At 42.6% G+C, this 72,089-nt stretch overlaps 1 protein-coding gene across 2 annotated transcripts; it reads left to right on the top strand.

Moving 5' to 3' along the window:
* Nucleotides 1-54,505: 54,505 nt before the first annotated feature.
* GEM (GTP binding protein overexpressed in skeletal muscle) lies at nt 54,506-67,200 on the top strand. 2 transcript variants are annotated; one of them, XM_033438286.2, is made up of 5 exons: nt 54,506-54,779; nt 56,195-56,597; nt 62,990-63,066; nt 63,847-64,051; nt 65,546-66,925. In XM_033438286.2, the coding sequence occupies exons 2-5, from the start codon at nt 56,204-56,206 to the stop codon at nt 65,821-65,823; spliced, it is 954 nt and encodes a 317-aa protein (XP_033294177.1). In that variant the 5' UTR covers nt 54,506-54,779; nt 56,195-56,203; the 3' UTR covers nt 65,824-66,925. The 2 variants fall into 2 exon arrangements, with proteins under 2 accessions (XP_033294177.1, XP_012390455.1); XM_012535001.3 differs by having other exon boundaries at nt 54,515-54,779; nt 56,195-56,534; nt 65,546-67,200.
* Nucleotides 67,201-72,089: the final 4,889 nt, after the last annotated feature.

The raw sequence follows: 72,089 nt of genomic DNA, 5'->3' as shown, positions 1-72,089 counted from the left end.
CTTCAGAACCTTTTTTTTTTTTTTTTTAGATTCCACATATATGTGTTAGCATACAGTATTTGTTTTTCTTTCTGACTTACTTCACTCTGTATGACAGACTCTAGGTCCATCCACCTCACTACAAATAACTCAATTTCATTTCTTTTTATGGCTGAGTAATATTCCATTGTATATATGTGCCACATCTTCTTTATCCATTCATCTGTTGATGGACACTTAGGTTGTTTCCGTGTCCTGGCTATTGTAAATAGAGCTGCAGTGAACATTGTGGTACATGACTCTTTTTGAATTATGGTTTTCTCAGGGTATATGCCTAGTAGTGGGATTGCTGGGTCGTATGGTAGTTCTATTTTTAGTTTTTTAAGGAAACTCAATACTGTTCTCCATAGTGGCTGTATCAATTTACATTCCCACCAACAGTGTAAGAGGGTTGCCTTTTCTCCACACCATCTCCAGCATTTATTGTTTGTAGATTTTTTGATGATGGCCATTCTGAGTGGTGTGAGGTGATAACTCATTGTAGTTTTGATTTGCATTTCTCTAATGATTAGTGATGTTGAGCATCCTGTCATGTGTTTGTTGGCAATCTGTGTATCTTCTTTGGAGAAATGTCTATTTAGGTCTTCTGCCCATTTTTGGATTGGGTTGTTTGTTTTTTTGCTATTGAGCTGCATGAGCTGCTTGTAAATTTTGGAGATTAATCCTTTATCAGTTTCTTCATTTGCAAATATTTTCTCCCATTCTGAGGGTTGCCTTTTTGTCTTGTTTATGTTTTCCTTTGCTGTGCAAAAGCTTTTAGGTTTCATTAGGTCCCATTTGTTTATTTTTGTTTTTATTTCCATTTCTCTAGGAGATGGGTCAAAAAGGACCTTGTTGTGATTTATGTCATAGAGTGTTCTGCCTTTGTTTTCCTGTAAGAGTTTGATAGTGTCTGGCCTTACATTTGGGTCTTTAAAACTGAGTAGTACTCCACTGTGTATATATACCCACAATTTGTTTATCCATTCACCTATTGATAGACATTTGGATTGTTTCCAGTTTTTGGCTCTTACAAATAAAACTGCTATGAACATTCATGTAAAAGTCTTTGTGTGGACATATACTTTTATTCCTCTTTGGCAAATATCTAGGAGTGTAATAGTTGGATCCTATACTAGGTATGTGTTTAAAAATATTTTGCCTTGTTGTTCTTAAGAGGACAGTCAACTGAATTACCTAAGTTACTATTACAAGAAGTAGAAGTTCCCTATGTTTTTTTCTTGGACTTTTGTGGTTTCTTTTCTTTTCTTTTTTTTTTCTATTTAAGTGTATGGTTCTACTGGAATTTATTGTGGTGTAAGGAGTGAGGTATCTATTAAATTTTCTCAGATGGTCAGTTAATTATCCCAACACATACATTTGACAGCAATATAAATAAATTGATATTGGAAGTATGCTCTTAAATCTCATCACAATACTGGCTGAAGATTTGGAAATCTTGTTAACCAAAATAAACAGAAACAGAGACTTGTGGGATGCTTGGAAGGTCAACAGGCAAGTGAACCATGCCCAATGAAACATTAATTATGGTTACTCTGAGGATATTTTTTTCCATACTTAATGGAAGAACAGGAAACAAAAGACATTTTAACCTCAGATATTTATCTCACACAGTAACTTCATTATAGTCTATAATTTTTCCTCAGTAACAATTATGTAATTTAAGAAAACAAGTTTGTTATTTTGAATTTTAATCATGTTAGTTAGATGTGAAATGAAGATAAAAAATGAAATAGTCAAGTAGACCAGTGTGAAAAGATATAAAACACAGAGTTTCTGCAATTTTCTCATATGATTCATAGTCTAGAAACGAACATCTCTCCTTATTTTGATTTCCTAATGGTTTGTTAGGATAAATCATCCATGAAGGGGCAAAACTGACATTCCTCCACTGGAAAAAGAAGCTACTACTGCTAGTTCTTTTAGATGTCTGTTGATTCCCAAAATATATGTGGTGTGACTTTTTGATTACTGTGTTAATAAAGATAATTCTCAAATATTTTTATTTTAGATTGCAAACTTATTGTAATTACTATAGAGGAAAGATAATGACTCTTGCTCAAGAACTGTGGATCACATCTGGGATTTGAAATATTGAACATTTTGATAGAAAATGAGTTTAATATAATGCATGATTTGTGCAAAGTATGAATGTGCTTTTAAGAAGGTTATGTGAACTCATTGTTTCAAAAACTACAAACCATTACAAACCTTTTTCTGTATGACTTCTCTAAGCTTTGAGCTATTGTAATCCAAAAGAATTTTGATTTGTTTATTCAGCTAATATTTATTCACTCATTTATGCGACAGATGTTTATTTATACTATGAATGAGGCCTAGGCACCATCCTAGATGTTGGGGATACAGTGTGGAAGAAAGGTGGACAAGGTCCCTGATCTCATGGAGTTTATGTTCTAGTGGAACAAGCAGCCAATAGACATAGGAATACACAAATAAGATAACTGTTGGTAGTAATAGCTACTGGGAAGAAACTTAACTGTGACATGAGGGAGCCATGCAAGAGTGTGGCTCCCTAATATGTACTGAGCACCTATGCCAGGCCCTCTGGACTGTCTGAATCCAAAATGGTGCCTGAGATCTGGGCTTTGGAGAAGAGTAGAGACCAGATTAAGCCCCATCTCTGCCCAGAGGTAGACATCATGAGCTAATGCTGGTTCAACCTCAGAGCCCCTCCCTATTACAGCCCCTGTGAGTGAAGGGAGTTGCAGAGTGTTCTAGATGGTGAGGGGAAGCCAGATAGCAACGAGGGAGCATTTTCTCTGTGAGATTCTCAGGGAAATTTTCCAAAGCCACCTCAGAAGAAAGAGACTTGCATACCTGGGACTCAAGTAATTAGTTGTGGTTTTCTATTTTCATTTGGCATATTCACTCTGATGCCTAATTTTGTATTTGTATATTTGAATTCTTTTTCTTGAAGAGAGCCTCCCTCTTCCAGCTTGTATAAGCCCCAAGCCCTGCAGAACTTGGATTTGTTTCTGTTTAGGCCTTTGTCTATCTGTATGACTCTGGGTAAGCTATTTAAATTCAGTTTCCTCATTTCTAAAACGGGAATAGTACCTCAATCATCAGTTTGTGTGAGGATTAAATGAAATTAGATAGTATTTCAAATGTTATGCACAGCACCTGGCACATAGTAAGTACTTAATAAGTTGTAACTATTATTATTATTATTATTAAATAGTATTGTAATTATAAACCCTCAAAGGATTTATAATTCTGGTGAAGAAACAAAATCAACAGACATAGATCCACTGGATACTTTTTTTTTTTTTTTGCCGTATGCGGGCCTCTCACTGTTGTGGCCTCTCCCGTTGCGGAGCACAGGCTCCGGACGCGCAGGCTCAGCGGCCATGGCTCATGGGCCTAGCCGCTCTGTGGCATGTGGGATCTTCCCGGACCGGGGCACGAACCCGTGTCGCCTGCATTGGCAGGCGGACTCTCAACCACTGTGCCACCAGGGAAGCGCCCCACAGGATACTTTTATACAGAACACCATAGAAGTTGAGGATGTAGGCTCTGGAGTCAGATAAACCCAATAAAATCCTAGTTCTATAACTTATTTGCTATGTAACCTTAAGCCAGTTAACTTTTCTGAGCCTCAGATTCTTCATTTGTAAAATGGGGATAATATTGGCTACCTAAAAGATTTGTTTTAATAATACAGTGCCCAGTACATGGAAAATCTTCAATAACACTTAGATATTTAAACTAGAAAAATTCTCAAACATAAGCACAAGGAGACCTACATAAGAATGCCCATTACTTCTTTGTCTGTGATAGAGAAAAACTGAAAACAACCCAATTTTCAAAACAAATTGTGTTGCTTATAAAATGGAATGTACAGTATTAAAATGAATGAACTAGATCTATGGATTTAATATTAATAAACCTAAAAGCATAATGTTAACTAAGAAAAAGCAAATTTCACAATGTTATGTACACTGATAACACTCATGTTAAAAAAAGCCACATAAAATAATGTTGTTTATGAACACATATGTTCTGATTATCTATTGTTTTATAACAAACCACCCTAAAACTTAGTAGCTTAAATCAATAAACATTTTATCTGGCTACAGTTCTGCAATCTGGGCTCTGCTCAGCTAGGCAGTTCTGCTGGTCAGTCATTTGGTGGCTGGCAGGTCTGCTGGAGCTGAGTCAGCAGGGGCTCAGGACAGCTGGGCTTTCTCTCTCCATGTCGTTTTGGGACTTCACCCTCTCCATGTAGCTACTACACATGGTATGTACATGTGGTCTCTCAGATAGGCCGGGTTTCTTACATGGTGGGTCAGGGCTCCCAAGAGTGCAAAAGAGGAAGCAGCTGGACATCTTAAAGCTTAGACATGGAAATGACCCAGCATCATTTCTACTACTTACAGGCCAGATCAGACTCAAGGGAGGGGTCTACTGAATGGTGTGAATTCTGGAAGATGTGTTTCATTAGGGGCAACTAATGTAACAGAGATCCATTGTATGTGTGTGTGCTTGTGTGTGTGTAAAATAAAATAAACAACACAATCAGGATACACACAAATTCATGATATTAGTTGCCAACGGCTAGGGAGCGAGAGTAATGGGACTAGGGAAAAAGAATTTCTGATATACCTGTAACATTATTTTCTCTAAAAACTCGATCTGAAATAGATATGACAAGTATTATAACATTGTCCTTTATACTTTTCTTTTTTTTAATTAAAAAATTCAATAAACAGTAGCTATCATATCATTAATATGTAGGAAGGTTTAGGTTAATAACCCAATAATCTGGCATGTGTTGTTTCTAGGAACATTGTTTCCTTCCTACCAAGGATCTTCCTGGCACAGGGGCACATCTCCTCTGATTAACACAGAAACAGGCAGCCTCCAGGTCAAAGTTCTAAATATGCTGATTGAACGTAGCTCCATAAATACTTCGTATGATATTGAATATTGAGTTTGGTGGTGTGGTGAAAGCAAATATGCTCACAATTATTAAACTCATGCAAGATTTCCTTGCATCATTGGAGAAGAGCAGAAAGTGGCATAAATTGACTGAGGCTGTTACAAATATGGGGAGAAGGGGGAGATCAGTATGGGTTGCAAATATCTGCAAAAGCTCTAGGAGAATGTGTGACATGAATTAGACGTTGATGATAGAGTAGGTTTGGACAGCTGGATCAGATGGCTCAGGATTCAAGGTGTCAGAAGGGAAGGGAAATATTCTGGAAGCATGAAATACAAGTATAAGAGGTTGGGTGGGGGAAGGGAACCCCAAGTATAAGAGGTTGGGTGGGGGAGAACATGGAGGTTCTTAAGAAGAGCCTTAATGAAGCGTTGAAGGATCATAAAAGCATTTGAACAATAACCGAAATTTGAAATTTCATTTAAATGAAAAATCTGATTTATATTGAAAAATTATTTAAAATTTTGTCTCTGTTACTAGTTCACTTTGTATTCCAGCTGGCTAAACTTTTGACCCTAAGACCACAAAGAAGAGAAAGCAACGCCTCCATGTTGGCACCAAACCCTTGGGTCACAAGTCTGAGAGGAGACTTAGTCAGTGATGACTTGTCCAAATAATTAAGACCAGGGTTGACTCATTAGTGGCCTTTTATTAATAATGGTTATTCAGCTAACAGAAAGGGAGTCCTTCCCAGATGATGAGCATGTCCAGAAACCAGCTTTAATGGGCCTTGGGCAGCCTTGAACATGGGGGCAAGAGCTGCCCATGGGAATGGGCATATCTGCCACACTCTAGGCAGTTGTAGACAATCGACACTGCACCTCAATTTGTGCCTGGATGGCTAGACAGTGGAAAGAGAAGCTTCAATAATGAAGTGAAGGAGATTTTAAAAATATATAATATTTAAGAAAACGTATTCCTCTAAGAAGATCTCACGTAACTGCTCTGTTTAGGCAATTTGAGTTAATGACCTGTGGCCCAACACAAGCCTGGGGCATCCTTGGGGTCCCCGGTCATGACTTAACATCTCTTTAAGGAAGAGACAAACCATCTGCAGCAACATGGATGGAACTAGAGAATATTATGCTTAGTGAAATAAATCAGACAGAGAAAGACAAATAGTGCATGATATCACTTAAATGTGGAATCTAAAAAATAGTACAAGTAAATGTATATGCAAAACAGAAACAGACTCACAGATATAGAAAATAAACTAGTGGTTAACAGAAGAAAGGGGCAGGGACAAAATAGGAGTGTGGAATTAAGAGATACAAGCTACTATGTATAAAACAGATAAGCAACAAGGATATATTGTACAGCACAGGGAATTATAGCCATTATCTTGTAATAACTTTTAATGGAGTATAATCTGTAAAAATACTGAATCAGTGTGCTGTACACCTGAAACTAATGTAATATTTTAACTCAACTATACTTTAATAAAAACAAAAAACAATGGACAAGCAAAGGGTAGCAGAACATGATTACAAACAACCTCAGGAGCTAAGAGCCGAGGACCATGTGCAGGTCAGAGTCAAGGATGAGGAGAGCAGGTAAAGAGAGCAGCAAAACAGACACCTGGCCAGGGCCACACTGAGCGTTGTGCTCCTGGGGAGAAAGCTGGTCTCTGTTGACTCAGGTTGGACCTAGTGTTCGTGTATTGTTCTATACTGGCTGACAAAACTCAAGTTTTCACAAGTATCCTTCTACTTTGGCCAACACTTGGGGTGTTAGTCACAGAAATGTTAGCAGGATACATGAGATGATGAAGTTATTCTCTTCAGATTTAAACAATTTTAATCCCCTAGTTCCCTCCCGACCCCTCCCCTCCCCTCATAAGTGTAATAAAGGTATCGGACCTTCTAAGGCTGTATATGTAGCTTTTATGTGAGGAACTCTAATTACAGATCCATAGTCATGAAGTTGAAATGTCATGATAAGTTTTGGATATAAGAATAATGGGAAATTGTGACATTAAATACGCAATTTAAGTCAATGATCTCCAAACACTTTTGATTATGTAAATTGTAATTGCATCACAATTTTTGGGTATGCACCCCCTGTATATAGAATTTATTTATTTATACACTATATACATTTACTATTGTACTATTGAATTGAAGTTCCCATATTTTTTCCCACACCCTCATGGATCAACTTGTGTACTTTTTTTTTTTTTTTTTTTTTTGCGGTACGTGGGCCTCTCACTGTTGTGGCCTCTCCCGTTGCAGAGCACAGGCTCCGGACGGACGCAGGCTCAGCGGCCATGGCTCACGGGCCCAGCCGCTCCGCGGCACGTGGGATCCTCCCGGACCGGGGCACGAACCCGCGTCCCCTGCATCGGCAGGCGGACTCTCAACCATTGCGCCACCAGGGAAGCCCAACTTGTGTACTTTTTGAGTTGCAAGAATCACTCCTACCTCTCCTAATCACATTAACTTCACATAATGGTTTAAATAGTGACTTCAGGGGCTTCCCTGGTGGCGCAGTGGTTGAGAGTCCGCCTGTCGATGCAGGGGACGCGGGTTCGTGCCCCGGTCCGGGAAGATCCCACATGCCGCGGAGCGGCTAGGCTCGTGAGCCATGGCCGCTGAGCCTGCGCGTCTGGAGCCTGTGCTCCGCAACGGGAGAGGCCACAACAGTGAGAGGCCCGCGTACCGCAAAAAAAAAAAAAAAAAAAAAAAAAAAAATTGCTTGCTTACAGGCTAATGTATAGGCATAACAATATAGGATATATGTAAATAGCTGGGTATGCTTTAGCTAAATGTTCAGTAAATTTGTTTTTAGTCTTATCCACAGATCATGAGTGTTACATCTTCCTTGTAATAAACTCCTAGGTATAAAAGCCCAATTTAAGAACAACGGCAAGAGACTTGATTGTGTCTGGCATAAATCCTACTGACTGTCTCAGCCCTGTTGCCCTCATCACAGGTGCCCTGGCTGACAGACCCCCACACTGGATCTTCTCTTCCTCCTTAGAAGGATGATATTAATAGAATTTTTTCCTAGCCTGTTCTTGAAACTGGCCATCACCGTTCATCCTCATTATCCTCCCTACGGTCTTCTGAGTCATCTCACCTAAAAGTCTTAGAGCTCTGCTTTATTTCAGGAACTGTGGGCAACCACTTAGCTAAATAATGGTTTTATTCTTCCCCAATCTCATAAACATGGATTTGTGACTCAGTTACATTCTCCAGAGAGGCAAAGTTATACTCATACGTGTCCAGACAAGGAGTTAGACACACAAACAGTGCGGGTTGCTAAGCGATATCATACTTCATTAGTTGCAGGAAATGGCGTTGTTTGCTCTCAGTGTCATGATTTGTGTGGGATTCCAGTTAAAGTCCTGAGGACATAGGTACAGTGAGGTACGGAGGGGTCATATGTGGTATTGCTTGGTTGAATCCCATATTCTCCTTTCTTCTTCCCAAATCCCTTTGGATCGATTTCACACTTTGTAATTAGAAGTAGAGTAAGACATGTCAGAGTGGGAGAGGGGACGGATGAACTGTTTAGTGCTGAGTATGTCAGTTAGCTGAGATATCAGCATATCTGAGCTTGACCTCGGGGATGTGTGTGTGTGTACGTGTGCATGTGCGTGTGTATGCTTGTGAAATACTTCAACTCTACAAACACCGACAGCTAACTTCTACTGGTTCTTCAGGTTTCAGCTTAAATATCACTTTTACCCAAAAGCCACCCAAGGCTGGATTAGGTGTCTCCTGGTATGTTGTTGTTTCTGGTTATTAATATCCAAAACCCCTACTGAATTTGGGGAAGAATTCCCTTATGTGTAGTATTTGTGGGAACTCTTTTATTCCTCTTCCCACTGAGGAATATGAATGTGGGGAGATTTCTCTCCCGTTTGCTGGCAACCTGATCAGATTCTACTTTCTGAAAATTTGGACCATGAATGAATGATAGATATAAAGACAAAAGAGATGGCTAGAATTCATTTCTTGTTTCCAGTGGCAGGGGCAGCTGTCTCCTAGGAGGATTGTTCCTACCCCTTGGCATTTGAAACCTTCTGGGGGGGGGTCCTTCCCATTTTCTGAGCTCGCTGCTCCAGCCCTTCTAGATTCTATAAGTCTCCTACAACCCCCCCCGAAACCCCCATAGCCTTTCAGGAAACCTTTTTGCTTAAACCAGCCAGAATTAGTTCCCAAGCTTGACCCAGGAACCCTGAATGAACTACGCTCCCTTGAGCTCACAGAACATCTGTATTAGTTTCTTATGGCTATCCTAACAAATTATCACAAATTTTGTGGGATAGAACAACAGAAATTTATTCCCTCACTGTTCTAGAAGCCCAAAGTCCAAAACCAGTGTTTTGGGGCCAAAATCAAAGTGTTGGCGGGGCCATGCTCCCTCCAGAGGCTGTAAGGGAGAAGAATCTTGCTGTTTCTTGCTTCTTCCAGCTTCCAGCTTCTGCTGACTGCCATCATTCCTTGGCTTGTGGTTTGTGGTTGCATCACTCCGTTCCTGCCTCTGTGATCACACTGTCTTCTCTTCTGTGCGTGTCAAATCTCCCTCTCTCCCCCTTTTATGAGGATGCATGTGATTGCAGTTAGGGCCCATCCTGATAATCTAGAATAATCTCCCCATCTCAAGATCCTTAACTTAATTACATCTGCAAAGAGCCTTTTTTTGCCGTATAAGTTAACATTCACAGGTTCCAGAGATTGGGTCGTGGATGTCTTTGGGCCATTTTCAGCCAATCACAGTTTCCTCAGTTTACTCCTCTGTAGTTCTTGTGGTCAGTTTACTTGTCCATCTCCCTTACTAGGCTGTGAACTCCTGGAGCTCAGGAGCATTTGTCTTGCCTATCATTTATTTATAGTGCCAAGCTTCTTGTAGGCACACAAAGATATCCGTTGAATGAATCAATAAACAAGTTAAATCCAAGATACAATTATTATTCCACCTTTTCAGCACAAGGTTTGAAATTTAAAAATTTAGTGGCAAATTTTGTCTTGTAATAGGCTTGATATGAGCATATCTCTCTGTTTAATCAAGTTAGTTTTGCTTGCAAACCTCTAACGGTGCTCCTTACTTTAGGACTAAGCCAATGAAACGTGCATCACCATTCAATGCCCAGGACAAGACATTGCTAATCAACCACAGCTCTTTCATAAAAGCCCAAACACTGACTTGGAATCCTTGACACCGTGTTCCGGGCAGCTGATCCCTATTGAGCAAAGCTGGCCTGCAAGATAAAAATTTTCACGTCATCATAGTTAGAGGATAAACAACCAGCTTCTTCAGTCTGGTCTCACTTTCTCATTACTTTCAACATTAACTCTATACTTCAACCAGAATCAAACATACCATATTCATTCTCTAAGTTCATAATGTTCTCCTCTCTCTCCTGCCCAGGTAGTAACTCCCCTTCAGATTCCAAAGTAAGTCCCCACTTCAAACAGAAGAGATTTTTCTTTAACCTGATCACTTCTTTTCATGCTGCCAGATGCAATTTGATTTCTCCAATTATAATTAGCACCTATGTACCCCAGTAAGTTTCCTCTACTTACTCCATCAAACTGACATTTAATTTATTATCTCTCCCCAAAATACAATATGTTAAACACTTTGCTTCTTTTCTGGATTTCTCCGAGGAGACCCTCGACCTGCCAAATGGCTCTATCAGTTGACAAGTGGTGCTGATACGGCCCCCAGCTACATTATATCTGGTTAGAGGACTGTTGCAGGTGTGTGTGGTTCTGAGCAGCTGGAACCTGAACTCTATTTCTGGGCCAAGTTGGGAGGATCCACAAGCATTTACCTTCCCTAGCCGGTGATTTCAATGGCCAAGTGAATAACACTTCCAATACAAACAGTGTAATCACTAATCAATACACTCCTTCCTTGCCCTCAGCATGGAGAATACAGCAGATGTTTTCCCACAGTGTTTTCTAGTGCATAATGTGCCACGAAACCCACTTAACCTTGAAGAAACAACAATGTGCATATAAATTATCAAGCTGTTGTCTTTCTTCAGTTATAGGTTCTAGTCATTAGATATATAACATTAAACAGCCACAGATTGTAATGTACTGTCTTTCATACAGGAAGATAAACCTAAAGTGGGACATATCACCTAAACCTGCTTTATGAAACAAACATTTTGTTTTGTTTTGTTTTCTAACATCGTTATTGGAGAATAATTGCTTTACAGTGTTGTGTTAGTTTCTGCTTTATAACAAAGTGAATCAACTACATATACATATATCTCCATATCTCTTCCCTCTTGAATCTCCCTCCCTCCCACCCTCCCTATCCCACCCCTCTAGGTGGTCACAAAGCACTGAGCTGATCTCCCTGTGCTATGCGGCTGCTTCCCACTAGCTATCTGTTTTACATTTGGTAGTGTATATATCCATGCCACTCTCTCACTTTGTCCCACTTACCCTTCCCCCTCCCTGTATCCTCAAGTCCATTCTCTAGTAGGTCTGCATCTTTATTCCCGTCTTGCCCCTAGGTTCTTCATGACCATTTTTTTTTTTTAGATTCCATATATATGTGTTAGCATACGGTATTTGTTTCTCTTTCTGACTTACTTCACTCTGTATGACACTCTCTAGGTCCATCCACCTCACTACAAATAACTCTATTTCGTTTCTTTTTATGGCTGAGTAATATTCCACTGTATATATGTGCCACATCTTCTTTATCCATTCATCTGTTGATGGACACTTAGGTTGCTTCCATGTCCTGGCTATTGTAAATAGAGCTGCAATGAACATTTTGGTACATGACTCTTTTTGAATGATGGTTTTCTCAGGGTATATGCCCAGTAGTGGGATTGCTGGGTCATATGGTAGTTCTATTTGTAGATTTTTAAGGAACCTCCATACTGTTCTCCACAGTGGCTGTATCAATTTACATTCCCACCAACAGTGCAAGAGGGTTCCCTTTACACCACACCCTCTCCAGCACTTATTGTTTGTAGATTTTTTGATGATGGCCATTCTGAATAGTGTGAGATGATATCTCATTGTAGTTTTGGTTTGCATTTCTCTAATGATTAATGATGTTGAGCATTCCTTCATGTGTCTGTTGGCCATCTGTATATCTTCTTTGGAGAAATGTCTATTTAGATCTTCTACCCATTTTTGGATTGAGTTGTTTGTTTTTCTGATATTGAGCTGCTTGTAAATTTTGGAGATTAATCCTTTGTCAGTTGCTTCATTTGCAAATATTTTCTCCCATTCTGAGGGTTGTCTCTTCATCTTGTTTATGGTTTCCTTCACTATGCAAAAGCTTTTAAGTTTCATTAGGTCCCATTTGTTTATTTTTGTTTTTATTTCTATTCCTCTAGGAGGTGGGTCAAAAAGGATCTTGCTGTGATTTATGTCATAGAGTGTTCTGCCTACATTTTCTTCTAAGAGTTTGATGGTGTATGGCCTTACATTGAGGTCTTTAATCCATTTTGAGTTTATTTTTCTGTATGATGTTATGGAGTGTTCTAATTTCATTCTTTTACATGTAACTGTCCAGTTTTCCCAGCACTACTTATTGAAGAGGCTGTCTTTTCTTCACTTTTCTTGCCTCCTTTATCAAAGATAAGGTGACCATATGTGCATGGGTTTATCTCTGGGCTTTCTATCCTGTTCCACTGATATATATTTCTGTTTCTGTGCCAGTAACATACTGTCTTGATTACTGTAGCTTTGTAGTATAGTCTGAAGTCAGGGAGCCTGATTCCTCCAGCTCCATTTTTCTTTCTCAAGATTGCTTTGGCTATTCGGGGTCTTTTGTGTTTCCAGACAAATTGTGAAATTTTTTGTTCTAGTTCCGTGGAAAATGCCATTGGTAGTTTGATAGGGATTGAATTGAATCTGTAGATTGCTTTGGGTAGTAGAGTCATTTTCACAATATTGATTCTTCCAATCCAAGAACATGGCATATCTCTCCATCTATTTGTATCATCCTTAATTTCTTTCATCAGTGTCTTATAGTTTTTGGCATATAGGTATTTTGTCTCCTTAGGTAGGTTTATTCCTAGATATTTTATTCTTTTTGTTGCAGTGGTAAATGGGAGTGTTTTCTTAATTTCACTTCCAGATTTTTCATCACTAGTGTAGAGGAATGCAAAAGATTTCTGTGCATTAGTTTTGTATCCTGCTACTTTACCAAATTCATTGATTAGCTCTAGTACATTTCTGGTAGCATCTTTAGGATTCTCTATGTATAGTATCTTGTCATCTGCAAACAGTGACAGCATTACTTCTTCTTTTCTGATTTGGATTCCTTTTATTTCTTTTTCTTCTCTGATTGCTATGGCTAAAACTTCCAAAATTATGTTGAATAATAGTGGTGAGAGTAGGCAACCTTGTCTTGTTCCTGATCTTAGTTGAAATGGTTTCAGTTTTTCACCATTGAGGACGATGTTGGCTGTGGGATTGTCTTATGTGGTGTTTATTATATTGAGGAAAATTCCCTCTATGCCTACTTTCTGGAGGGTTTTTACATAAATGGGTGTTGAATTTTGTCAAAAGCTTTCTCTGCATCTATTGATATGATCATATGGTTTTTCTCCTTCAATTTGTTAATATGGTGCATCACGTTGATAGATTTGCATACATTGAAGAATCCTTGCATTCCTGGGATCAATCCCACTTGATCATAGTATATGATCCTTTTAATGTGCTGTTGGATTCTGTTTGCTAGTATTTTGTTGAGGATTTTTGCATCTATGTTCATCAGTGATATTGGCCTGTAGTTTTCTTTCTTTGTGACATCTTTGTCTGGTTTTGATATCAGAGTGATGGTGGCCTCATAGAATGAGTTTGGGAGTGTTCCTCCCTCTGCAATATTTTGGAAGAGTTTGATAAGGATAGATAATAGCTCTTCTCTAAATGTTTGATAGAATTCGCCTGTGAAGCCATCTGGTCCTGGGCTTTTGTTTGTTGGAAGATTTTTAATCACAGTTTCAATTTCAGTGCTTGTGATTGGTCTGTTCATATTTTCTATTTCTTCCTGGTTCAGTTTCGGCAGGTTGTGCATTTCTAAGAATTTCTCCATTTCTTCCAGGTTGTCCATTTTATTGGCATAGAGTTGCTTGTAGTAATCTCTCATGATCCTTTTTATTTCTGCAGTGTCAGTTGTTACTTCTCCTTTTTCATTTCTAATTTTATTGATTTGGGTCTTCTCCCTTTTTTTCTTTATAAGTCTGGCTAATGGTTTATCAATTTTGTTTATCCTCTCAGAGAACCAGCTTTTAGTTTTATTGATCTTTCCTATCATTTCCTTCATTTATTTCTGATCTGTATGATTTCTTTCCTTCTGCTAACTTTGGGGTTTTTTTGTTCTTCTTCCTCTAATTGCTTTAGGTGTAAAGTTAGGTTGTTTATTTGAGATGTTTCTTGTTTCTTAAGGTAAGATTGTATTACTATAAACTTCCCTCTTAGAACTGCTTTTGCTGCATCCCATAGGTTTTGGGTCGTTGTGTTTTCATTGTCATTTGTTTCTAGGTATTTTTTGATTTCCTCTTTGATTTCTTCAGTGATCTCTTGGTAATTAAGTAGTGTATTGTTTAGCCTCCATATGTTTGTATTTCTTACAGATTTTTTCCTGTAATTTATATCTAGTCTCATAGTGTTGTGGTCAGAAAAGATACTTGATATGATTTCAATTTTCTTAAATTTACCAAGGCTTGATTTGTGACCCAAGATATGACCTATCTTGGAGAATGTTCCATGAGCACTTGAGAAGAAAGTGTATTCTGTTGTTTTTGGATGGAATGTCCTATAAATATCAATTGAGTCCATCTTGTTTAATGTATCATTTAAAGCTTGTGTTTCCTTATTAATTTTCATTTTGGATGATCTGTCCATTGGTGAAAGTGGGGTGTTAAAGTCCCCTACTATGATTGTGTTACTGTTGATTTCCCCTTTTATGGCTGTTAGCATTTGCCATGTGTATTGAGGTGCTCCTATGTTGGGTGCATAAAGATTTACAATTGTTATATCTTCTTCTTGGATTGATCCCTTGATCATTATGTAGTGTCCTTCTTTGTGTCTTGTAATGCTCTTTGTTTTAAAGTCTATTTTGTCTGAAATGAGAATTGCTACTCCAGCTTTCTTTTGATTTCCATTTGCATGGAATATCTTTTTCCATGCCCTCACTTTCAGTCTGTGTGTGTCCCTAGGTCTGAAGTGGGTCTCTTGTAGACAGCATATATATGGGTCTTGTTTTTGTATCTATTCAGCCAATCTATGTCTTTTGGTTGGAGCATTTAATCCATTTACATTTAAGGTAATTATCAATATGTATGTTCCTATTACCATTTTCTTAATTGTTTTGGGTTTATTATTGTAGGTCTTTTCCTTCTCTTGTGTTTCCTGCCTAGAGAAGTTCCTTTAGCATTTGTTGTAACACTGGTTTGGTGGTGCTGAATTGTCTTAGTTTCTGTTTGTCTGTTAAGGTTTTAATTTCTGTCAAATCTAAATGAGATCCTTGCTGGGTAGAGTAATCTTGGTTGTAGGTTTTTCTCCTTCATCACTGTAAATATATCCTGCCACTCCCTTCTGGGTTACAGAGTTTCTGCTGAAAGATAAGCTGTTAATCTTATGGGGATTCCCTTATGTGTTATTTGTTGTTTTTCCCTTGCTGCTTTTAATATTTGTTCTTTGCATTTAATTTTTGATAGTTTGATTAATATGTGTCTTGGTGTGTTTCTCCTTTGATTTATCCTGTATGGGACTCTCTGTGCTTCCTGGACTTGATTAACTATTTCCTTTCCCATATTAGGGAACTTTTCAACTATAATCTCTTGAAATATTTTCTCAGTCCCTTTCTTTTTCCCTTCTTCTTCTGGGACCCCTTTAATTTGAATGTTGGTGCATTTAATGTTGTCCCAGAGGTCTCTGAGATTGTCCTCAATTCTTTTCATTCTTTTTTCGTTATTCTGCTCTGCAGTAGTTATTTCCACTATTTTATCTTCCAGGTCACTTATCCGTTCTTCTGCCTCAGTTATTTTGCTATTGATCCCATCTAGAGAATTTGTAATTTCATTTATTGTGTTCCTCATCACTGTTTGTTTGCTCTTTAGTTCTTCTAGGTCCTTGTTAAACGTTTCTTGTATTTTCTCCATTCTAGGTCCAAGATTTTGGATTATCTTTACTATCATTATTCTGAATTCTTTTTCAGGTAGACTGCCTATTTCCTCTTCATTTGTTAGGTCTGGTGAGTTTTTGCCTTGCTCCTTCATCTTCTGTGTGTTTTTCTGTCTTCTCATTTTGCTTAACATACTGTGTTTGGGGTCTCCTTTTCGCAGGCTGCAGGTTCATAGTTTCCATTGTTTTTGTTGTCTGTCCCCAGTGGCTAAGGTTGGTTCAGTGGGTTGTGTAGGCTTCCTGGTAGAGGAAACTAGTGCCTGTGCTCTGGTGGATGAGGCTTGATCTTGTCTTTCTGGAGGGCATATCCACATCTGGTGGTGTGTTTTGCGTTGTCTGTGGCCTTATTATGATTTTAGGCAGCCTCTCTGCTAATGGGTGAGGTTGTGTTCCTGTCTTGCTAGTTGTTTGGCATAGGCTAGTTGTTTGGCATAGCTTTCTGGTCGTTGAGTGGAACTGGGTGCTGGTGTTGAGATGGAGATCTCTGGGAGACTTTTGCTGTGTGATATTATGTGGAGCTGGGAGGTCTCTTGTGGACCAGTGTCCTGAACTTGGCTCTCCCATCTAAGTGGCACAGCCCTGACGCCTGGCTGGAGCACCAAGAGCCTGTCCTCCACATGGCTCAGATTAAAAGAGCGAAAAGAAAGAAAGAAAGAGGAAGATAAAATAAAATAAAATAAAATAAAATAAAATAAAATAAAAAAGTTATTAAAATGAAAAATAAAAAAATAATTAAGAAAAAAATTTTTTTAAGTAATAATAAGAAAAACAAAAATGGACAGACAGAATCTAGGACAAATGGTAAAAGCAAAGGTATACTGACAAAATCACACATGGAAGCATACACATACACACTCACAAAAAGAGAAAAAGGGAAAAAATATATATATCGTTGTTCCCAAAGTCCACCTCCTCAATTTGGGATGATTCGTTGTCTATTCAGGTATTCCTCAGATCATCAAGTTGATTGTGGATGTTTAATCCGCTGCTCCTGAGGCTCCTGGGAGAGATTTCCTTTTCTCTTCTTTGTTCGCACAGCTCCTGGGGTTCAGCTTTGGATTTGGACCCGCCTCTGCGTGTAGGTTGCCTGAAGGCGTCTGTTCTTCGCTCAGACAGGACGGGGTTAAAGGAGCAGCTACTTCGGGGGCTCTGGCTCACTCTGGCCGGGGGGAGGGAGGGGTATGGATGCAGGGCGAGCCTGCGGAGGCAGAGGCCGGAGTGACATTGCACCAGCCAGAGGCGCGCCGTGTGTTCTCCTGGGGAAGTTGTCCCTGGATCACGGTACCGTGGCAGTGGCAGGCTGCACAGGCTCCCCGGAAGGGGGGTGTGGAGAGTGACCTGTGCTCGCACACAGGCTTCTTGGTGGCGGCAGCAGCGGCCTTAGTGTCTCATGCCCGTCTCTGTGGTCTGCGCTCATAGCCACGGCTCGCGCCCATCTCTGGAGCTCCTTTAAGCAGCGCTCTTAATCCCCTCTCCTTGCGCGCCAGGAAACAAAGAGGCAAGAAGTCTCTTGTCTCTTCAGCAGCTTCAGACCTTTTCCCGGACTCCCTCCCGGCCAGCCGTGGTGCACTAACCCCTTCAGGCTATGTTCACACAGCCGACCCCAGTCCTCTCCCTGCATCCGACCGACCGAAGCCTGAGCCTCAGCTCCCAGCCCTGCCCGCCCCGGCGGTTGAGCAGACAAGCCGCTCGGCCTGGTGAGTGCTGGTCGGCACCGCTTCTCTGTGCGGGAATCTCTCCGCTTTACCCTCCACACCCCTGTTGCTGTGCTCTTCTCCGCGGCCCCGAAGCTCTCCCCCTCCGCCACCCGCAGTCTCTGCCCACGAAGGGGCTTCCTAGTGTGTGGAAACCTTTCCTCCTTCACAGCTCCCTCCCACTGGTGCAGGTCCCATCCCTATTCTTTTGTCTCTGTTTTTCCTTTTTTCTTTTGCCCTACCAAGGTACGTGGGGGAGTTTCTTGCCTTTTGGGAGGTCTGAGGTCTTCTGCCAGCATTCAGTAGGTGTTCTGTAGGAGTTGTTCCACATGTAGATGTATTTCTGATGTATTTGTGGGGAGGAAGGTGATCTCCGCGTCTTACTCTTCCGCCATCTTGAAGCTCCTCCAACAAACATGTTTTGAAGGCACATCGTTAAACATTTTTTAATCACCCAAGGCTGCTCTGGTTTGGATGTAGTTATTCTTTTCTTTTTAATTATAGTATAGTTGATTTATAATATGTTAGTTTCAGGTGTACAGTATATTGATTCAGTTTTTTTTTTTAATATAAATTTATTTATTTATTTTTGGCTGAGTTGGGTCTTTGTTGCTGCATGCGGGCTTCTCACTGTGGTGGCTTCTCTTGTTGCAGAGCATGGGTTCTAGGTGCACGGGCTTCAGTAGCTATGGCATGTGGGATCAGTAGTTGTGTCTTGTGTGCTCTAGAGTGCAGGCTCAGTAGTTGTGGCACATGGGCTTAGTTGCTCCACGGCATGTAGGATCTTCCTGGGCCAGGGATCGAACCTGTGTCCCCTGCATTGGCAGATGGATTCTTAACCACTGCGCCACCAGGGAAGTCCCAGTGATTCAGTTTTATATATATATATATATATATATATATATATGTATTCTTTTTCAGATTCTTTTCCCTTATAGGTTATTACAAAATATTGAATATAGTTCCTAATTATTCTTTTCTTTTTGGTAATTGTTGGGATCTCTGGGTTCAATTTGATAGGTTAATATGGCTATTCATAATGACACATAGATGGAGGTAGCGTCAGACTCTGCTGGAAATGGCTCTTGCAGCTGGTGATGGGAATCTAGGCTGCAAGAATTGTCCCTCATCCAATGTCATAGTTTGAGTGTATATTTCTTCAAATCTTGGGAAGTAAAACTAGGGCCCTGAGAGGCACGTCATGTCATTTTTATGGTGTGTGGAAGACATCACAAGGGCCTCATATCATCAAACTGCTCTCTGGCTGCTGTATTTGGAGCAGCCGCATCTGATGTCCACAGGTGGTCAGACACAGCTAACCTGTCCCAGCTGCAGACTGTCTTCTCCCTTCTTTCCCCTTTCCAGCTTTTGTCTCCACATCTTTGGCTCGAGAGCCCCAGCAGTCATGAATTCATTCTTTATCCACCCACAACAAGCATAAGTAAGGCAATACATGAAAAAAGCTTTTTACGTTTTTGCAGAGTTTAGAAAATTCTTTACACTTCTCACTGTTGGAAGGAGTGAATGAATGTACTTTTGTATCAATTTCTGAAGTTTTTTTTTAACTTGGCTCAGAATTCGTCCGCCATCTTATGTTGAATCCCCTTGTGAGTTTGACTTCTCTGACTCAGGGAGGAGCATCACATAAAAAATAAAAATATTGTCCACTATTGTCCTCAGACCTCCAGAGGAATAGAGACTTGGTTAACCCAGCTTTGGCAACCTTTCCTTTCTCTTGCGCCTCGTTTGGAGGTAGTGGTGATGAAGGAAAAAATGATCAAAGTGAAGATACCTATGGGACCAAAGAAAGGCAGGTGTGAACCTGGGCTGGATTGCCACCTTGAGTAACAGAGCAGGACAGGACTCTTTAAATGCCTTGCCTAACACTGTGGGATCGTGCTAAAACAACATAATGTTTTCTAAACAGTTTTGTGGTTTAGAGATAGTCAAAATCTCTAAGGCAATTGAGATAATGTCTCTTAAGAGTAAAGTAAGAATTTTACAGTAAAAGTTGCAAGGAAAAGCCTCTATTATGTAGATATCTGAGGTTAACCTCAATGCCCGTATCTTCTCCGGGGATGGGGCAGCCTTTAGCTCCTGCAACTAACGGTCCCCAAAGCAATTTCCAAATTCAGTTTCTGCTTGTCCTCCAGGCCAGAAGCGGAGCAATTAGGAACCAGGCCCCTGCTGTGTCACTCACTTTGCAGCAACAGAATATGGAAGAGTTGCTCACATTTAGGTTGTTTTCTAGCGCACAAGTCTAACCAGATGATATTTGTGTTAAGTGGGATTCCTGAGAGAAGCATCGGTAGGGGCAGCTTACCAACATGACAGACTGTGGGGCAGCCTCCCAGCTACAGTAAATGGGCTGCACCCCTTGGATGCCTGGTATTTCACTCCCGGTTGCAACCTCACATAAACATCTTCTGGTCAAGGCTTTGAGGCAGGCCGGCAACACTGATTAGTGTTTATAACCAATAAACCTTAATTTGCAGAAAAGCTACTTTTTTTTCTATTACGTGGTTTCAGAAAGGCAAGAATGTTCTCAGAGAAAGGCCTTTTCCTAGCAAATGTTGGCTACATAAAGGATTAAGGCAGGGGAAGAGGTAAGACCTTGTGAGGGCAGGAGAATCATGGTTTGCAGACTGTTCTAGATTCGTGCTTCTCAAGCTCCGATATTCTCACCAATTTCAAACCACAATCACAGTTCCGTGATGGGGCCTCAGATTCTGATTTTTCAGTCAGCTTTCTGGGGACAACCGATGATGCTGGCCCCATGGACTGCTCTTTGAGGACCAAAGGCTTGTGTCAGTGATTCTCATGGGGAGGCAGGGAAGGTGTATGTAAGAACCAGTCGGAAGAAATTCTTTCAGAATACACATTCCCCTCTTTCCCCCACAAGGACTTTCAAATTGGGGGTAACAAGGGACATGTATATTTTTAAAAAGCATTATTGAGACATAATTTACATGCCATAAAATTCATACATTTTAAGTGTACAACTCAAAGGTTATTAGTATCAGTTGTGCAACCATCACCACAACCTTATTTTAAATAATTTCCGTCCCGCCCCAAAGAAACCTCAACCCCATTTTCCATCATTCCCCATTCCCACCTCCCAGCTCTAGGCAACTACTAATCTACTCCTTGTCTCTAAAGATTTGCCGTCTCTCGTCCTTTCATATAAATGGCATCATCCACTATGTGGTCTTTCGTGTCTGGCTTCATGTTTTTGAGATTTGTCCATGTTGTGGCCTGTGTCAGTACTTTGTTCCTTTTTATGGACATGTGTGCTTACAAAAAGCTCAGGGTGATTCGGTGGTCTCATGGTTGAGGACCATCATATGTATACTATATTCTTTCAGAAATTATCATCTATTTTTCAAAATGAGGAAGGAGAGAGGCCAAACCCCTTTAGGCAATTAATAATTGAAACCAATATCTTTTTTTTTTTTTTTTTTTTGCGGTAAGTGGGCCTCTCACTGCTGTGGCCTCTCCCGTTGTGGAGCACAGGCTCCGGACGTGCAGGCTCAGCGGCCATGGCTCACGGGCCCAGCCGCTCCACGGCATGTGGGATCTTCCCGGACCGGGGCACGAACCCATGTCCCCTGCATTGGCAGGCGGACTCTCAACCACTGCGCCACCAGGGAAGCTCTTCCTTCTGTTTTGGACATGTGCAGAGTGTCTCTTGCAATTCAGGCTATTACATGCTAGGCATGGAGCAGAGCAACTCAACAATTTTAGAGTCTCTGATCTCTACTTTGCCCATGACCTGCGTGCTTCTCCCTGCCTTGAGTTCCTTCCCTTATTTACAAATGAAGACCTTCCTATTTAGAACCTCAGTGTCCCAGGAAGACAGAATTGGAAGGGTCCTTAGAACTCACCTTCTTTAACATCCTCATTTTTCAGGTGAGGAAACAGACCCTCAGGGGCGAGGTGTCTTGAAATTGTCAGCATTTTAGTTCCATGTATGTGTGTGTTTAGTTTGTGTGAGAAACAGAAAGGAAGAAGTAAAAGAGAATAGATTCTATAGAAAGCTGAGAGCAGAAAAAGATATAATTGGAAACTAGGAAAACGATAGCATTTGACACGAAGGTAAATTTCCAACTGTCTCTGTTGCCCTCACCACCTGGACCAAAGCAGTGATGAGAATACTAGCATGCAGTGCTGTTGTTAGATGAGGAATGCGTTAGAATTTTAAGGAAGGGAAAGATTGTTGATAGTTTCTGGAAGCCACTTGTCCAACACAGTCTTGGCCCAGAGCAGGTGCTGAATAAATATTTGTTGATAGATCCAAGTGGGATTGTAACAAGTAGTCACACTCCAGAGTATAAAGGCAACCTTGAAAAGTGTGTGCAAAATTACCAGGCTGCCATTTCTGCCTTTGGTTTGCAGGTCTCAGTGGGTACAGCTCCGGGCATGAATGTCACTCTCCTTCTCCTGTCCCTCGTACTAGTGTTTGAAGCTTCCCACTAGCAAAGAGACTATAGACGTCTACCTGCAACAGATCCAGTTGAACTCAATTCCACAATCATGACATTCTGAGAGCTCCCTTCTTATCCTTTCCTGGAAAATGGAAGTCAAAGGGAATAGAAAGGAGGGGCAGGGAACACTACGTCCTGTAGATCTGAGGTCTAGTTTTTGTTTAGCCACAGCAACTAGTAGTAACAGTACTTTACAGCTTGAGGAACAATCTCACATACATTTTCTCATTCAATTACCTCAATAACCCTGTCAAACCTGGGCTCCTCAGAACAAACATCAGGCTGCCCACGCCCAGGTCCATGCCTGGTTTTCTGCTGGCTCTTGAGTTCTTTCAGCCCTGGCCACCCAGTGAGGTTTCCATGACACCCTGCATGATTTATCGCAGCATCTCTGACAGGGCCTTTCCCGGGTGCTTCTTCTGGGTCAGCGCACCCTTGGACAGAGCATCCCTTAGGGCGTGGGGGCCCCACAGCCCTCGCTTTCCTAGGGAGATGTTCTGTGCCCAGAGGCCATGACTCACAAGTGACAGGAAGTTCTTGGCATGCTCCCTGCATGCTGAAAGAAAATTAATGGCTCAGAAGTTGTGCTTGGGGAAGCAGAAGGGCACGGGCAATGACAGTAGAGTTTGTGGCTGGAAAACACCTGCTGGTGCCTGGAGATGTTGGGCGCTGGTTTGGCAGAACTAGTGAGTCCTATACCGTACCGTGGACCAGGCAGAGTCTGCGTGGGCCTCTCAGATGCTCCTCCACCACATGTGCTTGCATCTCTCCATTGGAGACAGGTGCTCTGGACTTTTCTATATCCACTGAACTTCTCGCCTCAGCCAGCCCTCCTCAGAATGCTACTGTGGATTTGTTTCCTTTCTTCCTCATCATATCATTAACAGTCCTCTTTCCTCCATGAGCCTTGACTCAGCAGCACTGAGGAGGAAAGTAGCTGCTTATGCTGAGTCTCGTGTAAACTTGCAAAGGCCGTTCTCTTAGGAGGTGGTTTCCGTCCATTCATTCATTCATTCATTTTCTCAAATGATGAATATTTATTAAGAGCCCTCGTGTGCTAGATCCTGGGAGACAATGGCAAGCTTTTTACCCTGATGGAGCTTGCAAGAGGGCAGGACAGGCAATTAAATAAACAATAACAATACAGCATGAAAGGGGAGGGACGGCGTGCCTTAGAGCATATGGCAGGAATGTCTAATCACTTGTGTGTGGATTCGGGGCTTATTAATTCAGAAGAGGAAATTCTGATGGTGGAATCTCAGGTGGTACAACAGACCACCGGGGGAAAGGTTAGTGCTCTGAGCTCTGGGCTCCAGTCCCAGCCTTGTTCCCCACTAGCTGAGTGGCATTAACAAGTCAGTGTACTTCTTAACTTTGTTTTCCTTCATGGTGCAAGGGCATTGGTCTTGACTGCCTCTAAGGTCCTTTTGAATGGTAAAAAATTTGGTGGGGCCTGGCTGATATTTCTTTAGGAGGCTGATTTTTTTAAAAAAATGTTTAACTTTAATGAGGAATAATTGACAAATCTCATTGCATATATTTAAAGTGTGCAATGTGATGATTTGATATATGCGTTCACTGTGGAATGATTACGAACGTCAAGAAAATGAACACATCCATCACCTCATACGGTTAACATTTTTTTGTGGCGAGAATGCTTAAGCTCTACTCTCAGCAACTTTCAAGTATATAATACTGTATTATATTACCTATAGTCACTGTGCTGTGTATTAGATCCTCAGAACTTATTCTTTTTATAACTGAAAATTTGTACCCTTTGACCTACATCACCCAATTTCCCCTATACCCCAGCCCTGGCTATACCACATATTCTCTGTATGTATGGAATTGGTTGGATTTTGTTTCCTTTACATTCCACATGTAAGTGATACCATACAGTATTTCTTTTCCTGTCTGACTTATTTCACTTAGAATAATACCCTCCAGTCTCATCCATAGTGTAGAAAATGGCAGGAGTTCCTTCTTTTTTATGGCTGAATAATATTCTATTACATATGTATATCCCATTTTCTTTGTCCATTCATTTGTCCAAGGACATTTAGGTTGTCTCCAAATCTTGGCTATTGTGAATAATGCTGCAATAAACACGGATGTGCGGAGGAAGATCCTTAACCTTTTTTGCGTCACAGAGCTCTTTGAAAACTGTTGAGTTTCTCCAATGAAAACATCCTTAAGCCACACAACGTTTTGCATATGATTTTAGGAAACTCTCTCAGCTTTGGGCAATCCCTGGCAAATTTCCAGGGACTTTGACGCAAGGGCAGTGGAAGTCAGTAAATTGGACTGTATTTGTGGAACGTTGACACCAACCTTTAAAGCAGAGAGGGGAATAGAAGCCTCTCTGGGCTGGTTATTGGAGCTGGATGGGGTTAACCATGACCTGGTCTCCTCCATCCACCTTCGCAGGGGTCTTTGGACATTGGCTTGTTTGTGAGCCTGTCTTTTGGGGGTCAGAAAATGGCTGCTGCTGCCTTAGGCTCCTAGTGTGTAGGGTCACCTGGCTAAAGAAGAGGACATTTCCTCCCATGGATCTCATTTTATTTGGAAGAAAACACCCTCCCCTGGAGCCCCTCGACTGCTGCTTCCCCCAGCAGACTTCCCCATAGGATCCTCTGGCCGGAATTGGGTCACGGGCCAGTGCTTGATCTCCAAGGAAGGTGGCGATGGTATCTGGAAACTTCAGCTGCAGCCCTGGGGTCGGAGCAGGGTTGTCTGGGGGCCATCTGCACCGTCTGCCTTACAGACATCAGGTGGCCTCGGCCCAGACTTCTCTCACATCAGCATCCCAGCCCCATCCCTCCATGACTCTTCCACAAGTCTTTCTTTATAGAGTAAAATGTATTAAATTAATACTGCAGTGAAATTGATGCTTTGGGAACACATGCCTGGTGCAGCCTGTAGCTTCCATGTCAGTAGGTCCAGCTGTCCCAGTTTGAGAGACCCAGAGATAATAAATACATTGCAGCATTCACTGAAAAGCTTTTTGAGAAACAGAGGGACTCCAACAAAAAAGCGAACCCCCAGATTTTCGGGTTCCAAGCTCCTTGGATGGAGATGGTGGTGGAAAACGTGAAACGGTGGCAGGCAGGACTTTATCAGGATGGAGGGAGTGAGGCGCTTGGTCAGTCCCGGATTGGGATGGCCCAGGTGATGAACAGAGATGATTCCTCTCACATAATCTCTGGGGAAGAAGGCTCTGTACTCTGCAGTCAACTTGGTAGCCATCTGGTGATAGTCAACTGAGGCAGATTTAAAAATCACTCTCTCACTGAGCCCACACTGTTCCCCAAGCTCTCTACCGACCACTCATCATGTACTTGAGCCTCACAACAGCCTTGTAAGATAATATTAATATACTTTCCTCATTTCACAGAAGGAGGAAATTCGAAGCTCGCTGAGGTAAGCAACCTGACGCAGGTCATTCAGCTCATGAGTGGAGAGCTAGATCTGGACCCCAGGTCTGACTTGAGGGCCCTTGAGACAGAGTGAGATGTCTCCTCATTAGCTGTGTGAAGTGGGGCCCACACTCCCACACTCACAGCCTCCCACCTCTTCCTCAGCTTCCCACTGTGGGGTCGCAGCCTCCATGTTGGAATGGCCACCACGTGCTCTCTCCTGATTTGGTTGTCTTTTGCTTCTGTTCCCACCACGCCCAACACATACACACTAGGACAGCCTGTGGTACTACTCTGGTTTCACAAAGCAGGCAAGAGGCCTTGTACAAGGTCTTTCCCATTTGGGGGTGTGGGAGGCAGGTGGCATGCCCCTCCTTCCCCGCCCCAACTCCTGCTGTGGTGGCCGCCAGTGCTGTGTCTGCACCCGGCTTTCCCTCTCACTGAACCTCAGTAGAGAAGGAGGAGAGTGAATGCTCCCAATTTGCAACTCTTCATGCACAAAACCACAGGCTAGGTCCGCTCCCTGTCAATACATTTTGTAGTATCGAATACTACTGGTTTTGAGACTTCCCTGGTGGTCCAGTGGTGAAAAATCCACCTTGCAATGCAAGGGACACTGGTTTGATCCCTGGTGGGGGAACTAAGATCCCACATGCCACAGGCCAACTAAGCCCGCGCGCCACAACTACTGAGGTCGTGTGCCTCAGCGGGAGAGCCCGCGTTGCCGCAAACTACAGAGCCCACGTGCTCTGGAACCCTTGCATCCTGGAGCCCGCGTGCCACAACTAGAGAGAGAAAACCCCCACGCCACAGCTAGAGAGAAGCCCACAGACAGCAACAAAGAACCCGCGCACCACAAGGAAAGATCCAGCATGCCACAACTAAGACCCGATGCAGCCAAAAATAAATAAATAAATAAATAAAATAATACTACTGGTTTTCAGCACCTTGACTTTTAAAAGAAAAGGTGCTTTCCAGGTAGGTGAGAGGTGAAGATTTGTCAGAGCTTTGCAGTGAGCCAGCTCTTCTCCCGAGTGGCCATGGTTAGGTGAGGGCAGGATGAGAGCTGGGATGCAGCCCCCAGATCCTGCCAGAGCTTCAGGGTGACTGCTCAGAGGCTGGCCCTGGGGGAGGGGACGGGCATGGCTGGGAAAGCATGTTTGTTCTTTGCTGACCAGAGAAGGCTGCAGTGCACATCTGGATTTAATCAGCTGTCCGGAGGTTACTAAATACTAAAATGCCCACAGAAAATGCTGTTGGTTTGCCAGTTCAGAGCCAGGTTAGAGGTGCATGTCTTTTGCCACCCTGGGGCATGGTATTTAATCAGAGGGGGTTTGTTTTTTTTTCCAGAGATTGGCTGGAAGTTGGCTTTCCCGGGGATAACATGTTTTGGACTTCGAATCAACGGGCTCTTTTCAAACAAGTTCCTCCTTGTGGCCAGGATTTCTCTCCCAATGCCAAGGGAACAACTCCTCCCAGGGGTCCTGACAGGTCCCTCCTGTAAGTGCTGGAGATGAGTCATGCGGAGGGAGAGTCTGGCTCCAGGGCTGAGAGTTGGGGGCTGTGGTGCTGGAGCTGGGCTGGCAGCTCTCAGGCAACAGGCCAGGCTTCGTCCTCCATCTGCCAAGAAGGGCCTCTGTCTTGTTTTCCTCAGCTACGCTTCTGTGTAGCCGAGAGGGGTCTAATTGCCCAAGAATGTGACATTTTTCAGTTGCCTCGAGCTGGATAATCTTCCTGTCAGTGCTTTCTGGAGTGTGCACCAAGTATAATGCTGCCTGCTGTGCGGATACCAAGGGGTAGAATACAGAAACCCTGCCGTCTAGAATGGAATACTCCAGCTGGGAAGACAAGACTTAGACATCTTCCGTGAAATGATAAGACTTAAACAACAGAGCAAGAGTCATCCCTGGTTGGGACACAGCTAACTGAGGAGAGGCCAGCGACTTTAGAAGGAGGTTGAGCTTTCTGTGGTGGGTGAGAAGTAGGAAGGTGGGATGGGGGGAGGGGCAGGAGAGCTTCCACAAAGGGATCAACCATGCTGGGCTTTAAAGACTTACGGATTTTGGACAGCTAGTCATAAAAATGATTCCAGCCACTTAGTGAGCTCTGATCAGGTATAAGCACTCTACTACTAAGCATTAATGCAGATATTATTAATTCAATCTAAACAGCTTTATGGTGGATGCTACTATACCTATCTGACAGATGAGAAAACTAGTTCAGAGACATTAAGAAACATGTCCAAAGTCACACAGCTAGTAAGAAGGGGATCTAGAATTTGAACAGAAGTGAGTCTAGTTCCAAAGTCTGTATTCTGGTGGCTCTTGGGAGACAGCTCTCCATGTGCCTCTTGTGTTTCTCTTTGTCTTGTGAGCGAACCGGCGGCTTTTTGTTTGGTGTTATCTTTTCCAAGATGTTTTTATAGCGAACTATCTTGGAGGATAGCAATGATGTCTCCTTTCAGAACAAGGGGTAGCACGCTCACTGCTCATAAAAAATTCAGGTTCCCTAAGCCCTGATTCCTTTCCTGTAGTGAAATCTACTGTGTGAGCAAGTGTTCACTGGCCCTATTCTTGCTGCTCTGTGGGGGCCGTAGCTTGGGAAACCAGCACTGAATGCGCTGATGCTCAGGCTGCTTGCTGCACCATGAGTGGGAAATCCTTTGTCTTTGACCCAGGAGTCTCGTAGCTTCTGTGAGTGACATCCATGAAACTGTGAGTGACTCAGTTGTTAGCTTGCAAGTGGGGCAAAATCTCAGACCCTTCATAGTTCTTGACAGGTGTGTGTGTGTGTGTGTGTGTGTGTGTGTGTTCTCCCTGACATGTGGGGAGAGGGAAGGCCCTGGGTGAGGGGTGGAACTTTGAAGGTCAAGCTGTGGACGCAGGAAATGGAAGCCTTTGGTTGAGGATCGGTGTGTACATGGGTTTGCCCAGTGTAGAGGGTTTGTGTGAAGGAGGAGAGGGAGACAAAGCTGAAGGAATAAATTATAGATAGTTTCTGAACTTTCTACAAACTGCAAACACAAGGATTATGAGGAAAGACTGCCAGAAATATGGTTGGCGCCTGGGAATGTTTCTTCAGTATCACCTAGGAATACATTTTAATGTGGCCCAACGGCAGTCGCTGACAACATACTCAGAGCACTTGGTTCCAGGGATGCCATGGTCCACACCCAGTCCTGCCATGTTCCCCCGCCTCACGGTTTATGGACCAGCTGTGACCCTGGTTTTCCACCTCCTTTCCCATTTCTCTGTTCCAAGGCAGATCTGGGCTTCAGTGGAAAGCACCTTGAAGCAGCCTCAGCCCTCCGGTGTCTGGCGCAGAGCTGGTGTTTGAAATGCAGTACTTTGCTCTGTCTGGACTGGTTGATTTGCCTGAACTGTGGTTGAGGATGGTGGCCAGCCTGGCACCCTTTCCTCTGTCAGCCAGACTGCATCCTGCCCATCTGACTCCAGCTTTTAGCCTTCTCCACCCTCGTTCACAGGCCCAATCAGGCCCCAGCTGTTCTCTTTTCCTGCCCAGTTTGGGCTGTAACCTGCCAAGTTCCACTGACCAATACTGGGGTGGATGGTGACAAGGATGGCGGGTGGCATTCCAGTAGGAGTGGAAGACAGCTAGGGCTGTTTGTACCATCTTCCCCACGGCAGAGCTTACACCTAGGACCATGTCTTCTCTTCCCCCTTTTTCCTGGTTTTGTGGAGGCATTCCTTCCTGCCGCTGCCCCTGCCCGCAGCATAATTCTTTCCCTGGGTGTGGAGATACACTTAAAATCTCAATTGATGGTGAAGTTGGTTCACAAGCCATGCTGGGACCTGAACCTATGGAAGGGCCAGGTTGAGACCAGAGCAGCTGTTGGTGCTCTGCCTGCATCTTCTTGGACCTCACCATTTCCATTCATGCCTGTCCTACTTCCAAATGCCAATACTGAATCTCTTTACACGAGGACTTGCTTTGCTGCCAAGACCCTCTTTTTCCATGTGCCAGGCAGGCTAGAAACGCCAGGGCGTGAACGTCTTCAGGAAACAGAGAGAAAAGAATGAAAAAATGAACTGAGTCTCAGTGAGTTACCGTAAAACTCAAATGGTCTATAATATATGTGTAATTGGAGTCCCTGAAAGAAGACAGGGCACAAAAATATTTGAAGAAATTGTTGCATCCTATTTCATTGTATTAATGACTATACTTTATTTAATCATTCCTTATTGTTGGCATTTAGGTTATTTCCAATTTTATACCATTAGAAATAACATTCTAATGGACACTCTTGTTCATAAATCTTCATGTGTCTTTCAGTTTCCTTGGGATAAATGCCTACGAGTGTGTATGTTGGTCCAAAGGATATAAACATTTTAAAGACTCTTGAGACTTTTTTCAAATGGTTCTTCAGAAACATTGACCCGTTTACCCTCCCACACACAGCCTGGAAGGTGCCTGTTACCCTATACCCCCACACACACTAGCTGAACTGTGCCCGTTTGATAGGCAGAGTGGTGTTTTTATTGTTGCGAGGTTGCATTTCTTTGGTTATTACTGAAGTTGAACAGTGCTTTTATTTTCCATTTACAGAGCTATCTGCTCATGTCCATTTCCCTCTTAAACATTGTGTTATCCATCTTTTTCTCACTGATATATGAATTTTTCTTTATAGATTAACTTTCATCTGTCATCTTTCAAATTTTCATATTTGTCTTTGGCATTTTGGATCAGTTCCCATCATATTTCATTGCTAGTCATCTTTTTGACTGATAGTACCAAAATATATTGACGTTTTCCAGCCCACAGTTCACCTATCTGTTGTCATATGCTATTGCTAGTGTTAAGGGTAATGAGGATAAAAGACCTTTATTCAGTAATGACTTGGGCAAGAAGCATGCATACATGGCTGCTGTGTATAGTTGTGCAAGGTGTGCTTGCCCAAGGATGCCAGGAGTCCCCTCTCCCTCCCTCAGTGGGGGTCAGTATCAACCTTGGAACACCTTGTAATTCTCAGAAAGACATATTAGTCAGTGTTCTCCAGAGAATATATATATATTCAAGCATGCATGTACCTATCCAAGCATACACATATAGGAGATATATATATTAGGGCCCTCTGTATCTGCTGGTTCTGAATCTGTGCACATGAAGGGTCAACTGTACTACACCATTTTATATAAGGGTATATAAAGGACTCAAGCAACTGTAGTATCCCCAGGGGTCTTGCAACCAATCCCCTGCCAATACTGAGGGATGATTATATGTGTGTGTGTGTGTGTGTGTGTGTGTGTGTGTGTATTTATATTTTCTTTCTTTTCTTTTCTTTTTTTTCTATAAGGAATTGGTTTGTGTGATCATGGAGGCTGACAAGTCCAGCCTTCAGGGTGGGCTAGCAGGGTGGAGACCCAGGGAGAGCTGATGTTCCAGTTTGAAGGCCAGCAGGAAGAGCTGCAGAGAAAGTCTGAAGGTAGTCTGCTAGAAAATTCTCTCTTCGGGGAGGTTTGGTCTTTTGTTTATTCAACTGCCTTCAACTGATTGAATGAGGCCCATTCACATTATGGAGGGCAATCTGCTTTACCCTAGTGATTAAAATTGTAGTCTAATCTACTGTTGAAGTCTACCCATCTAAATGTTAATCTCATCCATAAAACGCTCTCACAGAAACACCCAAAATAATGTTTTTTAAAAAATATCTGTTTACTTATTTATTTATTTTTGGCTCTGTTGGGTCTTAGTTGCGGCACGTGGGATCTTTTTGTTGCAGCGCACAGCCTCTTCGTCGCGGTGCACGGGCTCTTTGTTGCGGTGCGTGGGCTTCTCTCTAGTTGTGGTGCATGGGCTCCAGAGCATGCAGGCTCAGTAGTTGCAGCACACGGGCTCTGTAGTGGTGGCACGTGGGCTGTCTAGTTGTGGTGTGTGAGCTCTGTAGTTGTGGCATGTGGGCTTAGTAGCCCTGCGGCATGTGGGACCTTAGTTCCCTGACCGGGGATCGAACCTGCGTCCCCTGCATTTTAAGGCGGATTCTTAACCACTGGACCACCAGGGAAGTCCCCGGAATAGTATTTGACTAAATATCTGGGGAATGCTGCCATCTATATCTCTAATAACTATATCTATCTGGTATAGAGATAACTGCTTTTATTCATGTCTATATTTCCAGTACTTAGCATGGTTGGTGAGCAACAGATATTGAATGAATGAATGAACAAATGAATGAACACTAACTGAAATGCTCAGACACTGTGAGTGCCAGAATTAGGATCAGAATTTACGTCTTCTGGAATTCAAGTCCTATGTGTTCTCTTCCCGATTCATCAACATTTGGGTTTCCAGAGGCAATCATAAAGGTCAGTTCTTCCAGAAGACTCTCCAGCCCTAGGGCTGATTCCTTGCTGAACTGGCTTCTGGTACCAGCCAGACTCTGCATCTATTGTCTCAGGGCTCTTTACAAAGCCAAGCAGAATTATCCCTTAAACAATCGCTTCCTTAAAATCCGCTGAATTATTAACAATGGAGAGGCTGCTGCTGGGGAAGAATAAAAATCCCTGCGGGCTGTGCTTTGACTTGCCTGTCCTGAAACCTCATGGAGTAAAGGATGCCAGAAGAATATTGCCAAGACCTGGGACCAAAATCAAGGTAATTAAATAAAATCTCAGACTCTTCCTAAGGAACAAACAAAACTTTTCATAAGGAGTAATTGTTAGGAAATCTGTAGGTACTTTGCAAGTCTTAGAGGCTGGTTCATATTAGCTGACGCTATTCTCCTTAATTGCTTCCCTTTAAACATATTGACTGTTTTTGCTTTGGTCTCCCCTGCCTCCCACCTTTTTCTTCTCTGTGGAAGCTACAGTTGATGCAACTCACTAAGGTTTTACCAAGAACGAATAATAGGCCTTTGTGGGAACATGAAATGTAAGTTGTGGCCTCACCCTCAATGTAATGAAGCTAATAGCAGATAACTTAAAATGTTCCAGGCAATGTGTTAAGCGTTTTACATTCATTTAATTTCCTTCTCACAATGACCCTAGGAAGTAGTAGTCTTATTATTTATTGTTTCCACTTTACAGATGAGGAAACTGGGAACAGAGTTCTAATATCTCGCCTTGGTCAAACAGCCAGGATTCAAACCCACATTCGCCTGACCTCAAAGCCTGAGGTCTTAGCTGTTGCATTGTATTTCCTCTCATGATCTACTTGGTGATTTACACAATGGAACTCTTAGTATGAAATCTTAGGACACAGAGAAACCATATAAAAATTGTTAAAATAAATTAATACTTCAATGTAAAATGATTAATAATGGATAAATCTTTATAATCATGCATAGATATAGGTATAGAAGATTTTCATTTTTATTATCAATTATTAGTATTTTTGGAGTAGTTCAGGCCCATTATAACTTTTTCTTTTCAAATAGCCTAGAAGGGTACAAGATGAAAAAGGAAAGTCTTCCATGTATATTGTGTATTTGCTCTGTTATTTGAGAATATTCAATTCTGCTATAGGAGAAAAGAAAACAAATAGAATGGATGAAACTTAGAGGGGAGGTTAAGTATAGATAGTGAATAAACAAGTAGCTTGTGAGATCCCAGAACTTATTCCTCTTACAACTGGAAATTTGTCCCCTTTAACCAATATCTCTATCTCTCCCAGTTTTCAATCCTTGATCTACCTGGAATTTATTTTAGTGTAGGGGGAAAAAAAGGTTCCAGCTTTATTTTCTCCCAAATGTTTAGCCAGTGTTCCCTTTGTTGAATAATCTAACTTCCTCTACTGTTTTGAAATGCTAACTTTATCATATATAACAATTCCATATGTATTTGAATCTCTTTTGCATTGATGTGTCTCTCTGTTCTTGTGCTGGTCCCAAACTTTCAATTACTGTAGGTTTATGTTATTTAAAAATATATGGTAGGGCAATCCTTCCCACTCTACAGCAGTTATTCTTTTTAAAATATTTTTTCATGGAGTATCCTGCATGTTTATAGTCCATATGAAACCCATACTTTTTTCCTTTAGAACCGATTTGTCTAGTCCCGCTAATAATCATGTTAGTTTTTCAAAAATTGAGATCAGATTAAATTTAGAGATAATTGAACAATTTTGAGATAATTTAAAGTTTAGAGATAATTGAGTTGATATTTTATTACTATTGCCTTGCCTTGTTTAATATTAAAGTATATAATTCTATTTATTTGAATCTTATTTTGTGTGTCTTAGAAATTTAAAGTTTTTTTTCAGGTAGGTCTGTACATTTCTTATACGATTCTCAAACAGTTGTCTATTTTGTGCTTTGATTAACAAGATATTCTTTGTTATAGTTTTGAATCGGTGGTGGTTTCTCTCTGAAGCAGTGGTATAATAGCATAGCATAGGCTTTTGGTGCCTTATTGCCTAATTTAAATATGATCTTTAGCTTTGTGAATTAGGGCAAGTTATTGAATCTCTCTAAGTGCCACAGTTTCCTTTTCCGTAGAATGAGGATAATCATAGTGCTTACCTCAGGGAATTGTTTAGAAGATTAAGCAAATTATTTTTGAAGAGTTCTTTGAAAAGTGCCTGCCACATAGGAAGCTCTTGAGATGTTAATTAGGTTGCAGAGCTATTGATTTCTATCAACTAATTTCACAATTAACCACTTTACTGAATTTTCTTATTTTTTTCTAACAGTTCTTCAGAGAATCCTCTGGGTAATCAAGGTGTATTGCCATTTTATCCACCAACTTTAGAAGGTATCTCTTAGTTCCCTCACTGCGTAAAATGAGGAAATTAGTGCTCAATTCACTTCCCTCCCTCCATACCTCCTTCCTCTCCCCTTCTCAGCTTCACCCAGCATACTATTACTTTTCATCATTATACTATGTTCTATAAATGGAATGAAAATGCTTTGCTACATTCTTTGGTACATACGCATAAATGATTCTTAACCTGGGGCCTTGGAGAAGATGGCAGTGGCAAGGGGAGTGGCCATGAAATAGTATTTCATTTTCTCTGAATTCTCACATAAAAGCAGACAGAACAACTAGATAATAAAGTAAATAACTTATGGACAACATTTACAACAGAACTAGGTTGTAAGGAATCTCCAGGAACCCCAAAACACAAGCAGGAGAAGACAAACCACTACTAACCTCAGAAACTGTATTGTATCAGTATCTGCAAAGAATAAACCACAGGGAAGTAACAGACTATCTTACAGGCCCGAGACCAGGAGAAACCCAATAGATATTCACTGACAAGCATGGAAAGCCAATTTGGGAAAAGAACCAAATGTGAGAAGACTTTTACCCTCCACTATTGAATGAATACAAGGAGCTCATGGTAAGATCTGAAGGGGTTGGATCAGCCAGAGCTCCCATCCAGCAGTTTGAGGGGAAACTGTTGGGAGTAGAATAAAAAATGACTGTGATAGGGAAAATAGAGAGGAAGGAAACAGAAGGTCCAGGAAAAAATGAGAGAAGAAAATAGACAGAAAGTCTTAGAAATCAAGGCATTATACTTTTGAACAATCTCCACCTTTCAAAAAAAAAGAGAAAACCCACCATCACCAGCACCAATAACAAAACAACCGTTACTGATGTCTACACTGAATGGAAACTCTATGAGGTTAGCAAAGCTATGTTAATTTTTCTTTCAGGAAAATAAACTTCACATAAAAATAAAGAACAGAAAATTATTGAGGTCAAATTGCATACAAAGTTATTATAAGAAAAAAAGAATGAGGAGCAGAATGATATCCCTATAAACAATGAATGCATGCCAGGAAGACCCGCCTACAGATTAAAATGGTACCCTTCTATTTCAAAATGAGCTAAAGCATATTAGTAAAATAATACCAGACATGAAAGAACACATAAATCAGAAATAGAAAATTCAGAAGTGAGGTGACACAGAGAATTAGGCAAAATGAGGAGTCAGAAGAATATGTTCCAAAGATGGAACAAGACAAAACCCTAGAAGGACTAGCAAAGTGGAGATAGTCTACTCAATAAAGATTTCAAGGTAATGATCATAAAGATGCTCAAAAAACTCAGAAGAATGGATAAACATCGTGATAAGTTTAACAAAGAGTTAGAAAATATAAAGAAGAACCAATCAGAGTGGAAGAATACAATAACTGAAATAAAAAGCACACTAGAAGGAATCAACAGTATATTAACTGATACAGAGGAATGGATGAGTGAACTGGAAGACAGAGTAGTGAAATCACCCTCTCTGAACACAAAAAAGAAAAAAAGAATTTTTTAAAATGAGGATAGTTTAAGAGACCTCTGAGACAACATCAAGCATACTAACAATCACATTATAGGGTTTTAGAAGGAAAAGAGAGAGAGGAAAGGGCAGACAACTTATTTGAAGAAATAATGGCTGACAACTTTCCTAACCTAGGGAATGAAACAGACATCCAGATCCAGGAAGCACAAAAAGTCCCAAATAAAATGAAACTAGGACTTCCCTGGTGGCGCAGTGGTTGAGAGTCCGCCTGCCGATGCAGGCGACACGGGTTCGTGCCCCGGTCCGGGAAGATCCCACATGCCGCGGAGCGGCTGGGCCCGTGAGCCATGGCCGCTGGGCCTGCGCGTCCGTGCTCTGCAACGGGAGAGGCCACAACAGTGAGAGGCCCGAGTACCGCAAGAAAAAAAAAAAAAATGATGAACCTAAAGAAGTCCATACCAAGACGTACTATAATTAAAATGGCAAAAATTAAAGATAAGAGAGACTATTAAAAACAGCAAGGGAAAAGCAACTAGTTATGTACAAGGGAACTCCCATAAGACAATCAATTGACTTTTCAGCAGAAATTTTGCAGGCCAGAAGGGACTGGCACAATACATTCAAAGTAATGGAAGGAAAAAAACCTAAAGCCAAGAATACTCAACCTAGCAAGGCTCTCATTCAGGTTTGAAGGAGATATAAACAGTTTCACAGATAAGCAAAAGCTAAAAGAATTCAGCATCACCAAAACAGCTTTACAAGAAATGTTAATGGGACTTCTATAAACAGGAAAGAAAAGACCACAACTAGAAATATGAAAATTACAAAGGGAAAAGTCTCATTGGTAAAGGCAAACTTACAGTAAAGGTGGTAGATAAACCACTTACAAATCTAGTAGGAAAGTTAAAAGACAAAAGTAGTAAAATCATCTATATCACAATAAATAGTTAAGGGATGGACAAAACAAAAAGATGTAAAATGTGAGGTCAAAAAATAAATGTGGGTGCAGGGTGAATACTAGAACACATTTAAACTTAAGAGATCATCAATTTAACATAATTTTACATCTATCTATCTATCATCTATCTATCTATGTATCTATATACGCACACACACACACATATACATATCTACAAGCCAAAAACCTATAATATATACACACACACACAAAAGAAAGGAATCCAAACATAATACTAAATACTAATACTGATCCAGTCTCTGGATCCAGATGCCCATTTGCAGGCAGAACTGCAGCATGAGTACGCATTCAGCAAAGTCTAGACTACTTGTTCTTCAGTAGATAAAGAAAAAGAAAGGGATGGAGGGGAAATTTTGAAAAGTCTTAAAATTTTGAAGAATTAGCAAGATTAAACTAGAATGTTTAAGGATGCAGATTTGGGTGATAAAATGGTTAGCTAAGGAAATGATTACTTATAATCACCAGGAGGGTTGAAATTGGGATGTTGAAAATGGAGGAGTTTCTGGATGGGCGGCAAAGTTCTATTTCTTGAGCTGAGTGAAGATTAAATGGATATTCTCCACATAGTAATTCACTAAGCTATACTTTTGTTTTGTGGTTTTCCTGAATCTTTATTTTTCAGTAAGAATGAGGCACTAGCAAAGGTGTTTACAATTTTCTGATTCACATAAATATTATTTCATGTGGAACATTGATGTGCAGTTGGAAAGAAATGTCCTATGTCACAAAAACTGAGCTTCATGAAGCAGACTGTTCCAAACATCAAGATCAAATGGATTGCCATCTCACATTCACAATGACCTAAAATCATTCCGCATTTTAGTTAGCTTCATATTTGGGTTCTGATTTTCTTATTTTCACCTCCCTCTACACCTGAATTTCTGTTTGCCTTTTTTCTTGCGGACAAAAGAAGCATATAACTTCAAGTTATCACCAAGTCCACCCAGCTGCTTAATCAGACTATCAATGTGAATCCATTCCTTCTTGAAGAGTTGTTCTCAGAGCTCTCCAATTTTTTGTTTTAACTGGACTGATTACTTCCTAGGTTGTTGCATGACAATTACCCTAGGCTTTTTTCAAAAATTGGGCTACTGGTTTAGGTTCCCTGTTTACTAAGTCTCATGTTTTCCTTTTTCTTGGATTCCTTCATTTTCTTTTTGATTTGCTGGTTACTTTGAAAAGAATTTATTTTCCAAAAAGATTGTGTGAGAGGTCATTTTTTAAGTTCTTGTATGGGAAACAATGTCATTATTTTTACCTCACACTTCATTGAGAGCTTGACTATGTACAGAATATTAGGTTTGAAATAATTTTTCCCTTAGAACTTTGAGAACTATTTTCTAACATATTATTGTTGCTGATACATGTGACACTGATCGAATTCTTGTCCTTTATAGTTAACTTTTTTCTTTTTTTTTTTTTTTTGGTCTCAGGACAAAAGGATCTTTCATTTGTCCTTGATGTTCAGAAACTTCACAACGATGTATGCTAGTGTGGGTCTTTTTATTTCTCTGCTCTGTACCTGCTGAACACTTAAAATCTCAAGCTATCTTTCTTTAGCTCTGAGAAATTTTCTTCTGTTATTTATTTCCTATTTTCATCACCTGTATTTTCACTATTTTCTCTTTCTGAAACTCATATGGGGGATAATCCTGGATAAGTCCTCTATATGACTCAACATTTTGCTTATACTTTCTATTTCTTGGACTTTTGCTCTATATTCCAGGAGATCTCTGTGACTTTGTCTTGTAGCCTCTCTAATAACCTAAAAATATTTATTTATTTTATTTTTTATTGTTCCTTTTTTACAGAAGCCCGTTTTCTAAGCACTGTTGTCTTAAATCTCTCTAGGTATACTGACTAAAATTAGTTTTTAGTTTTGAGGTCAGATGTTTGGTCATCTAGGTCCTTCTAATTTGTACCATTGCTTTTTCATGTTGTATAGGTCTGCAGATCCTCTGCAAGGAAGTTGTCATTGTGAGCCTGGAACTAGCGTGTGTGGACTGGTAGCATTTGCTATAGGGTAGATGGGAGAGGAGACAAATGCTAACTGAGAAGGGCTTGACTCTGGGTTTATATAATAGTCATGGTTCTTTGGATGTGAAGGAAACTTACAGAAAAGATACGGGGTAGTGTATAAAGTTTAGGGTAAAACAGAAGAACCAGGGTCAGGGTAAGATAGGAGCGGGGACCAACAGTAACCAGAATATCACTGGGGATTTACCTCTAGGCAATAACCAAGGTTTAGGAACCAACAGTTTCTTCAGGGTGGAAGAAAGAACTTGAGCTCTATTTGGTCTTTGTGTTGGTCTGTTAGATGATCTGATTGGCCTCATTTGGGTCAGGTATTCACCCCTTGGTCAACAGGTGAAACTTCGGTCTGCAAGTTTCTTGACTGACCAGACTGTAGGCAATGCAAGATGAGTGGGTCCCCAAAGCAAAACTGGGGTTCTAAAAGAAAGGGAAATGCATGCAGGTCAGGCAAAAGGAGAGGTGCCCACTGCAGTTTTTAGCACATGAACCAGCAATCCTGGTCCTCCCTGAAAAGTTCATTCACTCTCTTTAGTAGTTTCTTGGTTTTTTCCAAGGAGAATTCCTTCAGCTGACAGTTGTTCTCAAAATGTAAATGTGTAGCCAACCCTTCCAGGCACAGGCCTTCCATTTATCATGTGGATTTCTGCTCTCCTTCCCACTCCCACTCTCTATTTCTGCTGACCTTGATCTCAGAGCCCCCAAAATGGCTCCACCCTTAGTTACAGCTTTCTCTACTGTACTAAACAGAGATTTTACTCCTTCCTCTCTGCTTTTAAAAATTGAAGTAGAGTTGCTTTACAGTATTGTGTTAGTTTCAGGTATATAGCAAAGTGATTCAGATATATATATATATATTCAGATTATTTTCCATTATAGATTATCACAAGATATTGCATATAGTTCCCTGTGCTATACAGTAAATCCTTGTTGCTTATCTGTTCTATGTATAGAAGTTTGTATTTATTAATCCCATACTGCTAATTTATCTCCCCACCTCACTTTCCCCTTTGGTAACTGTAAGTTTGTTTTCTTTGTCTGTGAGTCTGTTTCTGTTTTGTATATAAATTTATTTGTATTATTTTTTAGATTCCACATATAAGTGATATCATATAATACTCATCTTTCTCTGTCTGACTTATTTTACTAAGTATAATACTCTCTGGGTCCAGCCATGTTGCTGCAAATGGTAATATTTTATCCTTTTTTACAACCAAGTGATATTCCATTCTGTGTGTGTGTGTGTGTGTGTGTGTGTGTGTGTGTGTGTGTATCACGTCTTCTTAAGATAATTGTCTCGATGGGCACTTGGGTTGTTTCCATGTCTTGGCTATTGTAAATAGTGCTGCTATGAGCATTGAAGTGAATGTGTCTCTTAGAATTAGAGTTTTTGTTTTTTCTGGATATATACCCAGGAGTGGGATTGCTGAATCATATGGTAGTTCTGTTTTTAGTTTTTAAAGAAACCTCCGTATTATTTTCCACAGTGGCTGCACCAGTTTACATTTCCACCAACAGTGAATGAGTGTTCCTTTTTCTCCATTCCCTCTCCAGCATTTGTTTATTGTAGACTTCTTTTTTTTTTTTTTCAGTACGCGGGCCTCTCACTGTTGTGGCCTCCGTCGTTGTGGTGCACAGGCTCTGGACGCGCAGGCTCAGCGGCCATGGCTCACGGGCCCAGCCGCTCCGCGGCATGTGGGATCTTCCCAGACCGGGGCACGAACCTGTGTCCCCTGCATCGGCAGGCGGACTCTCAACCACTGCGCCACCAGGGAAGCCCTTTTGTAGACTTCTTGACGATAGCCGTACTGGCCAGTGTGAGATGATACCTCATCGTGGTTTTGCTTTGCATTTCTCTAATAATTAGCATCTTTTCATGTGCCTGTTGACCATCTGTTTGTCTTCTTTGGAGAAATGTCTGTTTAGTTCTTCTGCCCATTTTTTGATTGGGTTGTTTGCTTTTTCAATATAGAGTTGTATGAGCTGTTTGTATATTTTGGATATTAACCTCTTGTCAGTCACATCATTTGCAAATATTTTCTCCCATTCTGTAGCTTGTCTTTTCATTTTGTTTATGGTTTCCTTTGCTGTGCAAAAGCTTTTAAGTTTGATTAGGTCCCATTTTTGTTTCTATTTCTTTTGCCTTGGGAGACTGATCTAAGAAAATATCGCTATGAATTGTGTCAGAGAATATTTTGCCTATGTTCTCTTCTAGGAGTTTTATGATGTTACGTCTTATACTTAGGTCTTTAAACCATTTTGAGTTTATTTTTGTGTATGGTGTGAGGGAGTGTTCTAACTTCATTGATTTACATGTGGCTATCCACTTTGTTCACTACTATATAAATGAAAGCTACTGTTCAGAAGGGTCAGCACTGCTGAAGCAACACTTAAAATTACCTTAAGCCCACGGGTGCTAGAGAAAGTGTGATTCTCGTACAGAAAGTAGATTTTAATGATAAGATATTAACTGTACTATAGGGCGTGTTGACTGTGAGGTTGTATTTATTTCTTCAACAAATGTTCACTAAGCACCTTCTTTGTGTCTGGCACAGTGTAAGGCACTGGGGATACAATGGTGAATAAGTCAATGTGGTGCCTGCCTGCCCTGAGGTTGTAGACTAGAGGGGGAGAGGGACATTATCCAAATAACCACCAAACTTAATATAGTAGAATGTATACTGTATGAGAGCAGAAACTTTGCTTTGTTACTGCTGTGTCCACAGTGCCTAGAATGCTTAATAAGTCCTTAATAAATACTTTTTGGACTTGTGGTCATCCCTGGGAAGGAAAAGTCGAGAAAAGTCTGAGTAAACCTCAGGAGATCTAGTGTAGACTTGGGGGTTAAGGGCTTCTCTGAGCAAATGATGTTTGAGCCAAGATCTTAAGGATAAATAAGTTCTTTCCTCCCTCAATCCCTGGGTAGGAAAGGAGTGTTTCAAGCCCAGGGGTTGAAGGAGGAAAGAACTTGGCATGTTCTGGCAAATGAAAGGAGGTAAGAATATTGAAATAGTCTAGAAAGGGAGGAGGCAGGAATATGGAGGGAGCCAGGAGTGGAGTGTGAGGCAGGGACTGTTTCTCAGAGACGAAATTTTATAAAGATTGTGGAGCCAGTGAAGGGCTCTGAGCAGAGGAGGGTCAAGTTGAGATTTGTGTTTTAAAGCAATAGCTCAGCAGTCTGTGAATTCAGAGAAACCCATTAGGTGGCAGCTGCTGAAATTTGGACAAGAGAGGACAGTAGTTTGGACTAGAGCCATTATGGGAGAAATGGAGAGAAGTGGATGAAATCAAGAACTATTCTGAAGGTATGTCAACAGGACTTTGGGATGGATTGGATGTGAGGAAAGAGAGAGATGAAATAGTCAAGCTTGACTCCTGAATTCCTGTTTGTAGCTGAATAGATTGGGGTACACCCACTGAAAGGGGGAACTCAGTGAGGTGTTTACTAAGGGTAAAAATTACCTTCTGAAAGCATGAGCCCTTGGATGCCCATAACTGAAGAATTCTGCCTAATTCTCACAAGCTACTTGTTCGCTCATTGTCTATGTTTAACATCTCCCCTAAATTTAACTTAAACTCATATAACTTACTTACATTTTGTGAGTTTCAATCTCCACTTATTTATATTGTCTTTTCTAGCAGAGATAAATATTCTCAGTAATAAAACACACATTAATACTCTATTAAAAGTCTTTTGAGTTCTTTAAAACACCTAGCACAGAGTCTAGTACCTTATAGGCATCCAAAAATAAAGAGTAGCTATGTAACATGTTCATATCTTATATGTAGGTATGTCCTACTGTAGTCAAACAAAATATGTAAAAATCTGGATTGAAAATATATATTAGGTAATGCTTATTCACTATATAAAGTGTTGTTTCACTTTATAAATGATTCTGCGTAGTAAGTTCTCCTGGTATATTTAAAATATGATTCAGTTTACAACAATCATAATTATATATATAATCTCGGGTAAGTCTTACATAAAGTGAGGTACATTTAGATTACATAGGACGTTGTTTGTTATCTCTACTTCTCAGTGGACTGTTACCTTGTCCTGCCTTATAAACAGCACTTGAAAAGGGCAGGAAATTTAACCACTCAAAACCTTGAAACTGGACAGGAGGATTATATCATTTGGGATGCCAGTTTGGTTTTTATTGCAAAGGACAAAATAATAGTGACTTAGACAAGACAGAAGTTTCTTTCTGTGGTAGGCAGAATAATGGCCTCCTCAAAATATCTATGTCCTAATCTCTAGAAACTGTGAATGTTACCTTACACGAAAACAGGGACTTTGTAGATGTGATTAAGGTTACAGACCTTGAGACTGGGATATTTTCCTGTATTATCTGGATGAGCTCTTAAAAGCAGAGAACTGTTCCTGGCTATGGTCAGAGAGGGATGTGATGATGAAGGAGGGTCAGAGAAGTTGACATGAAAAGGACTCAATCTGCCATTTCTGGCTTTAAAGATGGAGGAAGGGAAGGAACCACAAGCCAAGGAATGTGGTGGCCCCCAGAAACTGGAAAAGGCAAGAAAACAAATTCTCCCCACAAACATTCAGGAAGGAAGTTAGCCTTGCCAACACATCTGTATTAGTTTGCCCTGTGAGACCTTGTCCCACTTCTGACCTATAGAATTGTAAAATAATAAATGTGTGTTATCTTAAACCACTTAATTTGTGTTAATATATTATAGCAGCAGTAGAAAACTAATAAAGATTTTGGTACCTGAAAGTTGGGTGCAGCTGTAACCAATACTTAAAAATGTTGAAATAGGTTTGGAATTGAGCAGTGGGCAGAGGCTGGAAAAATTTTAAGGAAGCTAAATTCCGTAGACTGATGGTGGAAATATAGATGTTAAAGTCTCTGCTGATGAAGACTCAGAAGAATCATCGTAGAGAATATCTAAATGGTTGTAAACAGACTATTAATAGAAATCTGGCCCTTGAGGACACTTCTGATGAAGAAGCAGAAGGAGATGAGGAACATGTTATTAGAAACTGGAGGAAGCTGGATCCTTGTTATATAATGGAAAGGTTAGCAGAATTGTGACTTGCATTGATGTGGAAAGCAGAGCCTGTAAATGATGAACTTGGATATTTAGCTGAGGAGATTTCCATGCAAAGTGTTGAAGATGCAGCCTGGTTTCTGCTTATTGCTTAGAGTAAAATGCAAGAGGACAGAGATCATGGTTAAACAAAAAAGACCCAAGACTTGATGTTTTAGGAAACTCTCAGCCTATCCAGATTGCAAAAGATTCTAAAATTGAGAGATTTATTGTTAGGAAAGCATACGCTCTAAAGAAAAAGCTGAGGGTGTGGCTGTACCACCTCAGAAAGATCAAACGTAAGAGTATCCAGTCACACAAAAGGCTTTTTCAAGGGTGTGGCTCACAGATCCCCTCAATCAAAGCCCCAGATACAGTTGACCTTTAACAACACAGGTTTGAACTGTGCAGGTCTACTTACACACAGATTTTTATCAATAGTAAATACTATGATACTACAAGATCCAAAACCCACAGTTGGTGTGCATGCAGAGCTGTGGGTACAGAGGAACCAAGGATACAGAAGGCCAGCTATAAGTTATATGCATATTTTTGACTCTGGTGGGCGCCCCTAACTACCATGTTGTTCAAGGGTCAACTGTACCTACTTCTGAGAATCCTAAACTCAAATAGGGCAAGTAATTGATAGATTAAAAGAAAAACTCACGGGCTTCCCTGGTGGCGCAGTGGTTGAGAGTCCGCCTGCCGATGCAGAGGACACGGGTTCGTGCCCCGCTCCAGGAGGATCCTGCATGCCGCGGAGTGGCTGGGCCCGTGAGCTATGGCCGCTGAGCCTTTGTGTCGGGAGCCTGTGCTCCGCAACGGGAGAGGCCACAACAGTGAGAGGCCCGCGTACTGAAAAAAAAAAAAAAAAAGGTCAACTGTATCTGAAAAGAACGTCTTATTAAAATAACAATTGGGGGTACACTGAATAGCACAGTAGAAATTTTATTAAATGTATATGAAATGCTAAACTGGTTATTGTTTGAAAAATTTAAATGCTCATAGAGATTCCTGAGGAGCTCACTTTATGTCTAGAGAGGCTCTGGAGGTAGGACAGGTCTTTCATGATCTGTGTGCTAAAAGCTCATAGTACTTTTGAGGAAAACTAACAGGCCCATAATTCTTTTCTGGGAAAAGCAAGATTAGGCGGCTCTTTATTCTTGGTTTCTATTCGGTAGCCTTGTAACCCCGATACCCTGACCACAGCTGATAGGACCAGGGATTGATGGACTGCCTAGTTGATGACTGGCCCAGAGACAGCTACAGGTCAGTTGAGGTTGGAAAGCCAATCCAATCCAATCTACTTTGGGGGAGAGTGAATTCCATTTGCTCCAAGAGATGCTGGCAGTAAAGTGGCACAGAAGCCAAGAGACGTGGAGAAAGGGAGTAAATAGAAAACGTGAAACAATAGTAGTTACACGTAAAAAGAAGCCACAAGCTATAAAATAAGAGAGGGGAGAAACTTAAAGATGACAAGATACTGAAGATTAGTGACACCTCTTGTGGTGGTGCTCCGTTCACAACACCTTTCATCTGATAATGCCCTTCCTTCATCCTCTTAAGCCTCCTCTGTGGCAACCAGGTTTGTGCTACATAGCCCCACCTTTCAGGCTTCAGTTGATTGGATCAAGAGTGGCAGTGTCATCCTTCCTGAGCCAATCAGGTGCTCCCTCTTGGGGCTTTGGAACTGGGACTGAAAGATAGTCTGTCTCTCTGTGTGGCTGGAGCAACAGGATGTGGAGCTATGGGGTGAGAAGATGACAAAGCTGGTGTGTGGAGAGAAAAGAAAGAAACAGATGTGCAGTGAGAAGCAGACTTGGAGAAGCCATGTGGAGAGAAGGAGGGAGGCAGCGTGAGAGTTTTGGCTTCTGCTAGCTTTCCATTTCCTGGCTCTGATCCCCCCAAAACATCCCTTAGAGCCTCAAGGTGCCTGTACTTTTATAATATCCACTACCATTTAAAAAATTAACATGGCTCAAGGTAGTGTTCAGATTTTGCAAGGAGGAGTCTGAACGAAAACATAGAGCTAGTGTGGTAACCTGCCCAAAATTTGTGTTCTCCTTGAAACTTAGTAGGGCAGCTGTCAAGATGGCTTCTTACCTCTCTTACAAGAAGTTCCCAGCTGGCTATGTCTCATTTTCTTGAAACCCAGAAGGGACTAACAACCATAGCTGGAGAATCTGATGTAATGGAACTAATGGAGTTAGACCTTCAAATATCAAATACCAATTCTATATGAGGATACTTCTGCTGTTTTCTCTTCTCATTGCCCTTTGTATGTCTGTGTTCTTGGAGGGCAGAGGCTGTCTCAGTGCAGTAGGAATGGGGGACCCCATGCCCATATTCTCAGCTACAGTGTCCCCCTTTCCCTATTTGAAGTCTCACTGCGGTGCTGCCCCTGTGTGCTGACAGAGCTTGGCCTTCTTGGTGAACAGACACTTTAGGACTAAATGTGCGTTCAATGATTGTGACTCTATTGAGGGCGAAGTTTGTGTTGCTTTCATTTGCGTACCTTGAACTATCTGGCCCAATACCTAATAGGCCCTCCATCAAAACTTATTGAGTGAAAGACAGAATAAATTGTTTTTCTCAGTGGCAGTTTGAAGGTACCAAAAACAGGATCCAAAACCTGAAACCAAACCACGTAGTAAATTATATAATCTGAGCGTGCAAATGGATAGACGTCCAGTATAATTCATTAGGGTGTTAATTATGATGATGGTGTCTATGCTATGCAAGTTCTTAACCCTCAAGTTGTGAATGCCCTAGTGTGGGAGACAGAGAAGAATATTGGGTCTACGTGTCATTTCCAGGGATCTTGCTTTTTTCTACTTCAGATTGTGCTTTAATGTTGAGAGAAAAATGATAATCCCACTCCTGCTGGATTCTCCTGGAGAGATGACTTCACAGTTTCTTGGAGGCTTCCACTTATTTCGTCCATCAGAGGAATGTTTATAGTTTTCATGTAAATTTTAATGGGCAGAAACGTCTGTTCCCCATCCAACCGTGATGTCTGTGTATACATGAGAATCCCTGGCTGAGCACAAACCATGTTTTCTGCGTATTGGATGCTTAGGAAAATAATGTAGACCAAGGACAAAGAAGCGAGGTGTCAAGAGGGAGTGAGGAGGAGAAAGGGGAAGTGGTGAATGCGTGAGTGTGCAGGAAAAGTCTCTCTGCGTCAGCTGGTGGTGCTATGTGCGGCCTGTCCCTCCTTGGTGGTCAGGCTGGCCCTGGTGGATCCAAGGCCTACCCCCTTCCTCTGGAGCAGAGCCCGTGGGTCTGGTGAGCCACTTAGCTCCATTTAATGGAGCTGCTCCCTCATAACAATTGTGGGCACCTCTTCCTCCTTGTATGGGAAAGGGCAAATGCACTGGCATGTCACTTTCCCGCAACCCCTTGGCCTTCAAGCCTGGCAGAGCTGGCTTCTCCTTGTTTGCTCCTGTACCTCTAAAGGTTCTTCCCCGCCTCCCATCATCTGAGCTCCTGCTGGAACTTTGAGTTCGTCGGTAGGACTAAACAGAGCATTGGGACTGTCCTCCCATAGCTTGGAATTTGCAGAGGACTCCTGACCACTTTTTTGGCCCTACTTCTCATTCCCCCCGACATGTTCTCCAGCCACCTGAAATTACTTGGAATCACCCAAATGCCCATACTTCTGAGCCTTTTCTGTTTTTTTTAACCTTGGAATGCTTCCTCTTTCCCAGCCCCTGTCCACATGGTGGTGCAAGAACGTGCACAGAACACATGCACACACCACGCTGCCAGTTGCTCTCTGTACTTCAAAACCCAAACTGAAGTTTTCTCTGTGAGATTCTCTCTGACCCACTCGAGCAGAGTTCATCACCCTCTCTTGCTGTCCCACTCTTCTGCACACATACTCTGTGATGCTGTCTGTCATGTCACTTTGCAGTGATGATTTTGGATATGAGGGCTCTGTCCCTGAAGTCAAGTTGCTTGGCTACAAATTACAGCTCCATCATTGGGCTGCATGATCCTGGTCAGGTTACTTAATATCTCCATGCCTCAGTTTCCTAATTTGTAGAATGGGGATGCTGTTAATAATAACCATAAACGTTTGTTGAGAAAATTAAATGAGATGATACAGGTAAATCACTTAGCAAAATACCCGGCTCAATAAAGGGCAGCTATTACTATCAACTCCTCAGTTTTGCTACCCAACCATCTTGTACGGAGACTGTTATGCGCCCTGTATTCCTAGAGACAGGTGTATAATAACTCTTTCACGTTTGTTTGTTGAGGGACATTGTTGAACTGATGGATCCCAGTGGCCTACTCAATCAGGTTCATGTTCTCTGGAATCAGCAGTTGGGGTTCAAATCTTAACTTTACCAGTTTATAGCAATGGGACCTTGGGCAAGTTAATTAAACTTTCTATGTTTTAGTTTAATCATCTGTAAAATTTTAATTATGATAGTACCTAGCTCACAGGGTAGAGATAATCTACAGAGTGCCTAGAATATGGAAAGATCTCAATAAAAGTTAGTTAATGTTATTCTCACTAATGTTATGAGTATTATTACATTTAATACTCATCTTAAATATCACTACTATAAAGTCTTTCTCAATCACTCTCTCTGGAAGGGATCTCATTCTTTAGCCAATATAATTCATCCAATTTAATTCATCCAATATAATTCATCCAATAGAATTAATTATTAAATTATTAAATGCCAGCTATAATCCTGGCACCGTGCTAGACACCTGCTGTGCAGTGGTAAATAAATCATATATGATCTCCACCTTCATATAAGTTGGGGTTTGAGAGAGCGCTAAATCTCAATGTGTTTTCAGAGTTCTCAACCCAGTGAGATATAGATTAACGAGACACAGATAGAGATCAAAATGTGAGCTTACTTACAACCATGTAGGAAAGGTGTTAACTGCCCAGGTCCTCAACCCAACTACAGTTCATTCTTTTGGCCTTTCTAGATTTATCATTGAAGAATTCTTGGGTCACTACAATTGACTAAATCAAGGCTTTAGCCTTAGGCTGGTTTTGACTCCTTGTGTTAAATAGTGTCATTGATTTTTCTGTTGCTGAAGGAAGGAACCTCAGGGAAAAACATCATGTTGGTTTGGAAACCAAATATACATTTGACCAAAGCTTTTAATGCAGCTCTTAGATGATCTTCTCGTGGGATTGGTAATTTCTGGGGAAAGGACCACCAGACGAGCATATGCTCCTGGGCTTATATAACTCCGTGTCTCTGGGGCTTACGATATTGCTTAGTAATAATAAGTGCTCAAAAAATAGTTGTTTAACTCACATTGTTGAACAACAGTTTAGTTGAACATAAAATTCCAGTTTGATGATTATTTTCTCTAAACACTTTGATCTTATTATGTGACTGTCTACTTGCTTCTTGGTTATTTTTGAGAAACCTGGTGTCCCTCTACTTACTTGTCATTCCCCTATTCCCTGGGGTAATCTCTATTTTGAAGTTGGTATGTATTTTTCTCATCCATGTTCTTATGCTTTTACTAGATATATTTAACTATAAGCTATTAGTGTGGGGTTTTAGAAAATTATATAAACTATTACTCTTGTAGATATCCTGCAATTTGCTTTTTAAAGTCACCATTATGGTCTCAATATTTATCCGGGTTGATACAAGTAGGTCTAGTTCATTCATTTTCACTGCTGTTTATTTCACTGCAAAAATATAGCACCGTGCATTTATTCATTGATGATCATTAGGTGGTTTCTGATTGTTGCTATTACAAACAGTGCTTTAATGAGCATCCTTGTGTCTGTCTCCTGTGTGATATAGAAGATGCACGCTGAGAAGCAGAATCGCTGGGTCACCAAGGATGTGCATATCGTAGATGTTGATGGTTGATCGCCAAGGTGGCCTCCCAATTCACACTCCCACCAGCAGGGCACAAGTACTCTCCTTCACATTTTCATCAACCTTGCTGTTGTCAGACTTCTGAATGGGTGTGTACTTGACCCCTACTTTATACATTGTCTCCAGTGTTATCATTCTCTTTTTACAGATGAGAAAACTGAGGCTAAAGAGTGGCAAGCTCAGAGAAAGAATGAGTGAATGAGTGAATGAATGAATGAATATGATGATACTTTATTTATTTGTTATTTATTATTTCTTTAACCAGAATATAAGTTCCATGAACATAAGTACCTTACCCCTAGCCCTGAGAACAGGTTCTGGTAACAGGTAAATGCTCAGTAGTTATTGTAATGAATGGAGGAACCTGGGCAGTGAATGTCCATTTACTTCAGGAACCTCCCCTCGGCCTTCAGAGATACATTCTGCACTTACCCTGCAGGAGTTTTGAAGGAGCAAGAAACGCCTGCAGCAGCCTGGGCTAATGGAGCGGAGGAAGTGTGACAGCTAAAAATTTTTTCAGCGGAAAATTAAATCTGCCCAGCAGGGGTCTGATGAGAAGCTGGGGCCAGCCTGAAGGAGGATGCAGCTGGAGGGAGTGTCCATCTGGATCCCATAGGCCTCTGGACGTTGAGAGGTTATTCTTAGCCATCTTTTCTTCAGTCCTTATTTTCTCTTGATCAGGGCTCTCTTGATTTTGCAACTGGAATCTTTTTTTCCCCTTCTGTAAAGCAATGATTTTCCATATAGTAATTCTTTCCTTCTTTAGACTTCCCAGAGGGGGTAGGAGGTTCTTTTTGTGCTCAGACACTTTGCACATTGCCTCCCACCCAGCTCCTCCCAGCGCTTTTGCGGCTGGTGTAGACCTATTCTGTGTGCTGGATTTGACCCCAGATCCTTGTTTGGTTACAAAGGACTTAACCATGCCACTCTCCTTACTAATTATTTTTTCCTAGTAACATCAATAGGAGTACATTTCCCGCCCTGCCTCCCTCTGCCTCATGTGTCCTGATTTCTGCTGGATTCATTTAACGTGAGCCTTAAGGGGCAGCCAAACCGATGGCAGGTGGCCAAGCTCCAAGCCTTGGCTCCTGCGTCATCATTATAATCACTCGCACTGACACGGTGCTCTGTGGTTAACAGAGTGCTGCATGCTCTGCCGCTCTTTAGTCCTCACAGCAGCAGAAGCCAAGACCTCTGGGGTTTGGTGACATCCCCAGGATCACCAAAGAGGAAAGGCCGAGGTTTGAACTTGCTTTTCTAATGCTGAATCCCCTATTTTTTCTTTCAGTCCTTGCAGGGGTCACAAAGGCAACTGCCTCTGGGGGCCAGGTAGATAATCTAAATGAGAGAAGCTGGCTGGAGTAGAAGACATCAGGGAGTAGTGAGGACTGTGGGGGAATTAGAGAACGTGCTTTGCCTAAAGGCATCAAAATGCAAAGCGTTTAAAAAGCAATAAAAACCAAACCCATTTCTTTTACCACCTCTTCAGTGTCCAGTCTACAACTTCTCTTTGTTGGTGGTGAAGATGGATGGTGTCACTTTATCACTGAGTAGCACTGACTTGGTGGCGTGAGTAAGCATGACCTTGGTTGCAGTAAGTCTCCGGTATAGATGAGGAAGTGTATGTTAAAGATTGAGTGATTTTATGGCTTTTAGGATAGTATTACAGACCCAAGGATGTACGTATCCTGGGCCTACCCATCTTCTTGTCTTCCCTAGAATTTTCAAGGGATGAGGTTCAAAGTAATATGACATTTTTGGTTGTGCAAATCCCTTATGCCTCAGTCCCAGCCCTGGTCAAAAGTTCTTCCCCTCCTTCCCCACCTCTTCCTCTCTCTCTCATCCCCTTTTTGAAGTCATGGGGTAGTTGCACAGGTCTCTATGCTGAGACAAAGAGTGACAGTGACAAAGACAAGAGAGATAGTCAGGCCCCCAAAAGAACCCCAAGTTTACCTTCTCACCCAGGCATAGGACCCAGAGAAAAGACAGAGAACAGCGTGGTTCATGCCTTTAAGGAGAGAGAGACCTTCCCCATTAATATGGGGCGCAATGAAGGTCATGGGCTTTGGCCAATCAAATAAAAACTCCTTCTCTTTTGAGGGGGGTTAGGAAGGAGCTGGGCTGAGGTGGGGCTAGCATGAGAATAGGGCTGAAGTGTATCCCTTACTCTAAACGATAGTGGTTAATGCTGTGGACCCAGAGTGTGCAGCTCTGCTACCTATTGGCTCTGTAACCTTGAACAAGTTATTTGACCTCATTCCTCAGCATCTTCATCCATGAAACATGGGTAGATGCAGTGGTGATGAGGATGAACTGAGATAAGGTATGTGCATTGGTCAGTAAATATTAGTTCTTTTTGTTTGGAGTTCTGTCTCCTAGCCCCACTCTTTTCTCTGTTAGATAAAACCTGAGGAAGCCTTCAAATGCCTGCAGAAGGAATACAGATGGAATAATTCATAGAATAAGAAACTACAATATTCTGCCAATTTTTCTTCTTTGGAACTTGCTATTGGCCCAAATTCCCTGATTCCACCTTTTTTTCTCCATCTCTATAACCTCAGATGGTCTCAGTGAGCTGGAATCTTGGACGAGGTAGCTGGGACTCTGCCGGATAACGCTTGGCTGTCAAATGTGCTTTGCGAGGTATAACTGACTTTTGTCTAATATTCACTCCAAGTTAACTGCCATTCAGTTGAAACTTTTCCTAAGTAGTTGTTTTCTCATCTGGCTTCTTGTGGGACAGAAAATTTAAGAAGGCAGATTCTATTATTCGAACACAACATTGCTATACTTACCGAATCAATAGTGGACTGAAAGTCCCCCTCCCCCGTCTTTAGAGTTGGTTTTCTTTCCGCATGCCTCACATATACCAATGAAAAATAGTTCAGAGTGGATATTGCCTAGACATAGAATTAGGTTCTTATTAATGGGAAGAATTAAGTTCTTATCAATGGGCAAAAGTAGAATTGAGAGGTAGATGATATGCTTATATACTCTGATTTATTCTTAGTTTTTACCGCACATAATGTTTCTGTTGAGACCAGTTGACAGAGTCGGAGGCTCAGCATGGAAAAAGCATGGATAATTCTGAAGTACCAATGATTCACGTGTTACATGTATTTTAGCATGGAGCCAGCGGAAGACTTTTGGATGGTGTCCTTCCCGCCTTCTCTCTCTCTCTGTCCCTCCCTGACCCCCCCCACTCTTCTCCTTTCCCCACATCTGTAGCCATCCCCTCCTGGTTAAGCCCAGAAGGAAAACTCGATGGAAATGATGGAAACCATCCAGGAAATTATGACACCCAGGTTCTGGTTCCAGCTCTGCTAATTACTAACTGAGTGGTAGTCACTCCTCCGGGTATCAGCTTCCTCACATATAAAATAAGTAGGAGGTTGGGGGAGGCCAGGGCACATAGGACTGAGAGATCTCTAAGTTTTCATTCCTCTGTGGATTTCACCTTTGCCAGCTTGGGGCCTGGCATGTCTCAGCAGCTGGTCACTTGGATAATCCCCAGAGCAGATAAGTGCTGCAGGATAACGGAACATGGGCCCTATTCACAGCAGAGTCCGGCCACTCGAATAGATGCTGGTGCCTCTGGCTTGTTTTCCGGAGCCACCAGCCAACCCAGAGAAGAAGCTGGCTGGAAAAGTGGATGGATGGATGCATTAGAAAGGCCAGTGTCATCTGCAAACACAGTGTCTGGGAAATGCCCATGTGCCCAGAAAGAAGTCACTGAATCCCTTCAGCTGGGCAAGCCAGGCTTTGAATCCTGACGCTGCCACTTATCCGAGCTGTGTGACCTTGGGCAAGCTCTCTGGCTATGTTGTCATTTTTCTCCTCCATGGAATGGGAGTGGCACTATACCCACCTTGCCAAATTGTAGTAAAGTTCGAGGTACTGCAGAGGCCTAACAGTTCCTACTGAGTGTACTCAGTAAATGGTAGTAGAAGTTGCTATTGTATTACTACCCTGTGCCCTTTACTCACAGGACTCATTCGGGGGACTTGGGCCCCATTTCTGGCTCAGGGCTCCCCCCATGGGTGGAGAACTGGCTCCAAGACCAGGCCCAGCCATGCCAGGGAGCCTGGTACAGAGATGCTGCCGAACGCGACGCTGATTGAATTCCCTGATTGAGGAGCCTCTGCATCCCGGTCCAGAGCGGGAGCGCCGGCAACATTTAGCACAATCTGCTTGGATCCTTAATTAGGTTGTTTTTCAAGACCTTTTCAAGGTCTTGTCCCCTTTCCTCAACTTCCTCTGGCCCCTTCTCTCTGGGTCCCTGTCAGAGAAGGGAAACAGAGCAGTGTGGGGCTCCCCTCCATCCCTCTTCCAGGGAGAAAGGAGAAGGAGCAGAAGAGGCTGTTTTCCTTGCAGAAGATGCGGCTAACACAAGCCGTGACCGCTCAAGGTGGCTGCAGCCCCATCCGAAGGGCTAAGTCTCCACGCGCGCCCGGCGGATCCCTGTTTTGTTTTCTGGCGAAACTGGGTTTCCAATTCAAACCTGCCCCTTCCTCCATCCTTTATCCGGACAGCTAGCAAGTGTTTTCCTGGGAAGCGCGATTATGTGGCACTTAGTGTATTTTCTCACCTTCCTGTGTCCACCTGGTCAAAATAAAATAAAACAAAACAAAATAAAGGAGCCCGGGATTGAACTGTCGTTATTTTTTAAAAGGGGAGAGTGGGGTCACATGATGGCGAGTAACTGATTCGGTGAAGTGGCTGCAAGTCCGGGTTTGCTGCACAGCCGGCCCCTCCCGGCGGGGGCGCTGACGTCACGGAAAAGCCCCGGCGCGGGTCGGCCGGGCCGGTATAAACCGCGGGGCCGCGGCGGCTGCGGGCGGCGGGCTCCGGCGGAGGCACAGACGGCGGCAACGCGCGAGCACCCTTGCGCTCGGCGGCCCCAGCATCACAGCGCTCACCGACCCTCGGACGCCCAAGTAAGCCAGGCGGCCCGCGGGGGCCCTCCCGACTCTGGAGAGGGGTGGGGGGCTGGTTGGGGAAGGGATGGGCGTTCCCAGCCCGCAGAACTTTCTAAGTTGAGAAAAGAGCCTTCGGAACGTGCTGTCCGCACTGTGGTTTTCCAGGTCGGGGGCAAAGTTTAAGGTGCAAAGGATGCCATCTGTCATCAGCAGGTTCCTTGCTTCAGTTCAGGAAGAGGGCCACCTCCTCCTACAGGCTGTGGTCAGAGGGCAGCCGTCAGGCTCTGGTTGTTTGAATTCAAGTCGGCCAACGGGGGCGCTGCTCGTGAGATTAAAAAACCCGGCTGATCATCGCGGTCAGGGTCGTGCTTAGGGTCATCGACGGGTTGGGGTGTGGAGAGTGGGGGTGAGCGTGGGAAGCGGAGTGTCTGCGCATTTCTCGCTCTCCCGAGTGGATCTTGCTGATTCAAATAAGAAGGCTTCTACTTTATCTCAAGGAGCCTGGGAGTACAGACCTCCGTGCAAGGGGGACCTCCGTGCAACTTTCCCTGGGGAAAGGGAAAGTTGTAGCGAAGTTGTTGAATGTCTTTGGGGAGAGTCTTTGACCTGATGTGCTTCAGAAAGGTGGAAATCTGAGTTGAATTAAAGAACTCTTGAAGCGGACATGGTTTAATAAGAGTGAAGCATTTTCTCTGCGAATTTGACAGGTCTGAACCTGAGCGGGTCGTTTCCCTGCCAGAAAGACAAGGCATGGGGCTGGGATGTTTTAAATGTGATATCCGTGGACAGGAGGGCAGAGCTGAGGCATAAACCTCAAACAAATTCTTCCCCCCCGCCCCCCCAAATAATAGCTAATTCAGGCAGCTGGGGAGCATCCGGGCAACTTTACTAAACATGGAAGTTCCAATAATCTCTTGTCCAGTCCAGCCAGGGGGAGTGATGTCATTGTCACGTGTTTCCCACTGAGGCCCACTGGGTGCTGGTGCAATTAAGAGCCATGTTTAGACAAGAGCAGCTAATCTGGCCAGCTGGTCCCCAGCTGCATTAACTTGTTGCTTTTCAAGCCATGTCTGGAGGCTGTTGGTTCCTTCTGGCTGCCTCTGTGCCAGCTCTGAGTGGGGAATCCCCAGGCTTCCTTGATGATGGAGGAAGCCCCAGGGCAGTGGGGGATATTAATGGCATTTTTTCCTCTTTGCAAGTGACAATCTGCCTGAGGAGCTGGTAACAGAGTGTGTGTGTGTGTGTGTGTGTGTGTGTGTGTGTGTGTGTGTGTGTTCGGTTGAAAGCCTGTTGACGGCTTCATTGGTGTTCCTTGTGTTAGGGTTACTTGGGTCTTACTTCATGTAATAGAACATCACTGATGACTGGTTTAAGCCCCCTGAGCTCTCACTCATGCTTCCTAATGCTAACACCTTGGCTGCTTTGCTCTCTAGGACCCAACGATGACTCTGAATAATGTCACCATGCGCCAGGGCACTGTGGGCATGCAGCCGCAGCAGCAGCGCTGGAGCATCCCAGCCGATGGCAGGCATCTGATGGTCCAGAAAGAGCCCCACCAGTATAGCCAGCGCAACCGTCACTCTGCTGCCCCCGAGGACCACTGCCGCCGGAGCTGGTCCTCCGACTCCACGGACTCAGTCATCTCCTCCGAGTCGGGGAACACCTACTACCGGGTGGTTCTCATAGGGGAGCAGGGGGTGGGCAAGTCCACTCTGGCCAGCATCTTTGCAGGTGTGCATGACAGCATGGACAGTGACTGCGAAATGCTGGGAGGTAGGTGGACCAGCCCCAGCGGGCTTCTGTGGTCAGCAGTGGTCCAGGAGAAAGAGCGAGTAGGTGGGTCATTTATCTGCAGAGCTGGGAACTGCGGTTATGCATTCTTGGCTCTGGCTCGGGAGCTGAGTCCCCACAGAAGCACTGGCATAAGCCCCTGGGACAAGAAAATGAAAATGCTCGTAGATAGAACCTGGGCCAGAAAGGGAATTTCTTAGATTCCAGCTCTAAAGGGACTGGGGAGACAGATTATAGAGGGCAGAGCCAGAGGGTCAGGATCCCACCTCTGGCTTTTGCCATTTCTGACCTGGACCTTTCAAGAACTGAGTGTAGACACAGCCTTTTTCCATGGTGACACCTAAAACCAAACCGATTTGAAAAACTGTTAGGATGAATTCACTACTTTGTTTATTGCAATATTAGAGGCTTTTGAGGGTATAAAATCATTTAAAATCTGTATTTTAAATAGCACATTTAAAAAAAATAGTGAAATACAACAATGATGATACATACATTTGTATAGAGTCTTACAGTTTTTCGAGACAACTTTCCCTGTACTATCTCATTTAAAATATTTATTATTTAAGCCTTGATTTCCAAAACTAATTTGAGGTGACACAGTCTCAAAAATTCACATATTCCTCAAATACGTGTAAAGCATAGCACTACATTCTGGGAAGTAAGATGAGGATCCTAATAGTCGATGGTTTTCATACAGTGTCTTTCAGCCACGGCTCCTGTCTTAGACAATGCCAGGGTCGCTGTGTGTCCCTGTTTGCAGCTGCAGAAATGAAGGAAGAGCCTTCCAGTTCTCGGCTGAGCGTAGAGACAGACCATGTCTGTCTCTACGCTCAGCTGCAACTCACAGCTGAATCACAGACTTCCGGAGTAGGAAGATGTCTTAGCGATGACTCGGTTCTGCCCTCTACTTCATGCACAGAAATCCTACTCCTTCCTCACTACTGTCAGCCCATTTCTACTAAATGTTTATTCTTCCATTGTCCGGGAGTTCACTGCTTCATGAGGCAGCTCCGAACTGGCTTTAAATGATGACTCACTGATGGAACATTGATTTCTCTCCTCACTCCTGAAATCTCAGGGACGATAGCTAAACCGTATTTCAAGGGAGAAAGAGGGTCAGTATCTCTTTGGATGTAAAAGCCTGTGGGTGAGCGTCACTATAGGAGAAAGGGAGGAGGAACTACTGTCTAGAATGCGCATTTGCAGTGTGACATGCACTTTGTTGGGAGCCTTATATTTGCTACTGTTTATTTTGGTCCTGACATTATTCCTGTACTCATATGGGTAAACTGAGTCTTAGGGACTTTCCTAGAATCACCCACTGGGACAGCTGGAATTAGAACTCAGGATTTTATAATGTTAGTTTGGTGGTGTTCTCCTTCTGTCATTGATAGGGAACTTGCTATGTGCCAGGCACTGTGCTCAGTACTTCCCACAGTATTTTGATAATACTTAAACGAAAATTGAACCAACTTGGTATTAATATCCCTATTTTACAGGTGAAGAAATGGAAGCTTATGAAGTCAAGTGACTTTTCCAGGTTGAAAAAGCTAGTCCATGGTCTGGACAGGATTCAAAACTAGTTGTGGTTGAACCTAAATCCTGTGTTCTTTCGCTGTACTCGGCAGCCCCTGGATTTAGCATCCAAATGTTGTTACATACTGTAGCACGTTGGGCTGGGTACCGACCACATGCCTGGCTGCATACTAGGCTCTGGGGTACCCAGTGATGAACGAGGTGCACCATACATACCCTCTTAGGAAGGAGCTAAGTATCAGTGGCTATAATTCAGAGCAGGATAAAATTATATGAATACCTTAAGAAGTAACAATAAAGTGCTTTGGAGACTGATATAAAGGAGAGACCAACCAAGAGTTTTTGTTTGTTTCTTTAGGAGGGAGGAATTGAAACAGTTAGTAGATAACAGACTTTCAAAAATGTTTGTCTATTAGAGTGCAGTGGTATCTATCCAGAGGGCAGTATCCCCATAGGCATAGAGTATTAAGAAGATTGACCCATCCCTGAAAACTTGAGAAGGCAGGCTTCGGTATCTGGGAAGCTTCTTTGTTTAATAGGGAGAGGGGGCAGTTGGTAGAATCCTTTCCTTATCTCCTCAAAGAGGGAAACTTGGGCAACAAGAAGCTTCTCAGCTGACTCATCCTACCTAATGTGTCCTATTTGAGTAACTAAATTTATACTGTCTAGGGTTACAGCCCTTACGTATAGGTGGCTATTGGAATCACTAGTTGGCTTTTATGTTTCCCAAGGAGAGGGTTTTCCATGGCATTTCACTGCATTGTTCTTTTTTCAGCATTAACCATAAGAAAAAAACTACACAATACTCTCATCATCATTTCTCCAAATAAAGATGGATGTTGTTAAGATTATATTGCAATAATCTTATGACTCTCTGTGCACGCTTAATGCCGTTCATTCATTCATCCATCCATCCTAAACAGTTACTGAACCTATACCGTGGAGCTTGATGGGACACTCTGAGGACATACAAAGAGTCACGGGGCTTCTTCCTTAAAGATGCTTACAGTATATGCAGTAGAGATCAGCTATAAATCGATAGGATGTGATAAGTGTCTTCAAAGAGGTACAAGGGCAGTGCTGTGGGAATTCAGAGGAGAAAATAAATATTACTTCTGGCTGTGAAAATCAGAAAAGGGCTCATGGAAGTGGTAGTCTCTGAGCTGGACCCTAAGGACCACTAGGTTTTGGAAGCCCTGAGGTAGGTGGAAGGCATTGCACGTGTGCACAGGGAGTACAGAAGAGAGCACCAGACTCGTAGCCTGATGATGTGAGTTTGGACCCCAGTTTTGACACTGACTTAGCTAGGTGCCCTGGAGACAAGAAACTTACCCTCCTTAAGCTTCCTTATTAGTAAAATAGAGACAATAACTATTCAAAGTGTATTAAGAGGATAACAGGTGCCTGGCACATAGTAAGTACCGAGTGAACGAACATTAGTGAGAGCTGATTCTGAATCTGTTGGTTCCTTTCCTTGGGCTTATCTTCCACAACTGGACCTTTCATTGCTTGAAGTCCTCATCCACTTTGGTCCCTCTTGGCTGGGGCCCCGTGATATGTGCAGAGGAGACGTGAGCCACTAGAGGATAGGGCAGTATTCGTAAGCAGGAGTTCCTTTAGGGTTCGTTGGGATCCTCTGCGCTCTGAAAGCTGAAAGCAGTTGAGAGGTTTTTTTTTTTGTTTTTTTTTTTGCGGTACGCGGGCCTCTCACCGCTGTGGCCCCTCCTGCCGCGGAGCACAGGCTCCGGACGCGCAGGCGCAGCGGCCACGGCTCACGGGCCCAGCCGCTCAGCGGCATGCGGGACCCTCCCGGACCGGGGCACGAACCCGCGTCCCCTGCATCGGCAGGCGGACTCTCAACCACTGCGCCACCAGGGAAGCCCCAGTTGAGAGTTTTGAGGGGAGAGGGATGCTGGAGCCTCAGAACTTCCGAGGGGCTGCCTTAGCCGGTTCCAGCGGGTAAGAGAACTCTTGGGCAGGTTCACACACAGCGCTTGAGCCAGTCTCGAGCAGGATGGTCCTCCAGGCACAGTGGGGGTCAGATGCAGAGAGACAAATCGGGGTGCGCTAGTCCAGGGAAGATGGCTGCAGACAACAAACTCCATCCCACACCTCAGGATGATCTCTCTTGCTACGCAGGGTGTGAGTACACACCCCTGGCTTTCATGGAGAGGACTGGAAGAATGAGGACTCCCCAGACCAGGTTACTGAAAAGCCTTATAAGCCAATAGGCCTTAACCCTTTCTCCATACACCTTCACCCAGAGCAAATTTCAAAGGACTCTTCCAGAATTTTATATTCTTTTATTTCCCCTCTTCTCACCCAGTTAGCCCTTGAAAAGGCTGAAAGGTGGGGACTAAGAGAGGAAGAGAAAATAGAGCTTTGGTTGCAAGCAGGTCCTCTCCTGGTCGCAGAAGGCTCTCAAGCAGGATGCTTTGAGTGAGAAATCCTTGGGGCATGTGGCCAGAGGTGATACATAAACCCAGGTGCAGGGCATATGCACAAAGCAGGGCGGAGGTGTATTGCTTTAGGCTTTTGGGTTTCCGGCACAATGACTTTCAGGCAGAGGTAAGTCCAGTCAGAATGAACCTGTCAGGAACTTTCCAGAACAGAAAAGCAGTTTGGCCTTATTTTTGCAGCTGGAATCTTTAGTCCACTTTTTCTCTAGCTTTCTTCTGGTACCTCGTAAACCAAGAGAAAGTTTGAGTTTGCTTTTCCCCTTAGCTATTGGAATACAGTCTGTTTCTGTCTGAACTACTAAGGATTGAAATGAATCTCTTGTGCCTACTGTTGCGTGGTGAGTGATGAGCTGAGGGCAGAGAAAGTGCTTTTTTGAGTTTTCTGAGTGCAGGGAGGTCTTTCAGAGAAAAGAGAAAAACTCTGAGGTGGTAAGGGGCAGTCAGCTCCCCCGCCCCCTACCCCCATCTGTGCTGCTCAAACTTTGATGATTTGCACTTGGTTGTATAAAGTTGCCTGTTGAGGTCATGAGGACCTCTAGTAAGCCAAATTAGGCATTCCACTGTGATCCCATTCATGATACATATTGTGGACGGCAGACATGATGGGAATAATAGATTTAAAATCCCCCAGTGGGAAACTGTTAACATCATTTAGAAGAATGACACCTAAAGAGATGGGAAAACTGACAGAAAGAGCCATTCCTGGCTAATTTTATTCTCATTTGTCCATATTTTCTTTTCTTTCCCTCTCCTGATTCTAATTCTTAGAGGAAGAAACATTGAACCAGGAGCATTGCTTTTTATAAACCCCTCACTATTATGAAACAGGAAGTGCCCTGGTTCCTACAATGCAGGGCTCTTAAGCTAGGATTTACCTATGGTAGGGAATGGCAAGTATGGCAGGAGCCAACTTCCTCCATCTGAAGAAGTGATGATAACAGCTAACACTTATTGCATTCCTACTTTGTGCCCAGGCTTAATATATGTAACTGTCACAGCCCTGAGGTGTGGATACTGTTATCAATCCCATTTCACATATGAAGAAACTGAGGCTCAGAGAACTTAAGTAAGCAGTCCTGAGCCAAACAGTTAATAAGAGATGGCACCCAGATTTGAATTCAGGTTTGCTTGTGCTCACAAGCCACAATGCTATATTTATCATTTATTCATTCATTTGATAAGTATTTACTGAGCACCTGCAACCTACCAGGCGCTGTCCTGGGTGCTGGGGGAAATAGCAGTAAACGGCATAGATGCAAGTCTCTGCCTTAACATTCTGGAAGGCGAGAGGGACAGAAAATAATAAAATAAGTTAAATGGATTCATGTTAGGTGGCAGTCAGCACAATGAAGAAAAATGAAACAAGGAAGGGAGTAAGGATTATTGGTAGCAGAGAGGCGATGGAATTCTAAATAGATGGTCAGGGAACACATCCCTCAGAAGGAGCTGAGGGAACAAGTGTTTTGATATTTGAGAGAACAGATTCCAGGCAAAAGGAACAGCAAGAAAAATGGCAAAAAATCATTATGAAGATCATAATTCTCAAATGATAAAATTCAAAACAGGAAACCTCATTGTGAAAATAGAGTGGGTATGGGTTCAATTGTGTGGGATTGGTGGGAATCTCTCTTGCAAAAATCCCAGTTAACTCAGTTAATCCCCCCTCTCCCCACTCCCACTGATTTTTCTGGGATGGAGCTGCTCTGGCCCTTTGTACTGCATTCACCCTTCGCTTGCATTCCATCTGGGCTCAAGTGCAGGGGGGAAGGTTTCCATTACTAAGTAGAGCTGGAGACTGCACTTCTGTTCTACTTAAGATGGAAAAACAAGGCTGTTTATTCCTAGGGAGCTGTATTTTTTTTTTAACGAAGAAAACTTCGCCAAAGCAGGGCTAGTTTCAAGATTTTTTTCTTGCACATCTCAAAAGAGGAGAAATGTCTCTGAGCTGAAAGCTCCTGAAATGGCCAGTGAATGTTCAGTAATCACCCCACTGAAAGGTGCAGTGGGTTTCCATGGAAGGCTTATGAGCTGGGTTTACAGTTCTGCTGGGCAGTTAGGGTTTCTCACGGCACCCTCCGTGGACTGTGAGTCAAAAGCAGTAAAGTGAGTTTATTCTCCTGAATGGCTTTACTACATAAAAGGTATAGAAATGATGAAAACAAATGCCTTTCATTTCAAGCATTTAGGTATACACGTTCAGAAGATGTAGGTGTTCTCCTTATTACTAAGCAGAATACTGGAGGAATATACGTAGAATGTTTTTGAAGGTGATTAAAAAAATAATTTGCCTGTGTGAATATTTACACAGTTTACTCTGTATATTTACATAATTAATTGCATATTTCATAAGTTTATTTTCTGGCATAATTTTCTACACCCTTTTACAGAAAAGTGTTGCCTATTTGCCTGCCTCCAGGATCACTGTTCTTTCTTTTCCAGAAGATACATATGAGCGAACACTGATTGTTGATGGGGAAAGTGCAACAATTATACTCCTGGACATGTGGGAAAATAAGGTATGCAGAGCCTGTAGCTCTCTGTAAATTCCTTTCAGGGCCTGCCTTCCAACAGGGGCAAGGATGACATTGCCCTTTTTGATGTTGCAGATGAGGTGGACTCATTTTCTTGATTAAAAGCATTTACTTCTGGAGAATGAAACTGTTCTAAGGAACAAGTCGTTCATAAATGAGCTCTGAATAACAAGCAAGTTGCAGTGATTTGCCTTTAGTTCTATTCAAGAATACAAAAAAGTGTGTTTGTTTTAGGGAAAGCGCCAGTAAGTATGGATGATAATTTTAAACTACATAAAAACATATTATATGAAGCTGCCACTCCCACTACTAGTTTTCAACATTTGTTTTTTAAAGGTTTGGGGTTTCTGAGCCCATTTGCTAGACCTTCTGTTTATTAAGAACCCTCCTATGCTAACAAAAGGATTCTTCATTTTGTCACTTAGGGGCAAAAGAGTTTTATGGAAGCCAGGAAGGACTCATTTTTGGTAGTTTAAATAAAATTGGAAATATTGTTTGGCAGACTCTTTGTATAATTTATCAACTCAAGCTGTAGGAGGAATCATAAAGTAAAACTTTTTGGCATCAGTGCTGTCTGAGCTAGGAGTCTTTACAGCCACAGACATCTTGTAGGCATGGAAGACTGATGCCTTTTGGAGAGTTGAAATAAGTTTTCTTCCTTTCTCATATCAGCAAGGGTACTTTAGGATAAACACATTGTCTCTTTCAAACTAACACCTCATTTACCCGGCAAGTCTGAGCTCATGGGAGATCTCATTTTATCAGGGGGAGAATGAGTGGCTCCAAGACCACTGCATGCAAGTCGGGGATGCCTACCTGATTGTCTACTCCATCACGGACCGAGCCAGCTTTGAGAAGGCATCTGAGCTTCGAATCCAGCTCCGCAGGGCCCGGCAGACAGAGGACATTCCTATAATTCTGGTTGGCAATAAAAGTGACCTGGTGCGGTGCCGGGAAGTGTCTGTATCAGGTGAGAGGAGTGGTGCCAATACCATAGAAACTGTCTCTGGGTCACCTGCATTTTCCTTCCAACAGTTGTTCTTTCCTTCCTCTTTCATGAAGCTGGAACCAGGGACTTATTAAAATGCCACATGGAGTTTTATGTATACTCTCTAAGGTGCCCCCGTTCCCAGCAGATCATCTGTTCTACCAGCAGGATTCCAATCTCCCTATCCCCAAGGCTTTCCCTGGAATTCCTTTAGGGAAGAGGTCATGCTCAGGGGTTTACTGGCAGTCCCCAGCCTTTGCTCCTTGTCCTTTCTACTATCCAGGGAGATCTCAAGAGTCCTGGGAAGTGAAAGTAGCATCTTCAAGCAAGAAGGACGGGAACTTTGATTTAGGGGCACTGTGAGAGTCTCACTGAGATTAAGAATTCCACTCTGGTTGCTCTGGTTCCTGTAGACCCGAGAAACGCCCTCCCAGCCCTTACCCTTTGCTTCCTAAGTTTCAGTTAAGGCATCAGTCGATGGTGTCACGTATCCTTTGTCGCACTTGGTTCAGGGATAATTCCTGTTTGTTGAGTTGGCACCCAAGTGCCTTTGAGGGCCCTTAAAATTTTATTGGCCTAATACAGATTTGGTACGATGGTAAAAAAATAAAATACTGCATTGCCAGGCTCCACCCAGGAGAAAAGAACCCTGTTGAATACTTAATAGACCCAACCAGCTTGGGAATGTCTTACTCTTAGGAAATGACTGTCTACAGTAGTCATTTTTTTCCAAACCAAAACTTGGACACCTGGTCATTGAACACAATAGAACAATCGAAAATGAGACTTTCAGAAAAGCTTGTTTGGATAGATTGACGTAATTGTATTGTACTGTGTGAAATTCTCCAATTTTTTTTCAAAATATCTCATCAAAGCTTAAAAAATTTTTTTTCAGAGAGGAAAGTCAAATAGTCAGATTCTTATTTTCAATTCAGGAAACTGACTCAGGAGAAAGAGTAAAGAACATGAACTTGAGAGTGAAGCAGGCCTGGATTCACACCTGTCACTTACAGGCTATGTGAACTGCCTCAAGTTTTTAAAGGAGCACCTCTCTCCCCTCCAGTCTCATCACCTATCTGAAAGGGATGATGTATTCTTAAAGATTGTTGTAAACATTAAAAAAATGTTTATAAAGTATTCAACCCAGTTCCTTATGGGAATCAATTTAGGCTATGGCTTTGACTAATTAATATTCCGATATTTGACGAAATTGGAGTTTCACACAGTGAATTTGGTGGGCCAGATCTAAAGCCCATCTCTCCTTTTTCCAGGAACCTTCGTGTGAGAGTCTTTCCTTCTATTTAAGCCCTGGGAGGACATGTGTCCCAGTGGCCTCTTGTACCCATCGCATATATGACTGACTTAGAGTTCCCTAGAGGACCATTTAAAATTAGGACTCATCCAGCTTGGCTTTCTGTGTGTAGGGTCATATTCTGCAGCCCCCCTGACTTTCTTCTCCCCTCCTTTCCCCACCAGAAGGGAGAGCGTGTGCTGTGGTGTTCGACTGCAAGTTCATCGAGACCTCTGCAGCTGTCCAGCACAACGTCAAGGAGCTGTTTGAAGGCATTGTGAGGCAGGTCCGCCTCCGGCGGGACAGCAAGGAGAAAAATGAGCGGCGGCTGGCCTACCAGAAGAGGAGAGAGAGCATCCCCAGGAAAGCCAGGCGCTTCTGGGGCAAGATCGTGGCCAAAAACAACAAGAACATGGCCTTCAAGCTCAAGTCCAAATCCTGCCATGACCTCTCTGTGCTCTAGGCACCCGGAGTCATCCAATGTCCCCCAGTGGACATCACTGAAGGCCATTGGGACCCGTAATCTATATTAGATTGGATTCTTAAGTATTGTTAGATGTGGCTTCCCCCGTTATTAGCTGGGAACTAACGTGCTAGGCTGATGGGCAGCAAAATGCATGAGAAATGAAAGAGCTTTGTGAAGACTCAGTATTTATTTACAGGAAAAGCCTGACCTTTGCTGCTTGAACACCCAAGACTCATTAGGGGACATGGTTGGTGTTCACATGTGTTTCCTCTCTCCTTTGGCTAGTAGAGAATTGAAGCCTACAAAATAATGCCTAGACAAGAATTTTTCATTATTAAAATTTTGCCTGGTGTTCTGTTATGTGAATTTGAGGCCGATCAGTGGGTCATAGACAAATATAGGAAAGCCATCGAAGGAATTTTTCAAAGGAGGGAGAACTTCTTTCTCTGTACCTTATATTTGTGGAGCTAGGGTTGCGGAACTGGGTTCATCACGATCTTCACTGTTATTGCTCCATGAAGCTGTGAAAAGAAACGATGGACTTGCTGGAAACTAAAGCTTAGTAAACAATTTTTGTTCAGTGCCCACAGTCAGGGATCCAGAAGTGTATAGGATTGGGAACTGCTACGTGTACCACTAATGGGTTCAAAAATTATATCTTTACTACTGTTGTCTTATAATTTTTTATTTAAAGGAAAATTATTTTAATCAAATTCTATTTAGTCAAACCACATTTTATGTTGCATTATTTTTAAAATCATAGGGCCATCATAAAAAGATATTTTTAAAATCTAAATTATTGAGAACCTGGAGTGCAAAATACCAAATTTTTAAATAGAATCGAAGGTCTGCAGTTTTATAAAACACAAAACATAAATACTTCCAGCATTTTGGGTTGACCCTTTTATGCCACAGCTCTGCTCTATTTATTATTATTTTGCAAAATAACAACCATTTTAACATTTGATAAAGCATATTTATGAACATGTTTCTTAATAAGAAAAATGCCCATTTTATTACCATTTTCTATCTTTTTCAGAATATTCAAGTTTTTACCTATATGTCTTATAATAAAATAAATAAAATCTTTGAAAAAAAAGACATTCCGAAATGTTTTTCCTCCCGACTCAAGATGATTACGATCATTTTGATGTAGCTTCTAGAGCAAGCGCATTATAAAGAAACTTACCTATTATTTTATTTCTTCTCTTCATTGGCAAGAGCCCAGTCATCATCTGTTTTAAAGAGTATCCCTGACATCTCTCCTTTGACGTGTGATTCACAATAATGCAAAGTGATTTTCGGCTGATACAGTTAGCAAGTATTTGAGGTCATGTAAATGCCAAGTTATAGTAAAAGCAAGATTGACCTTTACTTTGGTCTGGCAAATTCCTGACTCAACAGATGGGCTTTGCTTTGCTCCCCAAAGGCTCATGGTCCTAAGCTTGAGTAAAGCATTAGAGGAAATTATAAAGGATTAGGGAGGAGCAAAAGGAAACTGGTGATTTTCAGCCTGAGCTCTAGCCAGGCAAGGCTTTTAACCAAATTCTCCTCCCTGACATTTTTACAACTGGACATTAACACGTGGCTGCTTTCCAGTGGTGCTGTGTAGCCCTTCTGCTTCAAGGGTAGGACTTCCTGCTGTTCCCCATTCACACCTGTGCCCCCCCCCCCAGCACGCTCTCTCAACTCCCTATCTTTCTGAGTTTGTAATCAGACAGACACTAGTAGTGACAATCAAGGGATCTTGCATATTGCCCAAAGCGACGCAGTTTTACAAGGTGTCTCTGCTCTATTTTGTTGGCCCTTTCTCCTCCTTTTTCCAAGTTGGGAGCAAAGGTTCCCATCTCTGCACTTTGCATCTTTGAATTGGTCGAGGAACCAGTACAGGGAGGTGATAAGAGTAAAGATTCAGGTTATACGGGCCTGAGATGAATCCTGGCTGGGCCGTTTGACACGTGTGTCTTTGGAGTAGTTAAAGTTTAAAGCTTCTTGGCTATTAGTTTCTCATCTGCAAATGGGGTTGCTAATAATACCTACCTTGGAAGGTTGCGAGATGGATGTCTTTCAGTCTGCCATCCCGTAAAGAGCTCGAGAGACGGCAGTTTTCATTGTCACACATCTTCCATTCTGCATCAGTTAGTTAGTTTTATATGTCTGGAAACTCAAAATCAGGGGCCACTATGTCTTTTCCTTTTCATTTCTTTACTCTCTGCAATACAGTGCTTTGCATATATTGAAGCTTCTTATAGTGTTTCTTCTTGAATGGTTCCTCTCAGTGGCCCCACGAGGTTGACAGGACATTTTATAGCAAACAAGTCCAGGGGGATACTAGTTCAGATGTGAAATGTCTGGGCTAGGACTGGGGTCCAGATGGAACTCATTTGCATCTTCTAGTATCCAAAACCATTTCCTATACACACAGCTCTTTTCATCCTCATGGACCATCCCCACACACACCACACACACACCCCTCTACACAGCACACACATATAACATACACATACAGCAAACACAGTACACATATATCCCACAGCTTTTCAATCTGGTTTCATCACTGTGGATGTGTGACCAGGAGGAACTTGCTTATCCTCTCAGCCTCAGTTTTCCCATCTGTGATGTGGGGATGACAATATCACCTACTTCACAGTGTTGTGGTGAGAATAACGTGAGACCGACAAAAGTTCTCGCCCCAAGAGAACTCCCACGACTTCTCCAACGCAGCATTATCGCCTTCATTCGCTCACACCTCCTTTAGATTTTACTGGGCACCCAGGCACCATCAGGTGCCGGGAATATAGTGATGACTAAGACATTGTCCTGGTCCTCAGAGTAAAGTTGACTGTCCCATAAAGCCAAAGAAGGTGGCATTACAGATAGGAAGAAAATGAACTGTGGGAGGATTATACCTGGAAGGCACTAGATTTGCTGCCATTAGATAAAATTCAAATGAAAGAAAAATATTATTAAAATGATTGGATTCAGTGTGGAAAAGTAAATTGGGCTTTTTTTTTTTTTTTTTTTTTTTGCGGTATGCAGGCCTCTCACTGCTGTGGCTTCTCCCGTTGCGGAGCACAGGCTCCGGATGCGCAGGCTCAGCGGCCATGGCTCACGGGCCCAGCCGCTCCGCGGCATGTGGGATCTTCTCAGACCGGGGCACGAACCCGCATCCCCTGCATCGACAGGCGGACTCCCAACCACTGCGCCACCAGGAAAGCCCAAATTGGGCTATTTTAAAAAATTCCATTTTGGGAAATGAATTAGGAGCACTGGAGAAAAGTTGGATTTTAAGCATCCTACATTTTCGCTCAGTACATGAACTCAATACAGGGAACAAGGCAAATAAAATCACTTGGCAAAATCCATGCAGTGCCTGCTTGTGCAAAGGTGCTGTGGAGAATACATGGTGGGAGAAGGCAGTCTCGCCTTTAAGAAGCTTATGATATAGTTATGACATATTGGTGGGAGGGGGGCATGGTGTGAATGAGGACAACTGCACAAATAACTAGAATATGACATAGAAGATAAGAAGGGGCCATGGAGGCATGTGAAGTAAGGTGGTTGGAGCTTAGACGGGAAAAAGAATTCCTTTCTTGGCTGGCGCAATCCTGGAATGCTTCTTGGAGGAAGTGGCATTGAGCTTCATCTTGAAGACTACTCAAGATTTCCACAGGTAAGATTGGTTAAAAGAAAGAAAAATGGAGAAGTTGGCCTATGTAAAGAAAATAACATAAGCAAGGGCAGAGAGGCAGGAAAGAGAAAAATCTGTTGAGAAAAATAAAAGAAGTCCAATTTGACCGGGAGCTTCCTGGAAGGTGGTTATGTAAATGGTTAAATATGTGAGGCTTGGAATTTTCACATTCTTACTTGTTAGGTGTAGTGGGTTGAATTGTGCTCCCCCAAAATGCATGTCTACCTCAAAATGTGACCTTATTTGGAAATAGAGTCTTTGTAGGGTACTTAGTTAAGGATCTTGAGATGAAATCATTCTGGATTTGTGGTGGGCCCTAAATCCAATGAGTGATGCCTTTATAAGAGAAAAGAGAGGGAGACAGATTTGGACACAGAAGAGACACGTAGGGACGAAGGCCACATGAAGATGAAAGCAGGGATTGGAGTGATGCAATTGCAAGCAAGCAACACCAAGCAATGTCTGGCACAACCAGAAGCTGCAGAGGGAAGGAAGGATTCTCCCCTAAAGCATTCTGAGGAATTATGGCTCTGCTGACATCATGATTTTAGATTTTTAGCCTCCAGAACTGCAAGAGAATACCAAGTTTATGGTAACATCAGTAACCCTAGGAAATGAAATACACTGGGTTATTTAGGGCAACTTAGCCTCTATAAGCCTCAATTTCTTCATCTGAAAAACAAGGATAATACCCATCTCAAAGGATTATCACGAGGATTAAATGTAAAGCGCGAGAGTGACTAACCAGGAAGATAAGAGGGGAGCAGTCATAGACTACGTCAATTTTTCAGGCTGAGAAGTTTGGACTTAGTTCAGAAGGCAATGCAGTTTTTGAATATTGACAAATAGGGTGTGACAGATGAGTGGCACCGCTTCAGTACGTGCCCCAGGAAAGCTGACCTGGCAGGAACCAAGAGGCACAAGACCATCCCCTCCCCGCAAGGAGACTGTGAGGAAGCCTCAGGAACACCTGGCCTAGCGTACCGAGTACTGTGCCCTGGGCAGAGGGAAGGAAGCCGTCCAGCAGGAGAAGCATCGATGTGTCCCTTGGATTTATGAGTACACATATCTGGCAGGGTTCAAAGTTTTGTACAAGGAGTGCTCCCAACGCGGTCAGGCCTGATACCTAAATAGCCAGACAGCAATGCAAATGAGAGAGAGAGAAAGATAGAAGAACGGGGCGGGCCCAGGTGTCAGCTGAGGCCCTGGGTTACAAGATTATACCGGAGTAAGGGGGAGGATTCTGACTTTGTGACTGCCTAGGAAACAGCCACAGTACAAGAGACCCGAGACCATCAGTAATGGTCCAGTTTAACTCCTGAAGCTCTGAGGAAGTAAATATTATACACCTGCTTGCCCTGTCATGTGACTAGGGAGAAGGATGGAAACCAAAGGCTTGAGGAGTGCCGTTGCACACGCACGTGACTCTGCATGAGTGTGCGTGTGTGTGCGTGTACGTGTGCCAGTGCGTAAGTGTATGTGTGTGTGTTGAGGGGCAGAGGTGGGAAGGAGAGGGCTCACAGCTAAGGGAGTAGAGCACTGCAAGTAGAATAATTTCAAAAGTCAACTAGAGGGCTTCCCTGGTGGCGCAGTGGTTGAGAGTCCGCCTGCCGATGCAGGGGACGCGGGTGCATGCCCTGGTCCGGGAAGATCCCACGTGCCGCGGAGCGGCTGGGCCCGTGAGCCATGGCCGCTGAGCCTGAGCGTCCGGAGCCTGTGCTCTGCAACGGGAGAGGCCACAACAGTGAGAGGCCCGCGTACCGAAAAAAACAAACAAAAAAAGTCAACTAGACTCTCATCTTGCTCCACTTTCCAGTATATTTCCCAAAATGCTGCTGCTGTCAGTGGTCTTACTTACTTCAGCATCTATCAAGGAAACTGAGTATTTATGAGGTGTGTGCCCTTTCAGAAACTCAAGATGATTTGTAACTTAAGTTTGCTGAGATCGTGGTCAAATAAGTGGAGACAAAAGTGAACCTGCATCTTTCGTGGTGCTGGTGTTTTTAACCACTTGCTCCGAAGTAGAGAAGCGACCTCTTCCTGTCAGGCTTTCGGAAACATGGAAATTCAGGCGGCCTGAGATGTACTCGATCTAGCATCACCCAGAGGCCTCACGGTCGTTGTTTGACTTGCAGAAATCTGGCTGCCTTGTGGGTAATTTGAAACAGTTTTGAAGGGCACTTTCTTGTAGGGTATTTGTAATTTTAGCTACACACACACATACACATACACATACCTTCCTACCTATATATGCGTGTATATGTACACACACGCACACATTTACAGCAGCCTCGTTTGAAGAGAAACCATAATTGTAATACCGATGGCAGTTGTTTTAAAATAAATATCTGATGAGGGAACTATACCCCTCACGTGAATATTGGCAAAAGGTACCTTATCAGGACTACCACAGACACAAAGACACAAAGCATGTTGTGAATATCAGAAAACGGGCAAGGCAAAGAGCTGTGAGGCCTGCAATTCGATAGTCGTTTAGCTTTTATTTGATTAAAAAACACAGTCAGGGTCTTCCCTGGTGGCGCAGTGGTTGAGAATCTGCCTGCCAATGCAG

This window comes from Orcinus orca, chromosome 17, assembly GCF_937001465.1.
Source record: "Orcinus orca chromosome 17, mOrcOrc1.1, whole genome shotgun sequence".
In the NCBI taxonomy this organism is placed as follows: Eukaryota; Metazoa; Chordata; class Mammalia; order Artiodactyla; family Delphinidae; genus Orcinus; species Orcinus orca.
The sequence above is the reverse complement of the archived record's forward strand: the minus strand, read 5'-3'. Positions and strand labels throughout refer to the sequence as shown.

Bases quoted from the DNA above. Each gene is read 5' to 3' on its own strand.
- GEM (XM_033438286.2), top strand. From the start codon at position 56,204: ATGACTCTGAATAATGTCACCATGCGCCAGGGCACTGTGGGCATGCAG. The intron at 56,598-62,989 runs GTGGGTCATTTA...TTTCTTTTCCAG, and splicing joins CCAGGAGAAAGAGCGAGTAG to AAGATACATATGAGCGAACA. The intron at 64,052-65,545 runs GTGAGAGGAGTG...TTTCCCCACCAG, and splicing joins CCGGGAAGTGTCTGTATCAG to AAGGGAGAGCGTGTGCTGTG.